This window comes from Oncorhynchus keta, unplaced genomic scaffold, assembly GCF_023373465.1.
Source record: "Oncorhynchus keta strain PuntledgeMale-10-30-2019 unplaced genomic scaffold, Oket_V2 Un_contig_16572_pilon_pilon, whole genome shotgun sequence".
NCBI lineage: Eukaryota > Metazoa > Chordata > Actinopteri > Salmoniformes > Salmonidae > Oncorhynchus > Oncorhynchus keta.
The window spans coordinates 57,513-129,601 of NW_026279994.1; the positions used below are offsets into that span (position 1 = coordinate 57,513).

General features: G+C 43.6%; 1 protein-coding gene across 1 annotated transcript; it reads right to left on the reverse strand.

Annotated features, from left to right (window-relative positions):
- Positions 1–5,029: 5,029 nt before the first annotated feature.
- LOC127919409 (transmembrane protein 114-like) lies at positions 5,030–58,445 on the reverse strand. The gene is made up of 3 exons (XM_052502917.1): positions 58,374–58,445; positions 15,429–15,566; positions 5,030–5,358 (listed from the first exon to the last, which is right to left on the reverse strand). The coding sequence occupies exons 2-3, from the start codon at positions 15,562–15,564 to the stop codon at positions 5,126–5,128; spliced, it is 369 nt and encodes a 122-aa protein (XP_052358877.1). The 5' UTR covers positions 15,565–15,566; positions 58,374–58,445; the 3' UTR covers positions 5,030–5,125.
- Between the last annotated feature and the right edge of the window lie 13,644 nt (positions 58,446–72,089).

Genomic DNA, 72,089 nt, shown 5'->3' on the forward strand with positions numbered 1-72,089 from the left:
CTGTCTGAATGTGTGTATTGTATCAGTGTTCTGTCTGAATGTGTGTATTGTAACAGTGTTCTGTCTGAATGTGTGTATTATGTCAGTGTTCTGTCTGAATGTGTGTATTGTAACAGTGTTCTGTCTGAATGTGTGTATTGTGTCAGTGTTCTGTCTGAATGTGTGTATTGTAACAGTGTTCTGTCTGAATGTGTGTATTATGTCAGTGTTCTGTCTGAATGTGTGTATTATGTCAGTGTTCTGTCTGAATGTGTGTATTGTAACAGTGTTCTGTCTGAATGTGTGTATTGTATCAGTGTTCTGTCTGAATGTGTGTATTGTGTCAGTGTTCTGTCTGAATGTGTGTATTGTGTCAGTGTTCTGTCTGAATGTGTGTATTGTAACAGTGTTCTGTCTGAATGTGTGTATTGTAACAGTGTTCTGTCTGAATGTGTGTATTGTAACAGTGTTCTGTCTGAATGTGTGTATTGTAACAGTGTTCTGTCTGAATGTGTGTATTGTGTCAGTGTTCTGTCTGAATGTGTGTATTGTAACAGTGTTCTGTCTGAATGTGTGTATTGTAACAGTGTTGTCTGAATGTGTGTATTGTATCAGTGTTCTGTCTGAATGTGTGTATTGTAACAGTGTTCTGTCTGAATGTGTGTATTGTGTCAGTGTTCTGTCTGAATGTGTGTATTGTGTCAGTGTTCTGTCTGAATGTGTGTATTGTATCAGTGTTCTGTCTGAATGTGTGTATTGTGTTCCAGTGTTCTGTCTGAATGTGTGTATTGTAACAGTGTTCTGTCTGAATGTGTGTATTGTAACAGTGTTCTGTCTGAATGTGTGTATTGTAACAGTGTTCTGTCTGAATGTGTGTATTGTGTCAGTGTTCTGTGTGTATTGTATCAGTGTTCTGTCTGAATGTGTGTATTGTTCCAGTGTTCTGTCTGAATGTGTGTATTGTAACAGTGTTCTGTCTGAATGTGTGTATTGTGTTCCAGTGTTCTGTCTGAATGTGTGTATTGTAGCAGTGTTCTGTCTGAATGTGTGTATTGTATCAGTGTTCTGTCTGAATGTGTGTATTGTAACAGTGTTCTGTCTGAATGTGTGTATTGTAACAGTGTTCTGTCTGAATGTGTGTATTGTGTCAGTGTTCTGTCTGAATGTGTGTATTGTAACAGTGTTCTGTCTGAATGTGTGTAGTGTAACAGTGTTCTGTCTGAATGTGTGTATTGTAACAGTGTTCTGTCTGAATGTGTGTATTGTATCAGTGTTCTGTCTGAATGTGTGTATTGTAACAGTGTTCTGTCTGAATGTGTGTATTGTGTCAGTGTTCTGTCTGAATGTGTGTATTGTAACAGTGTTCTGTCTGAATGTGTGTATTGTAACAGTGTTCTGTCTGAATGTGTGTATTGTAACAGTGTTCTGTCTGAATGTGTGTATTGTGTCAGTGTTCTGTCTGAATGTGTGTATTGTGTCAGTGTTCTGTCTGAATGTGTGTATTGTAACAGTGTTCTGTCTGAATGTGTGTATTGTAACAGTGTTGTCTGAATGTGTGTATTGTAACAGTGTTCTGTCTGAATGTGTGTATTGTAACAGTGTTCTGTCTGAATGTGTGTATTGTAACAGTGTTCTGTCTGAATGTGTGTATTGTAACAGTGTTCTGTCTGAATGTGTGTATTGTAACAGTGTTCTGTCTGAATGTGTGTATTGTATCAGTGTTCTGTCTGAATGTGTGTATTGTAACAGTGTTCTGTCTGAATGTGTGTATTGTAACAGTGTTGTCTGAATGTGTGTATTGTAACAGTGTTCTGTCTGAATGTGTGTATTGTAACAGTGTTCTGTCTGAATGTGTGTATTGTAACAGTGTTCTGTCTGAATGTGTGTATTGTAACAGTGTTCTGTCTGAATGTGTGTATTGTAACAGTGTTCTGTCTGAATGTGTGTATTGTAACAGTGTTCTGTCTGAATGTGTGTATTGTATCAGTGTTCTGTCTGAATGTGTGTATTGTATCAGTGTTCTGTCTGAATGTGTGTATTGTAACAGTGTTCTGTCTGAATGTGTGTATTGTATCAGTGTTCTGTCTGAATGTGTGTATTGTATCAGTGTTCTGTCTGAATGTGTGTATTGTATCAGTGTTCTGTCTGAATGTGTGTATTGTGTCAGTGTTCTGTCTGAATGTGTGTATTGTATCAGTGTTCTGTCTGAATGTGTGTATTGTAACAGTGTTCTGTCTGAATGTGTGTATTGTGTCAGTGTTCTGTCTGAATGTGTGTATTGTAACAGTGTTCTGTCTGAATGTGTGTATTGTGTCAGTGTTCTGTCTGAATGTGTGTATTGTAACAGTGTTCTGTCTGAATGTGTGTATTGTGTCAGTGTTCTGTCTGAATGTGTGTATTGTAACAGTGTTCTGTCTGAATGTGTGTATTGTAACAGTGTTCTGTCTGAATGTGTGTATTGTAACAGTGTTCTGTCTGAATGTGTGTATTGTAACAGTGTTCTGTCTGAATGTGTGTATTGTAACAGTGTTCTGTCTGAATGTGTGTATTGTAACAGTGTTCTGTCTGAATGTGTGTATTGTAACAGTGTTCTGTCTGAATGTGTGTATTGTGTTAGTTTTCAGTCTGAATTTAATGTACCTTTCTAAAAACCAAGAAAACTTTACAGCAAAATCAGACCCAGGAAAATATAGGATAAAAAAAGACAATCAAAATAATATAATATTTGAAGCTAATTACCTTTAAAAGTAATATTTCACCCAAAACCTTTTTGTTTTTTTGCAGTTTGCATCATATGATGCTGTGTTTTGCTGGGCTACGCTGAGGAGAAAGCCAGACTGAGGAGAAAGCCAGACTGAGGAGAAAGCCAGACTGAGGAGAAAGCCAGACTGAGGAGAAAGCCAGACTGAGGAGAAAGCCAGACTGAGGAGAATGCCAGACTGGGGAGAAAGCCAGACTGAGGAGAATGCCAGACTGAGGAGAAAGCCAGACTGAGGAGAAAGCCAGACTGAGGAGAAAGCCAGACTGAGGAGAATGCCAGACTGAGGAGAATGCCAGACTGGGGAGAAAGCCAGACTGAGGAGAATGCCAGACTGAGGAGAAAGCCAGACTAAGGAGAAAGCCAGACTGAGGAGAAAGCCAGACTGAGGAGAATGCCAGACTGAGGAGAAAGCCAGACTGAGGAGAATGCCAGACTGAGGAGAATGCCAGACTGAGGAGAAAGCCAGACTGAGGAGAAAGCCAGACTGAACAGGTGGGTTTGAATCTGGTTTTGAAGTGGTGATGGAGTCAGAGGTGCAGGTCGCTAGGGGAAGAGTTGTAGAGTTCGGGGGCAGCTGAAAGCACGAGACATCGGGCTTTGGAAGTCAGAGAGGTATGAGGGGGCAAGACCATTGAGGGCGATGTGTAGTTCCTTGTAGGTGCGGTGTAGTTTCTTGTAGGCGAGGTGTAGTTTCTTGTAGGCGAGGTGTAGTTTCTTGTAGGCGAGGTGTAGTTTCTTGTAGGAGTGGTGTAGTTTATTGTAGGTGTGGTGTAGTTTATTGTAGGTGAGGTGTAGTGTCTTGCAGGCGAGGTGTAGTTTCTTGTAGGCGAGGTGTAGTTTCTTGTAGGCGAGGTGTAGTTTCTTGTAACTGAGGTGTAGTGTCTTGTAGGCGAGGTGTAGTTTCTTGTAGGCGAGGTGTAGTTTCTTGTAGGAGTGGTGTAGTTTATTGTAGGTGTGGTTTAGTTTCTTGTAGGCGAGGTGTAGTTTCTTGTAGGAGTGGTGTAGTTTATTGTAGGTGTGGTGTAGTTTCTTGTAGGAGTGGTGTAGTTTCTTGTAGGCGAGGTGTAGTTTGACTGGGAGCCAGTTAAGGTGGTGCAGGGAAGGGTGTTTCCTTCCTGGCCACATCAAGCCACTCTCCTCCATGCAAGTACACTTAAAGGGGAAATCTGCAGTTCAAACATCAATGTGTTCACACCACCACTAAAAGTGTCTAGAAGATGGATGTAGCAATCACAGATTGTCCCCCTTTAACTGTGTGATCTTTTTCCCGGTTACATGAACACTCCTCCTCCAGGTACACCTTGTGTCTTAACCAATCAAATGAATATGTCAAGACAAGAGAGAGGACCGAGTTGCATTGCATCAAGGATGCAGGTCAACGTTTATTGTCATGAGTCTTGTCCTGGAGGCAGAACGGAGTGATTTTCCCCATAGATAGGCCAGCTGCAAAGTCAAAGTTGTAAAAATTCAAGAAAACATGTTTGTTTTTTTCTCCCTCCATCCTCCTGCTTCTCTCGCTCCCTCTCTTTCCTCCGCCCTCTCTTTCCTCCTCCCTCTCTCTCCTCTTCACTCTCTCTCCTCCTCCCTCTCTTTCCTCTTAATAATATAATAATAATAATATATGCCATTCTTCACTCTCTCTCCTCCTCCCTCCCTCTCCTCCTCCCTCTCTTTCCTCCTCCCTCTCTCTCCTCTTCACTCTCTCTCCTCCTCCCTCTCTTTCCTCTTCACTCTCTCTCCTCCTCCCTCCCTTTCCTCCTCCCTCTCTTTCCTCCGCCCTCTCTTTCCTCCTCCCTCTCTCTCCTCTTCACTCTCTCTCCTCCTCCCTCTCTTTCCTCCTCCCCCTCTCTCTCCTCCTCCCTCCCTCTCCTCCTCCCTCTCTTTCCTCCTCCCCCTCTCTCTCCTCCTCCCCTCTCTCTCCTCCTCCCCCTCTCTCTCCTCCTCCCCCTCTCTCTCCTCCTCCCCCTCTCTCTCCTCCTCCCCCTCTCTTTCCTCCTCCCCTCTCTCTCCTCCTCCCCCTCTCTCTCCTCCTCCTCCCTCCCTCTCCTCCTCCCTCTCTTTCCTCCTCCCCCTCTCTCTCCTCCTCCCCCTCTCTCTCCTCCTCCCCTCTCTCTTTCTCCTCCTCCCTCCCTCTCCTCCTCCCTCTCTTTCCTCCTCCTCCCTCTCTTTCCTCCTCCTCCCTCTCTTTCCTCCTCCCCCTCTCTCTCCTCCTCCCCCTCTCTCTCCTCCTCCCTCTCTTTCCTCCTCCCTCTCTCTCCTCCTGCTTCTCCCCCTCCCTCCATGTCTCATAATTTCAGTTCCTGTCTCTGTGTAGTGATGGTTCTGCAGGCCAGCAGGAAGCCTCCTCCCTCTCTCTCCTCCTGCTTCTCCCCCTCCCTCCATGTCTCATAATTTCAGTTCCTGTCTCTGTGTAGTGATGGTTCTGCAGGCCAGCAGGAAGCCAGCGGAGGTGAATAGCTGTGTTCCACTAGAGATCCAGGACAGGACCAGAGACCAGCCAAACAGGATCTGGACCCCCTCCATATTGACCCCCATCTGCTCAGCCAGACACAGAGCCTCCTGGAAGACTGCAGCAGAGTAGGCCATGTACACACTCACCCCTGTTAGTGAGGACAGAGCTGGAGGGAGGGAGGGAGGGAGGGAGGGAGGGAGGAGGGAGGGAGGGGGAGGGAGGGGAGGGAGGGAGGGAGGTGTGGAGAGAAATGGGGAAAGGAGTTTACTGATAAAATACCAAATGACAGGGACATATTGACCACTAAGGAGACACAGGGACATACTGACCTCTAGGGAGACACATAGTGACCACTAAGGAGACACAGGGACATACTGAGCACTAGGGAGACACAGGGACATACTGGGCACTAGGGAGACACAGGGACATACTGACCACTAGGGAGACACAGGGACATATTGACCACTAGGGAGACACAGGGACATATTGACCACTAGGGAGACACAGGGACATATTGACCACTAGGGAGACACAGGGACATATTGACCACTAGGGAGACACAGGGACATATTGACCACTAGGGAGACACAGGGACATATTGACCACTAGGGAGACACAGGGACATATTGACCACTAGGGAGACACAGGGACATATTGACCACTAGGGAGACACAGGGACATATTGACCACTAGGGAGACACAGGGACATACTGACCACTAGGGAGACACAGGGACATACTGACCACTAGGGAGACACAGGGACATACTGACAGCTAGAGAGACACAGGGACATACTGACCACTAGGGAGACACATACTGACCACTAAGGAGACACATACTGACCACTAGGGAGACACAGGGACATACTGACCACTAGGGAGACACAGGGACATACTGACCACTAGGGAGACACATACTGACCACTAGGGAGACACAGGGACATACTGACCACTAGGGAGACACAGGGACATACTGACCACTAGGGAGACACATACTGACCACTAGGGAGACACAGGGACATACTGACCACTAGGGAGACACAGGGACATACTGACCACTAGGGAGACACAGGGACATACTGACCACTAGGGAGACACAGGGACATACTGACCACTAGGGAGACACAGGGACATACTGACCACTAGGGAGACACAGGGACATCCTCAGGCGTCAGGTAGCCTAGTGGTTAGAGTGTAGGGCGGCAGGTAGCCTAGTGGTTAGAGTGTAGAGGTTGTAGGTAGCCTAGTGGTTAGAGTGTTGGGTGTCAGGTAGCCTTGTGGTTAGAGTGTAGAGGTGGTAGGTAGCCTAGTGGTTAGAGTGTAGAGGTGGCATGGTAGCCTAGTGGTTAGAGTGTTGGGCGGCAGGTAGCCTAGTGGTTAGAGTGTAGAGGTTGTAGGTAGCCTAGTGGTTAGAGTGTTGGGTGTCAGGTAGCCTTGTGGTTAGAGTGTAGAGGTGGTAGGTAGCCTAGTAGTTAGAGTGTAGAGGTGGCATGGTAGCCTAGTGGTTAGAGTGTAGAGGTGGCAGGTAGCCTAGTGGTTAGAGTGTAGAGGTAGCAGGTAGCCTAGTGGTTAGAGTGTTGAGGTGGCAGGTAGCCTAGTGGTTAGAGTGTAGAGGCGGCATGGTAGCCTAGTGGTTAGAGTGTAGAGGGGGCAGGGTAGTCTAGTGGTTAGAGTGTCGAGGCGGCAGGGTAGTCTAGTGGTTAGAGTGTGGAGGTGGCAGTGTAGCCTCGTGGTTAGAGTGTAGAGGTGGCAGGGTAGTCTAGTGGTTAGAGTGTAGGGGTGGCAGGGTAGTCTAGTGGTTAGAGTGTAGGGGTGGCAGGTAGCCTAGTGGTTAGAGTGTAGAGGTGGCAGGGTAGCCTAGTGGTTAGAGTGTAGAGGTGGCAGGGTAGCCTAGTGGTTAGAGTGTAGAGGTCGCAGGGTAGCCTAGTGGTTAGAGTGTAGAGGTGGCAGGGTAGCCTAGTGGTTAGAGTGTAGAGGTGGCAGGGTAGTCTATTGGTTAGAGTGTAGAGGTGGCAGGGTAGCCTAGTGGTTAGAGTGTAGAGGTGGCAGGGTAGCCTAGTGGTTAGAGTGTAGAGGTGGCAGGGTAGTCTAGTGGTTAGAGTGTAGAGGTGGCAGGGTAGCCTGGTGGTTAGGGTGGAGAGGTGGCAGGGTAGCCTAGTGGTTAGAGTGTAGAGGTGGCAGGGTAGCCTAGTGGTTAGAGTGTAGAGGTGGCAGGGTAGCCTAGTGGTTAGAGTGTAGAGGTGGCAGGGTAGCCTCGTGGTTAGAGTGTAGAGGTGGCAGGGTAGCCTGGTGGTTAGGGTGGAGAGGTGGCAGGGTAGCCTAGTGGTTAGAGTGTAGAGGTGGCAGGGTAGCCTAGTGGTTAGAGTGTAGAGGTGGCAGGGTAGCCTAGTGGTTAGAGTGTAGAGGTGGCAGGGTAGCCTAGTGGTTAGAGTGTAGAGGTGGTAGGTAGCCTAGTGGTTAGAGTGTAGAGGTGGCAGGGTAGCCTAGTGGTTAGAGTGTAGAGGTGGCAGGGTAGCCTAGTGGTTAGAGTGTAGAGGTTGTAGGTAGCCTAGTGGTTAGAGTGTAGAGGAGGCAGGGTAGCCTAGTGGTTAGAGTGTAGAGGTGGCAGGGTAGCCTAGTGGTTAGAGTGTAGAGTTGGCAGGGTAGCCTAGTGGTTAGAGTGTAGAGGTGGCAGGGTAGCCTAGTGGTTAGAGTGTAGAGGTGGTAGATAGCCTAGTGGTTAGAGTGTAGAGGTGGCAGGGTAGCCTAGTGGTTAGAGTGTAGAGGTCGCAGGGTAGCCTAGTGGTTAGAGTGTAGAGGTGGCAGGGTAGCCTAGTGGTTAGAGTGTAGAGGTGGCAGGGTAGTCTATTGGTTAGAGTGTAGAGGTGGCAGGGTAGCCTAGTGGTTAGAGTGTAGAGGTGGCAGGGTAGCCTAGTGGTTAGAGTGTAGAGGTGGCAGGGTAGTCTAGTGGTTAGAGTGTAGAGGTGGCAGGGTAGCCTGGTGGTTAGGGTGGAGAGGTGGCAGGGTAGCCTAGTGGTTAGAGTGTAGAGGTGGCAGGGTAGCCTAGTGGTTAGAGTGTAGAGGTGGCAGGGTAGCCTAGTGGTTAGAGTGTAGAGGTGGCAGGGTAGCCTCGTGGTTAGAGTGTAGAGGTGGCAGGGTAGCCTGGTGGTTAGGGTGGAGAGGTGGCAGGGTAGCCTAGTGGTTAGTGTGTAGAGGGGGCAGGGTAGCCTAGTGGTTAGAGTGTAGGGGTGGCAGGGTAGCCTAGTGGTTAGAGTGTAGAGGTGGCAGGGTAGCCTAGTGGTTAGAGTGTAGAGGTGGTAGGTAGCCTAGTGGTTAGAGTGTAGAGGTGGCAGGGTAGCCTAGTGGTTAGAGTGTAGAGGTGGCAGGGTAGCCTAGTGGTTAGAGTGTAGAGGTTGTAGGTAGCCTAGTGGTTAGAGTGTAGAGGAGGCAGGGTAGCCTAGTGGTTAGAGTGTAGAGGTGGCAGGGTAGCCTAGTGGTTAGAGTGTAGAGTTGGCAGGGTAGCCTAGTGGTTAGAGTGTAGAGGTGGCAGGGTAGCCTAGTGGTTAGAGTGTAGAGGTGGTAGATAGCCTAGTGGTTAGAGTGTAGAGGTGGCAGGGTAGCCTAGTGGTTAGAGTGTAGAGGTGGCAGGGTAGCCTAGTGGTTAGAGTGTAGAGGTGGCAGGGGCGCCTAGTGGTTAGAGTGTAGAGGTGGCAGGGTAGCCTAGTGGTTAGAGTGTAGAGGTGGCAGGGTAGCCTAGTGGTTAGAGTGTAGAGGTGGCAGGGTAGCCTAGTGGTTAGAGTGTAGAGGTGGCAGGGTAGCCTAGTGGTTAGAGTGTAGAGGTGGCAGGGTAGCCTAGTGGTTAGAGTGTAGAGGTGGCAGGGTAGCCTAGTAGTTATAGTGTAGAGGTGGCAGGGTAGCCTAGTGGTTAGAGTGTAGAGGTGGTAGGTAGCCTAGTGGTTAGAGTGTAGAGGTGGCAGGGTAGCCTAGTGGTTAGAGTGTAGAGGTGGCAGGTAGCCTAGTGGTTAGAGTGTAGAGGTGGCAGGGTAGCCTAGTGGTTAGAGTGTAGAGGTGGCAGGGTAGCCTAGTGGTTAGAGTGTAGAGGTGGCAGGGTAGCCTAGTGGTTAGAGTGTAGAGGTGGCAGGGTAGCCTAGTGGTTAGAGTGTTGGGTGTCAGGTAGCCTAGTGGTTAGAGTGTAGAGGTGGTAGGTAGCCTAGTGGTTAGAGTGTAGAGGTGGCAGGGTAGCCTAGTGGTTAGAGTGTAGAGGTGGTAGGTAGCCTAGTGGTTAGAGTGTAGAGGTGGCAGGTAGCCTAGTGGTTAGAGTGTAGAGGTGGCAGGGTAGCCTAGTGGTTAGAGTGTAGCGGTGGCAGGGTAGCCTAGTGGTTAGAGTGTAGAGGTGGCAGGGTAACCTAGTGGTTAGAGTGTAGAGGTGGCAGGGTAGCCTAGTGGTTAGAGTGTAGAGGTGGCAGGGTAGCCTAGTGGTTAGAGTGTAGAGGTGGCAGGGTAGCCTAGTGGTTAGAGTGTAGAGGTTTGCAGGGTAGCCTAGTGGTTAGAGTGTAGAGGTGGCAGGGTAGCCTAGTGGTTAGAGTGTAGAGTTGGCAGGGTAGCCTAGTGGTTAGAGTGTAGAGGTGGCAGGGTAGCCTAGTGGTTAGAGTGTAGAGGTGGTAGATAGCCTAGTGGTTAGAGTGTAGAGGTGGCAGGGTAGCCTAGTGGTTAGAGTGTAGAGGTGGCAGGGTAGCCTAGTGGTTAGAGTGTAGAGGTGGCAGGGGCGCCTAGTGGTTAGAGTGTAGAGGTGGCAGGGTAGCCTAGTGGTTAGAGGGTAGAGGTGGCAGGGTAGCCTAGTGGTTAGAGTGTAGAGGTGGCAGGGTAGCCTAGTGGTTAGAGTGTAGAGGTGGCAGGGTAGCCTAGTGGTTAGAGTGTAGAGGTGGCAGGGTAGCCTAGTAGTTATAGTGTAGAGGTGGCAGGGTAGCCTAGTGGTTAGAGTGTAGAGGTGGTAGGTAGCCTAGTGGTTAGAGTGTGGAGGTGGCAGGGTAGCCTAGTGGTTAGAGTGTAGAGGTGGCAGGGTAGCCTAGTGGTTAGAGTGTAGAGGTTGTAGGTAGCCTAGTGGTTAGAGTGTTTGGTGTCAGGTAGCCTAGTGGTTAGAGTGTAGAGGTGGCAGGGTAGCCTAGTGGTTAGAGTGTAGAGGTTGTAGGTAGCCTAGTGGTTAGAGTGTTTGGTGTCAGGTAGCCTAGTGGTTAGAGTGTAGAGGTGGCAGGGTAGCCTAGTGGTTAGAGTGTAGAGGTGGCAGGGTAGCCTAGTGGTTAGAGTGTAGAGGTTGTAGGTAGCCTAGTGGTTAGAGTGTTTGGTGTCAGGTAGCCTAGTGGTTAGAGTGTAGAGGTGGCAGGGTAGCCTAGTGGTTAGAGTGTAGAGGTGGCAGGGTAGCCTAGTGGTTAGAGTGTAGAGGTGGCAGGGTAGCCTAGTGGTTAGAGTGTAGAGGTGGCAGGGTAGCCTAGTGGTTAGAGTGTAGAGGTGGTAGGTAGCCTAGTGGTTAGAGTGTAGAGGTGGCAGGGTAGCCTAGTGGTTAGAGTGTAGAGGTGGCGGGGTAGCCTAGTGGTTAGAGTGTAGAGGTTGTAGGTAGCCTAGTGGTTAGAGTGTAGAGGAGGCAGGGTAGCCTAGTGGTTAGAGTGTAGAGGTGGCAGGGTAGCCTAGTGGTTAGAGTGTAGAGTTGGCAGGGTAGCCTAGTGGTTAGAGTGTAGAGGTGGCAGGGTAGCCTAGTGGTTAGAGTGTAGAGGTGGTAGATAGCCTAGTGGTTAGAGTGTAGAGGTGGCAGGGTAGCCTAGTGGTTAGAGTGTAGAGGTGGCAGGGTAGCCTAGTGGTTAGAGTGTAGAGGTGGCAGGGGCGCCTAGTGGTTAGAGTGTAGAGGTGGCAGGGTAGCCTAGTGGTTAGAGTGTAGAGGTGGCAGGGTAGCCTAGTGGTTAGAGTGTAGAGGTGGCAGGGTAGCCTAGTGGTTAGAGTGTAGAGGTGGCAGGGTAGCCTAGTGGTTAGAGTGTAGAGGTGGCAGGGTAGCCTAGTGGTTAGAGTGTAGAGGTGGCAGGGTAGCCTAGTAGTTATAGTGTAGAGGTGGCAGGGTAGCCTAGTGGTTAGAGTGTAGAGGTGGTAGGTAGCCTAGTGGTTAGAGTGTAGAGGTGGCAGGGTAGCCTAGTGGTTAGAGTGTAGAGGTGGCAGGGTAGCCTAGTGGTTAGAGTGTAGAGGTGGCAGGGTAGCCTAGTGGTTAGAGTGTAGAGGTGGCAGGGTAGCCTAGTGGTTAGAGTGTAGAGGTGGCAGGGTAGCCTAGTGGTTAGAGTGTAGAGGTGGCAGGGTAGCCTAGTGGTTAGAGTGTTGGGTGTCAGGTAGCCTAGTGGTTAGAGTGTAGAGGTGGTAGGTAGCCTAGTGGTTAGAGTGTAGAGGTGGCAGGGTAGCCTAGTGGTTAGAGTGTAGAGGTGGTAGGTAGCCTAGTGGTTAGAGTGTAGAGGTGGCAGGTAGCCTAGTGGTTAGAGTGTAGAGGTGGCAGGGTAGCCTAGTGGTTAGAGTGTAGCGGTGGCAGGGTAGCCTAGTGGTTAGAGTGTAGAGGTGGCAGGGTAACCTAGTGGTTAGAGTGTAGAGGTGGCAGGGTAGCCTAGTGGTTAGAGTGTAGAGGTGGTAGATAGCCTAGTGGTTAGAGTGTAGAGGTGGCAGGGTAGCCTAGTGGTTAGAGTGTAGAGGTGGCAGGGTAGCCTAGTGGTTAGAGTGTAGAGGTGGTAGATAGCCTAGTGGTTAGAGTGTAGAGGTGGCAGGGTAGCCTAGTGGTTAGAGTGTAGAGGTGGCAGGGTAGCCTAGTGGTTAGAGTGTAGAGGTGGCAGGGGCGCCTAGTGGTTAGAGTGTAGAGGTGGCAGGGTAGCCTAGTGGTTAGAGGGTAGAGGTGGCAGGGTAGCCTAGTGGTTAGAGTGTAGAGGTGGCAGGGTAGCCTAGTGGTTAGAGTGTAGAGGTGGCAGGGTAGCCTAGTGGTTAGAGTGTAGAGGTGGCAGGGTAGCCTAGTAGTTATAGTGTAGAGGTGGCAGGGTAGCCTAGTGGTTAGAGTGTAGAGGTGGTAGGTAGCCTGGGTGGTTAGAGTGTGGAGGTGGCAGGGTAGCCTAGTGGTTAGAGTGTAGAGGTGGCAGGGTAGCCTAGTGGTTAGAGTGTAGAGGTTGTAGGTAGCCTAGTGGTTAGAGTGTTTGGTGTCAGGTAGCCTAGTGGTTAGAGTGTAGAGGTGGCAGGGTAGCCTAGTGGTTAGAGTGTTGGGTGTCAGGTAGCCTAGTGGTTAGAGTGTAGAGGTGGTAGGTAGCCTAGTGGTTAGAGTGTAGAGGTGGCAGGGTAGCCTAGTGGTTAGAGTGTAGAGGTGGCAGGGTAGCCTAGTGGTTAGAGTGTAGGGGTGGCAGGTAGCCTAGTGGTTAGAGTGTAGAGGTGGCAGGGTAGCCTAGTGGTTAGAGTGTAGAGGTGGCAGGGTAGCCTAGTGGTTATAGTGTAGAGGTGGCAGGGTAGCCTAGTGGTTAGAGTGTAGAGGTGGTAGGTAGTCTAGTGGTTAGAGTGTAGAGGTGGCAGGGTAGCCTAGTGGTTAGAGTGTAGAGGTGGCAGGGTAGCCTAGTGGTTAGAGTGTAGAGGTGGCAGGGTAGCCTAGTGGTTAGAGTGTAGAGGTGGCAGGGTAGCCTAGTGGTTAGAGTGTAGAGGTGGCAGCGTAGCCTAGTGGTTAGAGTGTAGAGGTGGCAGGGTAGCCTAGTGGTTAGAGTGTAGAGGTGGCAGGGTAGCCTAGTGGTTAGAGTGTAGAGGTGGCAGGGTAGCCTAGTGGTTAGAGTGTAGAGGTGGCAGGGTAGCCTAGTGGTTAGAGTGTAGAGGTGGCAGGGTAGCCTAGTGGTTATAGTGTAGAGGTGGCAGGGTAGCCTAGTGGTTAGAGTGTAGAGGTGGTAGGTAGTCTAGTGGTTAGAGTGTAGAGGTGGCAGGGTAGCCTAGTGGTTAGAGTGTAGAGGTGGCAGGGTAGCCTAGTGGTTAGAGTGTAGAGGTGGCAGGGTAGCCTAGTGGTTAGAGTGTAGAGGTGGCAGGGTAGCCTAGTGGTTAGAGTGTAGAGGTGGCAGCGTAGCCTAGTGGTTAGAGTGTAGAGGTGGCAGGGTAGCCTAGTGGTTAGAGTGTAGAGGTGGCAGCGTAGCCTAGTGGTTAGAGTGTAGAGGTGGCAGGGTAGCCTAGTGGTTAGAGTGTAGAGGTGGTAGGTAGTCTAGTGGTTAGAGTGTAGAGGTGGCAGGGTAGCCTAGTGGTTAGAGTGTAGAGGTGGCAGGGTAGCCTAGTGGTTAGAGTGTAGAGGTTGCAGGGTAGCCTAGTGGTTAGAGTGTAGAGGTGGCAGGGTAGCCTAGTGGTTAGAGTGTAGAGGTGGCAGGGTAGCCTAGTGGTTAGAGTGTAGAGGTGGCAGGGTAGCCTAGTGGTTAGAGTGTAGAGGTGGCAGCGTAGCCTAGTGGTTAGAGTGTAGAGGTGGCAGGGTAGGCTAGTGGTTAGAGTGTAGAGGTGGCAGGGTAGCCTAGTGGTTATAGTGTAGAGGTGGCAGGGTAGCCTAGTGGTTAGAGTGTAGAGGTGGCAGGGTAGCCTAGTGGTTATAGTGTAGAGGTGGCAGGGTAGCCTAGTGGTTAGAGTGTAGAGGTGGCAGGGTAGCCTAGTGGTTAGAGTGTAGAGGTGGCAGGGTAGCCTAGTGGTTAGAGTGTAGAGGTGGCAGGGTAGCCTAGTGGTTATAGTGTAGAGGTGGCAGGGTAGCCTAGTGGTTAGAGTGTAGAGGTGGTAGGTAGTCTAGTGGTTAGAGTGTAGAGGTGGCAGGGTAGCCTAGTGGTTAGAGTGTAGAGGTGGCAGGGTAGCCTAGTGGTTAGAGTGTAGAGGTGGCAGGGTAGCCTAGTGGTTAGAGTGTAGAGGTGGCAGGGTAGCCTAGTGGTTAGAGTGTAGAGGTGGCAGCGTAGCCTAGTGGTTAGAGTGTAGAGGTGGCAGGGTAGCCTAGTGGTTAGAGTGTAGAGGTGGCAGCGTAGCCTAGTGGTTAGAGTGTAGAGGTGGCAGGGTAGCCTAGTGGTTAGAGTGTAGAGGTGGTAGGTAGTCTAGTGGTTAGAGTGTAGAGGTGGCAGGGTAGCCTAGTGGTTAGAGTGTAGAGGTGGCAGCGTAGCCTAGTGGTTAGAGTGTAGAGGTGGCAGGGTAGCCTAGTGGTTAGAGTGTAGAGGTGGCAGGGTAGCCTAGTGGTTAGAGTGTAGAGGTGGCAGGGTAGCCTAGTGGTTAGAGTGTAGAGGTGGAGGGTAGCCTAGTGGTTAGAGTGTAGAGGTGGCAGCGTAGCCTAGTGGTTAGAGGGTAGAGGTGGCAGGGTAGGCTAGTGGTTAGAGTGTAGAGGTGGCAGCGTAGCCTAGTGGTTAGAGTGTAGAGGTGGCAGGGTAGCCTAGTGGTTAGAGTGTAGAGGTGGTAGGTAGTCTAGTGGTTAGAGTGTAGAGGTGGCAGGGTAGCCTAGTGGTTAGAGTGTAGAGGTGGCAGGGTAGCCTAGTGGTTAGAGTGTAGAGGTGGCAGGGTAGCCTAGTGGTTAGAGTGTAGAGGTGGCAGGGTAGCCTAGTGGTTAGAGTGTAGAGGTGGCAGTGTAGCCTAGTGGTTAGAGTGTAGAGGTGGCAGGGTAGCCTAGTGGTTAGAGTGTAGAGGTGGCAGCGTAGCCTAGTGGTTAGAGTGTAGAGGTGGCAGGGTAGCCTAGTGGTTAGAGTGTAGAGGTGGCAGGGTAGCCTAGTGGTTAGAGCGTTGGGCCACTAACTGAAAGGTCGCTATATCAAATCCCCGAGCTGACGAGGTAACAATCTGCCGTTAAATAAAGGGACAACAAATACCTGTAGTCTAAGTCTTGTGAAATCCATAGATTAGGACCAAATCAATAGGGTGTAGGGTGTAGGGTATAGGGTGTAGGGTATAAGGTTTAGGGTGTAGGGTATAGGGTATAGGGTGTAGAGTGTAGGCTATAAGGTGTATGGTATAAGGCATTGGGTATAAGGTATAGGGTATAGGGTATAAGGCATAGGATGTAGGGTATAGGGTATAAGGCATAGGGTATAGGGTATAGTGTATAGGGTGTAAGGTATCGGGTATAAGGTGTAGTGTATAAGGTATAGGGTATAAGGTATAAAGTATCTTGTATAGGGTATAAGGTATATGGTTTAAGGTATAGGGTATAGGGTATAGGGTATAAGGTATATTGTATAGGGTATAGGGTGTAGGGTATAAGGTATAAGGTGCTTACCTCCCAGTAGTAGCATTACACCAGTCATCAGCAGTAGTAGGTAAGCTCTGGCCAGCAGGCCGATGAACCCCATCAGTCCCCCAACAACCATGATGATCATGCTGAGAGGAAGCAACACCATGAATGTCCCGTGCATATCTGAGAGAGGGGGAGGGGAGGGAGAGAGAGAATACATAAATATGCTATGATGCACTCTCTGAGAGCGTGAGAGCGTGAGAGAGCGTGAGAGAGCGTGAGCGTGAGAGCGTGAGAGAGAGAGAGAGAGAGAGAGAGAGAGAGAGAGAGAGAGAGAGAGAGAGAGAGAGAGAGAGAGAGAGAGAGAGAGAGAGAGGAGAGGAGAGGGAGAGCGAGAGAGCGAGAGAGCGAGAGCGTGAGAGGGAGAGCGTGAGAGGGAGAGCGTGAGAGGGAGAGCGTGAGAGGGAGCGTGAGAGGGAGAGAGAGAGAGAGGGAGAGAGAGAGAGAGAGGGAGAGAGAGAGAGAGAGGGAGAGAGAGAGAGAGAGAGAGAGAGAGAGAGAGGGAGAGAGAGAGGGGAGAGGGAGAGCGTGAGAGGGAGAGGGAGAGAGGGAGAGAGTGAGAGAGAGAGAGAGAGAGAGAGAGAGAGAGAGTGAGAGAGTGAGAGAGGGAGAGAGAGAGAGAGACCTGGGGCTCTGTTCACAAACACAAGTATACACCACAGAGCCCCAGGACAGCAGCACAATTAGACCCAAACAAATCATGAGAAAACAAAAAGATAATTACTTGGAAACAATGAACAAAAAAAACAGAGCAAACTAGAATGCCATTTGGCCCTAAACAGAGAGTACACAGCGGCAGAATACCTGATCAATATGACTGACCCAAACTTAAGGAAAGCTTTGACTATGTACAGACTCAGTGAGCATAGCCTTGCAACCGAGAAAGGCCGCCGAAGGCAGACATGGTTCTCAAGAGAAGACAGGCTATGTGCCCACTGCCCACAAAATGAGGTGGAAACTGAGCTGCACTTCCTAACCTCCTGTCCAATGTATGAAAACTTGAGAAACACATTATTGAAGGGAGACTTGATGACACACGCTCACAGGCATGCTGAATCTCCTTCCCTCCTTCCTCTCTGTCTATCCCCATGGGCTTTACACAAATTAACATCTATTCTGTCTCATTCTGACAATGTCACTACCCAGACACACACACACACACACACACACACACACACACACACACACACACACACACACACACACACACACACACACACACACACACACACACACACACACACACACACACACACACACAGCAGGGATGCTTATCTGTCCCAGTACCGTGGGGTCTAATCTCATCTAGAAACCTGGGCTTGTGTTGCTGTAGAGGTGGTTATGTTTGTTTGATTAGATACTAATTAATTCTACAGTACCTGTTTGTGTTTCTGAGGTCAAATCATTGTCTGTGTAACTACGTGTGTGGGAGTATGTGTGTGTGTCTGTATCATTACTAACGATTAACTGGATCCAATCAACCCCGTCTGTTACTCGCCTCTCTCTCTCTGTCTCTCTGTCTCTCTGTCTCTCTGTCTCTCTGTCTCTCTCTGTCTCTCTCTGTCAGCCCACAGTCCACCCTCCCCTTTCAGCCCACAGTCCACGCTCCCTCTTCAGCCTAAGGTCCACCCTCCCTCTTCAGCCTACAGTCCACCCTCCCTCTTCATAGTAGTGATGTTACGGCTGAGGGACCCTGAAGTAGTGATGGTACGGCTGAGGGGCCCTGAAGTAGTGATGGTACGGCTGAGGGGCCCTGAAGTAGTGACGTTACGGCTGAGGGACCCTGAAGTAGTGATGGTACGGCTGAGGGGCCCTGAAGTAGTGACATTACGGCTGAGGGACCCTGAAGTAGTGATGTTACGGCTGAGGGCCCTGAAGTAGTGATGGTACGGCTGAGGACCCTGAAGTAGTGATGGTACGGCTGAGGGACCCTGAAGTAGTGACGTTACGGCTGAGGGACCCTGAAGTAGTGATGTTACGGCTGAGGGACCCTGAAGTAGTGATGTTACGGCTGAGGGACCCTGAAGTAGTGACGTTACGGCTGAGGGACCCTGAAGTAGTGATGTTACGGCTGAGGGACCCTGAAGTAGTGACGTTACGGCTGAGGGACCCTGAAGTAGTGATGTTACGGCTGAGGGACCCTGAAGTAGTGATGTTACGGCTGAGGGACCCTGAAGTAGTGACGTTACGGCTGAGGGACCCTGAAGTAGTGATCAGTCTAAATAATGTGTTGTATTTAGTATAAGCTTCAGTATAACAGTTTTTAACCATCGCTAGGACCAATTTCTCAAAACTTAGGTCACTTTTTCACAACTCTTTGCACAACATCAGTCTCTATGTGGACTAAAACTGCGGATCACAACATCAGTCTCTATGTGGACTAAAACTGCGGATCACAACAGCAGTCTCTATGTGGACTAAAACTGCGGATCACAACAGCAGTCTCTATGTGGACTAAAACTGCGGATCACAACATCAGTCTCTATGTGGACTAAACTGTGGATCACAACATCAGTCTCTATGTGGACTAAACTGTGGATCACAACATCAGTCTCTATGTGGACTAAACTGCGGATCACAACATCAGTCTCTATGTGGACTAAACTGCGGATCACAACATCAGTCTCTATGTGGACTAAACTGTGGATCACAACATCAGTCTCTATGTGGACTAAAACTGCGGATCACAACAGCAGTCTCTATGTGGACTAAAACTGCGGATCACAACATCAGTCTCTATGTGGACTAAAACTGCGGATCACAACAGCAGTCTCTATGTGGACTAAAACTGAGGATCACAACATCAGTCTCTATGTGGACTAAAACTGCGGATCACAACATCAGTCTCTATGTGGACTAAAACTGCGGATCACAACATCAGTCTCTATGTGGACTAAAACTGCGGATCACAACAGCAGTCTCTATGTGGACTAAACTGCGGATCACAACATCAGTCTCTATGTGGACTAAAACTGCGGATCACAACAGCAGTCTCTATGTGGACTAAACTGTGGATCACAACATCAGTCTCTATGTGGACTAAACTGTGGATCACAACATCAGTCTCTATGTGGACTAAAACTGCGGATCGTGTTTCATTGTTTTGGCACAAAATGAATTCAATGACTTCATCTTTCAAATGTCGTGAATTATTTTCTCACTCAGACACAACCACCACACACACACACACACACACACACACACACACACACACACACACACACACACACACACACACACACGCACACACACACACACACACGCGCACACACACACACACACACACACACACACACACACACACACACACACACACACACACACACACACACACACACACGACCACCACACACACACACACACACACACACACACACACACACACACACACACACACACACACACACACACACACACACACACACACACACCACCACCACACACACACACACACACACACACACACACACACACACACACACACACACACACACACACATACACACACACACACACACACACACACACACGTACACACACAAACACACATACACACACACACACACGACCACCAGACACACACACACACACACACACACACACACCAAGGTACACGACCACCACCAGAACTCTATGTCCCTACAGGCCAATTTACACATGTTATCGTACTCTTTTCAAAACTGTTCAAAACATAACATAATAAGACAGCAATTTGCCACGTTTCTACTTTAATGCCGTAGTGAAATATATTCCACATCTAAAAAATGAAATCCTATCAAAACAATTAGACCAACCACATCTGACTCTCATTGTAGCTGAACACCTACCCAGGTGTTAGTCTTTCAATGTCATTACCATCTATACAAAAGGGGACATTTTAGGAAGAATGCTGTACTGTAATGTAAACATGGACCCAGCCAGAGATAGAGAAGTGGCTGGGAGAGGGAGAAGAGTGGCTGGGAGAGGAAGAAGAGTGGCTGGGAGAGGAAGAAGAGTGGCTGACAGAGGAAGAAGAGTGGTTGACAGAGGAAGAAGAGTGGTTGACAGAGGAAGAAGAGTGGTTGACAGAGGAAGAAGAGTGGTTGACAGAGGAAGAAGAGTGGTTGACAGAGGAAGAAGAGTGGCTAACAGAGGAAGAAGAGTGGCTGACAGAGGAAGAAGAGTGGTTGACAGAGGAAGAAGAGTGGCTGACAGAGGAAGAAGAGTGGCTGACAGAGGAAGAAGAGTGGCTGACAGAGGGAAGAAGAGTGGCTGACAGAGGAAGAAGAGTGGCTGACAGAGGAAGAAGAGTGGCTGACAGAGGAAGAAGAGTGGTTGACAGAGGAAGAAGAGTGGTTGACAGAGGAAGAAGAGTGGTTGACAGAGGAAGAAGAGTGGTTGACAGAGGAAGAAGAGTGGTTGACAGAGGAAGAAGAGTGGTTGACAGAGGAAGAAGAGTGGTTGACAGAGGAAGAAGAGTGGTTGACAGAGGAAGAAGAGTGGTTGACAGAGGAAGAAGAGTGGCTGACAGAGGAAGAAGAGTGGCTGACAGAGGAAGAAGAGTGGTTGACAGAGGAAGAAGAGTGGTTGACAGAGGAAGAAGAGTGGTTGACAGAGGAAGAAGAGTGGTTGACAGAGGAAGAAGAGTGGTTGACAGAGGAAGAAGAGTGGTTGACAGAGGAAGAAGAGTGGTTGACATAGGAAGAAGAGTGGCTGGGAGAGGAAGAAGAGTGGCTGACAGAGGAAGAAGAGTGGTTGACAGAGGAAGAAGAGTGGCTGGGAGAGGAAGAAGAGTGGCTGACAGAGGAAGAAGAGTGGCTGGGAGAGGAAGAAGAGTGGCTGACAGAGGAAGAAGAGTGGTTGACAGAGGAAGAAGAGTGGCTGACAGAGGAAGAAGAGTGGTTGACAGAGGAAGAAGAGTGGCTGACAGAGGAAGAAGAGTGGCTGACAGAGGAAGAAGAGTGGCTGACAGAGGAAGAAGAGTGGCTGACAGAGGAAGAAGAGTGGCTGGGAGAGGAAGAAGAGTACGTATACGTGGTGGAAGAAGACTGAGAGGAAGAGCTGTAGTCTCAGATGAGATTAGGGCTGCTATAATTGATCCTGTAATAAATCATGGTCTATCAATGAGAGAGGCTGGTCTGAGAGTGCAGACAAACCACAGAGTGAGACATTTCCGGCAAAACACCAGGTAAGATGTGCATTCTGCATCTGACTGAACTGCACATTACAGAAGTCAATTGAGCCTCCAAACCCGCTTGTGTCTGATTGTTTTAGTATTTCTGCCTGGGACCCAACGGTTACCTCCCACAGGAAGGAGAGGTAGGACTTTCACTGCTGTGCAGGAAACTACAATCGTTGATAAGGTCATCGGTAACGATGGCATAAAACTCACAGAAGATTCAGGACAGAGTGTTTGGGGCAGACAACATTACATTTGGAAATATTCACAACGTAACCAGTATTTCTAGAGTCCTGAAGCAACATAAAGTCAGGATGAAGCAGTTGTACACTGTCTCCCTTTGGAGAGGAACTCTGAACACTGTCCCCCAGGAACTCTGAACACTGTCCCCCTTTGGAGAGGAACTCTGAACACTGTCCCCCTTTGGAGAGGAACTCTGAACACTGTCTCCTTGGAGAGGAACTCTGATGGAGTCAAGCACCTCAGGAACCACTATGTCCAGGTAAGATGACTATAACATACAGAACTGGTTCTGAACAGAACCAAAACAGGGCAGAGGCAGACGATGGCATGTTGTTTAGGTATGATGTAAACTACCGTCATAGCCTAACTCTTATGTTGCCATGGGGATTTATTTTAGAGAGTCATGGAGATTGAAACCAGGCGATCACCCCACATATTCATCTTTGTGGACGAGGCTGGTTTCAACTTGGCCAGAACACGACGGCGAGGAAGGGATGTGATTGGGGAAGAAGAGTCACAGTGGATGTCCCGGGCCAGAGGGGTGGATGTCCTGGGCCAGAGGGGTGGATGTCCTGGGCCAGAGGGGTGGATGTCCCGGGCCAGAGGGGTGGATGTCCCGGGCCAGAGGGGTGGATGTCCCGGGCCAGAGGGGTGGATGTCCCGGGCCAGAGGGATGGATGTCCCGGGCCAGAGGGGTGGATGTCCCGGGCCAGAGGGGTGGATGTCCCGGGCCAGAGGGGTGGATGTCCCGGGCCAGAGGGGTGCCAACATCACAATGTGTGCTGCAATATCCTCTGTTGGATTGCTGTTACACAACCCGCTAATTGGGCCGTACAACACCGAGCGTCTCCTTACATTCCTGGAGGACCTCTATGAAAGGGTTGGGCCGTACAACACCGAGCGTCTCCTTACATTCCTGGAGGACCTCTATGAAAGGGTTGGGCCGTGAGGACAACACCGAGCGTCTCCGTTTTTAATTGTTACATTCCTGGAGGACCTCTATGAAAGGGTTGAAGGCGGTATGCAGTCACAACACCAGAGCGGTATGCTCCTTACATTCAGGGCTTATCGACCTCACTGGAAGGGTTGCGTCAGGTGAGGAAAGGGTCACAGTGAGGCGAAATCGGCCAACGTTTTTAATTGTATGGGACAACGTGGCATTTCACCAGTCCCGTGCAGTCACAGAGCGGTATGCAGTCACAGAGCGGTATGCAGTCACAGAGTGGTATGCAGTCACAGGGCGGTACGCAGTCACAGAGCGGTATGCAGTCACAGAGCGGTATGCAGTCACAGAGCGGTATGCAGTCACTGAGCGGTATGCAGTCACAGAGCGGTATGCAGTCACAGAGCGGTATGCAGTCACAGGGCAGTCACGCAGTCACAGAGCGGTACGCAGTCGCAGGCGGTATGCAGTCACAGAGCGGTATGCAGTCACAGAGCGGTATGCAGTCACAGGGCGGTACGCAGTCACAGGGCGGTATGCAGTCGCAGTCACAGAGCGGTACGCAGTCACAGGGCGGTATGCCGTCACAGAGCGGTATGCAGTCACAGAGCGGTATGCAGTCAGCAGGGCGGTATGCAGTCACAGGGCGGTATGCAGTCACAGAGCGGTATGCAGTCACAGGGCGGTATGCAGTCACAGGGCGGTATGCAGTCACAGAGCGGTATGCAGTCGCAGGGCGGTATGCAGCCACAGGTGTGCAGTCACAGAGCGGTATGCAGTCACAGAGCGGTATGCAGTCACAGGGCGGTATGCAGTCACAGAGCGGTATGCAGTCACAGAGCGGTATGCAGTCACAGAGCGGTATGCAGTCACAGGGCGGTATGCAGTCACAGGGCGGTATGCAGTCACAGGGCGGTCACAGAGCGCAGTCACAGGGCGGTATGCAGTCACAGAGCGATACGCAGTCACAGGGCGGTATGCAGTCACAGAGCGGTATGCAGTCACAGAGCGGTATGCAGTCACAGAGAGCGCGGTATGCAGTATGCAGTCACAGAGCGGTATGAAGTCACAGGGCGCAGTCACAGAGCGGTATGCAGTCACAGAGCGGTATGCAGTCACAGAGCGGTATGCAGCCCATCCCAGGACGGTGTCACTTTTCCTCACGGAGCTGGAAGGTGAATGACCACCATCCACATGATCAAACATATTAGAGCATTTAGCATCATGTCTGATTCGTTCCTGTAAGATAAACTGCAGTGAATTATAAACAGTAGAGAGGTTTCATTCTTGTTTTGTAAAGAAATGTGACAAAAGAAAACATTGTTGTTAGTGGTGTTTAGGTCGTTGTTTTATGAGTGACAACGGGTGCTCGTTGGGGGACAATCTTTGCTCGTGTGATGGAAGAATGTGCTGTTTTATGAGTGACAATGTGTGCTTGTTGGGGGACAATCTTTGCTCGTGTGATGGAAGAATGTGCTGTTTTATGAGTGACAATGTGTGCTTGTTGGGGGACAATCTTTGCCCGTGTGATGGAAGAATGTGCTGATTTGAGACGTGTGTGAAGAGTTTTGGTAGTTTTAGGGCATTTATGGATGTGAAATGAACTGCTGTGCCAAGCTGAAAGTCGGGTAGGAGAACAGTGGTGAAGAGTTTTGAAAAAGTGACCTAAGTATTGGGAAATGGGTCCGAGCGATTGTAAAAAAAAAAATATATATATAAAAAAAAACTGTAATCATTCTAAATAATACCATAGATTCTGTTTTACAGCCATAGTAAAGTTGAATGCAACAAGGGAAGAGGGGTGTAAAAGGTGACTCTGCCAATCCAACAGACTGTAGGCTAAAGACAACCATTTACCACTCTGCACCACAGAGTTAGGATGAATGACAAAAACAACTCTTGATTATCACACGCTGCTATTTGCTGCTGACTCGCAGACGTCACTAATGTGCATCGGGGGACGGATAACGAACCTCTGAAATAGCAAACCTATTTGAATGGAAATACTTCAGGAAGCTTGATTTCCTCCACAACCACCCTGAAGAGATAATTGAGAACCATTGATTGAGACATCAGTTCTCAATAGACACAAGGCCAAACAATACGTGGAGTCTTTCACAAGAGACACCATCACTGGAATGACATGTAATGGCATCACACCACAGATCAGACCGACTGTAATGGCATCACACCACAGATCAGACCGACTGTAATGGCATCACACCACAGATCAGACAAGACTGTAATGACATCACACCACAGATCAGACCGACTGTAATGACATCACACCACAGATCAGACCGACTGTAATGGCATCACACCACAGATCAGACCGACTGTAATGGCATCACACCACAGATCAGACCGACTGGAATGACATCAAACCACAGATCAGACCGACTGGGAATGACATCACACCACAGATCAGACCGACTGTAATGACATCACACCACAGATCAGACCGACTGGAATGACATCACACCACAGATCAGACCGACTGTAATGACATCACACCACAGATCAGACCGACTGTAATGGCATCACACCACAGATCAGACCGACTGGAATGACATCACACCACAGATCAGACCGACTGGAATGACATCACACCACAGATCAGACCGACTGGAATGACATCACACCACAGATCAGACCGACTGTAATGGCATCACACCACAGATCAGACCGACTGTAATGACATCACACCACAGATCAGACCGACTGGAATGACATCACACCACAGATCAGACCGACTGGAATGGCATCACACCACAGATCAGACCGACTGTAATGGCATCACACCACAGATCAGACCGACTGGGATGACATCAAACCACAGATCAGACCGACTGGGATGACATCACACCACAGATCAGACCGACTGGAATGACATCACACCACAGATCAGACCGACTGGAATGACATCACACCACAGATCAGACCGACTGGAATGACATCACACCACAGATCAGACCGACTGGAATGACATCACACCACAGATCAGACTGACTGGAATGACATCACACCACAGATCAGACCGACTGGAATGACATCACACCACAGATCAGACCGACTGGAATGACATCACACCACAGATCAGAACGACTGGAATGACATCACACCACAGATCAGACCGACTGGAATGACATCACACCACAGATCAGACCGACTGGAATGGTAATGACATCACACCACAGATCAGACCGACTGGAATGACATCACACCACAGATCAGACCGACTGGAATGACATCACACCACAGATCAGACCGACTGGAATGACATCACACCACAGATCAGACCGACTGGAATGACATCACACCACAGATCAGACCGACTGGAATGACATCACACCACAGATCAGACCGACTGGAATGACATCACACCACAGATCAGACCGACTGGAATGACATCACACCACAGATCAGACCGACTGGAATGACATCACACCACAGATCAGACAGACTGGAATGACATCACACCACAGATCAGACCGACTGGAATGACATCACACCACAGATCAGACCGACTGGGATGACATCACACCACAGATCAGACCGACTGGAATGACATCACACCACAGATCAGACCGACTGGAATGACATCACACCACAGATCAGACCGACTGGAATGACATCACACCACAGATCAGACCGACTGGAATGACATCACACCACAGATCAGACTGACTGGAATGACATCACACCACAGATCAGACTGACTGGAATGACATGTAATGACATCACACCACAGATCAGACTGACTGGAATGACATCACACCACAGATCAGACTGACTGGAATGACATGTAATGACATCACACCACAGATCAGACTGACTGGAATGACATCACACCACAGATCAGACCGACTGGAATGACATCACACCACAGATCAGACCGACCACTGGAATACATCACACCACTCAGCATACAGCTCCCCTGGAATGACATCACAGCCCACTCAGCAGACTGGCTGACCTCCCACTCAGCATACAGCTCCCCGCCCACTCAGTATGACAGCCACTCAGATACAGACCGACTCAGCATGACATCCCACCCCACTCAGCATACTGGGATGCCCATCACACCACAGATCCCAGACCCACTCAGCATGACAGCTCCACCCAGATCAGACCGACTGGAATGACATCCACCACAGCTCAGCCGACTCAGCATGACATCACGCCCACAGCATCAGCTCCCCGCCCACTCATGACATCACACCACAGCTCCCCGCCCACTCAGCATGACAGCTCCCACCCAGATCAGCATACTGGAATGCATCCCACCACAGATCAGCCACTGGAATGACATCCCGCCCACTCAGCATACAGCTCCCCGCCCACTCAGCATACTAGCTCCCCGCCCACTCAGCATACAGCTCCCGCCCACTCAGATCAGCTCCCCGCCCACTGGAATGACATCCACCCCACTCAGCATACTAATGACATCAGCATACAGATCAGACCCACTCAGCATGACATCACACCACAGATCAGCATACTGGAATGACATCCACCACTCAGCCGACTGGAATGCCCATCACACCACAGATCCCCGCCCACTCAGCATGACTAGCTCACGCCCCCAGATCAGCCCACTGGAATGACATCCCGCCCAGATCAGACCGACTGGAATGACATCCCACCACAGCATCAGCCGACTGGAATGACATACAGCTCCCGCCCAGATCAGCATACTAGCTGACATCAGCATACAGCTCCGCCCACTCAGCATACATCCCACCACTCAGCATACTAGCTCCCCGCCCACTCAGCATGACATCAGCACCCAGCCCACTCAGCATACTAGCTGCCCACTCAGCATACTAGCTGGAATGCCCACTCAGCACCATAGCATCCCCGCCCACTCAGCATAATGACATCCCCGCCCACTCAGCATACTGGAATGCATCCCCCCCACTCAGCATACTGGAATGACATCACACCACAGATCAGACCCACTGGAATGACATCCACCACAGATCAGCATACTAGTTCCCCTCCCACCAGCATACTAGCTCCCCACCAACTCAGCATGACATCCCACCACTCAGCATACTAGGTCCCCGACTGGCATGACAGCTCCCGCCCACTCAGCATACTAGCATCCCCGCCCACTCAGCATAATGAGCATCCCCCCCAGATCAGCATACTAGACATCCACCCCACTCAGCATACTATGCATCACCCACAGATCAGCATAATAGCATCCCACCACTCAGCATACAGATCCCCGCCCACTCAGCATAATAGCATCCCCGCCCACTCAGCATCAGCTCCCCGCCCACTCAGCATAATAGCATCCCCGCCCACTCAGCATACTAGCATCACCCACTCAGCATACTAGTTCCCCTCCCACTCAGCATACAGCTCCACCACTCAGCATACAGCTCCCCGCCCACTCAGCATACTAGCTCCTCTCCCACTCAGCATACTAGTTCCCATCCCACTCAGCATACTAGCTCCCCGTCCACTCAGCATACTAGCTCCTCTCCCACTCAGCATACTAGTTCCCCGCCCACTCAGCATACTAGCTCCCCGCCCACTCAGCATACTAGGTCCCCGCCCACTCAGCATACTAGCTCCCCGCCCACTCAGCATACTAGCTCCTCTCCCACTCGGCATACTAGCTCCCCGCCCACTCAGCATACTAGCTCCCCGCCCACTCAGCATACTAGCTCCCCGCCCACTCAGCATACTAGCTCCCCTCCCACTCAGCATACTAGCTCCTCTCCCACTCGGCATACTAGCTCCCCGCCCACTCAGCATACTAGCTCCTCTCCCACTCGGCATACTAGCTCCCCGCCCACTCAGCATACTAGCTCCCCGCCCACTCAGCATAATAGCATCCCCGCCCACTCAGCATACTAGCTCCCCTCCCACTCAACATACTAGCTCCCCTCCCACTCAGCATACTAGCCCACTCAGCATACTAGCTCCCCTCCCACTCAGCATACTAGCTCCCCTCCCACTCAGCATACTAGCTCCCCTCCCACTCAGCATACTAGCTCCCCTCCCACTCAGCATACTAGCTCCCCTCCCACTCAGCATACTAGCTCCCCTCCCACTCAGCATACTAGCTCCCCTCCCACTCAGCATACTAGCTCCCCTCCCACTCAGCATAATAGCATCCCCGCCCACTCAGCATACTAGCATCCCCGCCCACTCAGCATACTAGTTCCCCGCCCACTCAGCATACTAGCCACTCAGCATACTAGCTCCCCGCCCACTCAGCATACTAGCTCCCCTCCCACTCAGCATACTAGCTCCCCTCCCACTCAGCATACTAGCTCCCTCCCACTCAGCATACTAGCTCCCCTCCCACTCAGCATACTAGCTCCCCCTCCCACTCAGCATACTAGCTCCTCCCACTCAGTATACTAGCCACTCAGCATACTAGCTCCCCCGCCCACTCAGCATACTAGCTCCCCTCCCACTCAGCATACTAGCTCCCCTCCCACTCAGCATACTAGCTCCCCTCCCACTCAGCATACTAGCTCCCCATCCACTCAGCATACTAGCTCCCCTCCCACTCAGCATACTATGTCCCCATCCACTCAGCATACTAGCTCCATACTAGCTCCATACTAGCTCCATACTAGCTCCATACTAGCTCCATACTAGCTCCATACTAGCTCCCCGCCCACTCAGTCTGTGTTTTCAGACTTCCCGTATTTTTTCTTTCTATTCTGAACATATATCAGGGGGTTACTAGCTAATGTGTCTGTCACTCAAAAGGCAATTTTACATGGGAATTAGAATGACTGTGAAGCATTTTAATGCTGAGTGCCAAGCAGAGGGGCATCAGGTTCCTTACAAAACTAGCGGTTAAGTGTTTTGGCCACAGAGCCTCAGTGACCAGTACCTGTTCAATTATGCACCTGTGGTCCTGGTAAACATGTGCTGGTAATCAGCCCTAGACTGGCACCAATCAGCATCCTTTGTCTCTCAGCGGGAGAACTCTGATCCCAAACAGCTGCTGCATATCACACAGATAACTCCTCCTCTACTCAGCAATAGACACGCACCACATAAATGCATGCACCCACAGACACACACACACACACACACACACACACCACACACACACACACACACACTCACACCACACACACACACACACACACACACACACACACACACACATGACAGCACACACACACACACACTCAGAACACACATAAATGCATGCACACACACACATACACACACTCACACACACACACACTCACACACACACACACAGAACAATAAATTGAAGATATGTGCTCAGGAGGAAATCATAGTCAGTTATACAACCATTCCGCCCCTCCTTCCTCCATCCAGTAACATGGTGGGGGAGGACTGGTGGGGGAGGAGCTGGCCCAATGGTAAATAAAGCTGTGTTTGCTGAGAGACTTACTGTGTAAGCTCCTGCATTTACCCCAGGGTGACAGCTCTGACCACACAATCAATGGGGAGGAAGAGAGCTGAGAGAGGTTGAGCACTGGAGCATGTGTGTGTGTGTGTGTGTGTGTCAGCATGTGTGTGTGTGTGTGTGTCAGTGTGTGTGTGCTGTGTGTGTGTGTGTGTGTGTGTGTGTGTGTGTGTCAGTGTGTGTGTGTGTGTGTGTCCCAGGGGGTTCAATGTTGGATAAATGAACCAGCATGGTCTGATAACCAGGTTATTGCAGGACTATAATTAAAATGGGAAGGAGGAGGGAGACCCTAACTCAGATCAATGAGATGCATGTTTCCCCTCCATTCAGTCCAGATAGACTACATCCAGAATGCTTAACCCTTCCATTCTGTCCAGATAGACTACATCCAGAATGCTACCCCTTCCATTCTGTCCAGATAGACTACATCCAGAATGCTTACCCTCCATTCTGTCCAGATAGACTACATCCAGAATGCTACCCCTCCATTCTGTCCAGATAGACTACATCCAGAATGCTTCCCCTCCATTCTGTCCAGACTACATCCAGAATGCTTACCCCTCCAATCTCCAGATAGACTACATCCAGAATGCTTACCCCTTCCATTCTGTCAGATAGACTACATCCAGAATGCTACCCCTCCATTCTGTCCAGATAGACTACATCCCTTACCTCTCAGCATTCTGTCCAGATTTCTTCTCTCTCTCAGCATACTAGGACCATCCCCAGGACTACCTGCATGATGGCTCCTTGCTGTCCCCAGTCCATGACTAGCTGCTGCTCCAGTTCCAACTGTTCTGCCTTATTATTCCCCATGCTGGTCATTTATGAACATTTGAACATCTTGGTCATGTTCTGTTATAATCTCTACCCCACAGCCAGAAGAGGACTGGCCACCCCACATAGCCCGGTTCCTCTCTAGGTTTCTTCCTAGGTTTTGCTCCATTCTAGGGCTTTTCCTAGCCCCGTGCCCACCTGCATTGTTTGCTGTTTGGGGTTTTAGGCTGGGTTTCTGTACAGCACTTTGAGATATCAGCTGATGTCAAGGGCTATATAAATACATTTGATGTGATTTGTCTGATAGACTACATCCAGAATGCTTACCCCTCCATTCTGTCCAGATAGACTACATCCAGAATGCTTACCCCTTCCATTCTCCAGATAGACTACATCCAGAATGCTTACCCCTCCATTCTGTCCAGATAGACTACATCCAGAATGTTTACCTCTCCATTCTGTCCAGATAGACTACATCCAGAATGCTTAACCCTTCCATTCTGTCCAGATAGACTACATCCAGAATGCTTACCCCTCCATTCTGTCCAGATAAACTACATCCAGAATGCTTACCCCTTCCATTCTGTCCAGATAGACTACATCCAATGCTTACCCCTCCATTCTGTCCAGATAGACTACATCCAGAATGCTTACCCCTCCATTCTGTCCAGATAGACTACACCCAGAATGCTTACCTGTCCATTCTGTCCAGATAGATACATCCAGAATGTTTTCCCTCCATTCACCAGATAGACTACATCCAGAATGCTTACCCCTCCATTCTGTCCAGATGGACACATCCAGAATGCTTACCCCTCCATTCTGTCCAGACAGACTACATCCAGAATGTTTTCCTCTCCATTCTGTCCAGATAGACTACATCCAGAATGCTTACCCCTCCAGAATGCTTACCCCTCCATTCTGTCCAGATAGACTACATCCAGAATGCTTACCACTCCATTCTGTCCAGATAGACTACATCCAGAATGCTTACCCCTCCAGAATGCTTACCCCTCCATTCTGTCCAGATAGACTACATCCAGAATGCTTACCCCTCCATTCTGTCCAGATAGACTACATCCAGAATGCTTACCCCTCCATTCTGTCCAGATAGACTACATCCAGAATGCTTAACCCTTCCATTCTGTCCAGATAGACTACAACCAGAATGCCTCCTTCCATTCTGTCCAGATAACATCCAGAATGCTTACCTCTCCATTCTGTCCAGATAGAGCTGGCATCCAGAATGCTTACCCCTCCATTCTGTCCAGATAGACTACATCCAGAACCTGCATTTACCCCCATTCTGTCCAGATTTCTTTCCTCTCTCTGGGGAGGACCTGAGCCCTAGGACCGTGCCCCAGGACTACCTGAGCATGATGGGATTGCTGTCCCCAGTCCACATGACTGTGCTGCTGCTCCAGTTTCAACTGTTCTGCCTTATTATTATTCGACCATGCTGGTCATTTATGAACATTTGAACATCTTGGTCATGTTCTGTTATAATCTCTACCCGGCACAGCCAGAAGAGGACTGGCCACCCCACATAGCCCGGTTCCTCTCTAGGTTTCTTCCTAGGTTTTGCCTTTCAGCATTTTTCCTAGCCACCATGCTTTTACACCTGCATTGTTTGCTGTTTGGGGTTTTAGGCTGGGTTTCTGTATAGCACTTTGAGATATCAGCTCAAGGGCTATATAAATAAATTTGATTTCCATTTGAGATAGACTACATCCAAAATGCTTACCCCTTCCATTCTGTCCAGATAGACTACATCCAGAATGCTTACCCCTCCATTCTGTCCAGATAGACTACATCCAGAATGTTACCCCTTCCATTCTGTCCAGATAGACTACATCCAGAATGCTTAACCCTTCCATTCTGTCCAGATAGACTACATCCAGAATGCTTACCCTTCCATTCTGTCCAGATAGACTACATCCAGAATGTTTACCCCTCCATTCTGTCCAGATAGACTACATCCAGAATGTTTAACCCTTCCATTCTGTCCAGATAGACTACATCCAGAATGTTTACCCCTCCATTCTGTCCAGATAGACTACATCCAGAATGCTTACCCCTCCATTCTGTCCAGATAGACTACATCCAGAATGCTTACCCCTTCATTCTGTCCAGATAGACTACATCCAGAATGCTTACCCCTCCAATCTGTCCAGATAGACTACATCCAGAATGCTTACCCCTCCATTCTGTCCAGATAGACTACATCCAGAATGCTTTCCTCTCCATTCTGTCCAGATAGACTACATCCAGAATGTTTACCCCTTCCATTCTGTCCAGATAGACTACATCCAGAATGCTTACCCCTCCATTCTGTCCAGATAGACTACATCCAGAATGCTTACCCCTCCAATCTGTCCAGATAGACTACATCCAGAATGCTTACCCCTTCCATTCTGTCCAGATAGACTACATCCAGAATGCTTACCCCTCCATTCTGTCCAGATAGACTACATCCAGAATGCTTACCTCTCCATTCTGTCCAGATTTCTTTCTCTCTCTCGGAGGACCTGAGCCCTAGGACTACCTGACATGATGGCTCCTTGCTGTCCCCAGTCCACCTGACTGTGCTGCTGCTCCAGTTTCAACTGTTCTGCCTTATTATTATTCGACCATGCTGGTCATTTATGAACATTTGAACATCTTGGTCATGTTCTGTTATAATCTCTACCCGGCACAGCCAGAAGAGGACTGGCCACCCCACATAGCCCGGTTCCTCTCTAGGTTTCTTCCTAGGTTTTGGCCTTTCTAGGGAGTTTTCCTAGCCACCATGCTTTTACACTGTACAGCACTTTGAGATATCAGCTGATTTGGGGCTTTAAATAAATTTGATTTGCTGAGGTTCCATTACCCCTTCCATTCTGTCCAGATAGACTACATCCAGAAGATCCATTCTGTCCAGATAGACTACATCCAGAATGTTTACCTCTCCATTCTGTCCAGATAGACTACATCCAGAATAAATTTAACCCTTCCATTCTGTCCAGATAGACTACATCCAGAATGCTTACCCCTCCATTCTGTCCAGATAAACTACATCCAGAATGCTTACCCCTTCCATTCTGTCCAGATAAACTACATCCAGAATGCTTACCCCTTCCATTCTGTCCAGATAGACTACATCCAGAATGTTTACCCCTCCATTCTGTCCAGATAGACTACATCCAGAATGTTTAACCCTTCCATTCTGTCCAGATAGACTACATCCAGAATGTTTACCCCTCCATTCTGTCCAGATAGACTACATCCAGAATGCTTACCCCTCCATTCTGTCCAGATAGACTACATCCAGAATGCTTACCCCTCCATTCTGTCCAGATAGACTACATCCAGAATGCTTACCCCTCCATTCTGTCCAGATAGACTACATCCAGAATGCTTACCCCTCCATTCTGTCCAGATAGACTACATCCAGAATGCTTACCCCTCCAATCTGTCCAGATAGACTACATCCAGAATGCTTACCCCTTCCATTCTGTCCAGATAGACTACATCCAGAATGCTTACCCCTCCATTCTGTCCAGATAGACTACATCCAGAATGCTTACCCCTCCATTCTGTCCAGATAGACTACATCCAGAATGCTTACCTCTCCATTCTGTCCAGATAGACTACATCCAGAATGTTTAACCCTTCCATTCTGTCCAGATAGACTACATCCAGAATGTTTACCCCTCCATTCTGTCCAGATAGACTACATCCAGAATGCTTACCCCTTCCATTCTGTCCAGATAGACTACATCCAGAATGCTTCTCCCCTCCATTCTGTCCAGATAGACTACATCCAGAATGTTTACCTCTCCATTCTGTCCAGATAGACTACATCCAGAATGCTTAACCCTTCCATTCTGTCCAGATAGACTACATCCAGAATGCTTACCCCTCCATTCTGTCCAGATAAACTACATCCAGAATGCTTACCCCTTCCATTCTGTCCAGATAAACTACATCCAGAATGCTTACCCCTTCCATTCTGTCCAGATAGACTACATCCAGAATGTTTACCCCTCCATTCTGTCCAGATAGACTACATCCAGAATGTTTAACCCTCCATTCTGTCCAGATAGACTACATCCAGAATGTTTACCCCTCCATTCTGTCCAGATAGACTACATCCAGAATGCTTACCCCTCCATTCTGTCCAGATAGACTACATCCAGAATGCTTACCCCTCCATTCTGTCCAGATAGACTACATCAGAATGCTTACCCCTCCATTCTGTCCAGATAGACTACATCCAGAATGCTTACCCCTCCATTCTGTCCAGATAGACTACATCCAGAATGCTTACCCCTCCATTCTGTCCAGATAGACTACATCCAGAATGCTTACCCCTCCATTCTGTCCAGATAGACTACATCCAGAATGCTTACCCCTCCATTCTGTCCAGATAGACTACATCCAGAATGCTTACCCCTCCATTCTGTCCAGATAGACTACATCCAGAATGCTTACCTCTCCATTCTGTCCAGATAGACTACATCCAGAATGCTTACCCCTCCATTCTGTCCAGATAGACTACATCCAGAATGCTTACCCCTCCATTCTGTCCAGATAGACTACATCCAGAATGCTTACCCCTCCATTCTGTCCAGATAGACTACATCCAGAATGTTTTCCTCTCCATTCTGTCCAGATAGACTACATCCAAAATGCTTACCCCTCCATTCTGTCCAGATAGACTACATCCAGAATGCTTACCCCTCCATTCTGTCCAGATCCAGAATGCCTCCCCCTCCATTCTGTCCAGATAGACTACATCCAGAATGCTTACCCCTCCATTCTGTCCAGATAGACTACATCCAGAATGCTTACCCCTCCATTCTGTCCAGATAGACTACATCCAGAATGTTTTCCCCTCCATTCTGTCCAGATAGACTACATCCAGAATGCTTACCCCTCCATTCTGTCCAGATAGACTACATCCAGAATGTTTTCCCCTCCATTCTGTCCAGATAGACTACATCCAGAATGTTTACCCCTCCATTCTGTCCAGATAGGCTACATCCAGAATGTTTACCCCTCCATTCTGTCCAGATAGACTACATCCAGAATGCTTACCCCTCCATTCTGTCCAGATAGACTACACCCAGAATGCTTAACCCTTCCATTCTGTCCAGAAGACTACATCCAGAATGCTTACCCCTCCATTCTGTCCAGATAGACTACATCCAGAATGCTTACCCCTCCATTCTGTCCAGATAGACTACATCCAGAATGTTTACCCCTCCATTCTGTCCAGATAGACTACATCCAGAATGTTTTCCCCTCCATTCTGTCCAGATAACCTTTGACTACATCCAGAATGCTTTCCCCTCCATCTGTCCAGATAACCTTTGACTACATCCAGAATGCTTACCCCTCCATTCTGTCCAGATAGACTACATCCAGAATGCTTACCCCTCCATTCTGTCCAGATAGACTACATCCAGAATGTTTACCCCTCCATTCTGTCCAGATAGACTACATCCAGAATGTTTTCCTCTCCATTCTGTCCAGATAGACTACATCCAAAATGCTTACCCCTCCATTCTGTCCAGATAGACTACATCCAGAATGCTTACCCCTCCATTCTGTCCTGATAGACTACATCCAGAATGCCTCCCCTCCATTCTGTCCAGATAGACTACATCCATAATGCTTTCCCCTCCATTCTGTCCAGATAGACTACATCCAGAATGTTTACCCCTCCATTCTGTCCAGATAGACTACATCCAGAATGTTTTCCTCTCCATTCTGTCCAGATAGACTACATCCAGAATGCTTACCCCTCCATTCTGTCCAGATGACTACATCCAGAATGCTTACCCCTCCATTCTGTCCAGATAGACTACATCCAGAATGCTTACCCCTCCATTCTGTCCAGATAGGCTACATCCAGAATGTTTACCCCTCCATTCTGTCCAGATAGACTACATCCAGAATGCTTACCCCTCCATTCTGTCCAGATAGACTACACCCAGAATGCTTAACCCTTCCATTCTGTCCAGATAGACTACATCCAGAATGCTTACCCCTCCATTCTGTCCAGATAGACTACATCCAGAATGCTTACCCCTCCATTCTGTCCAGATGACTACATCCAGAATGTTTACCCCTCCATTCTGTCCAGATAGACTACATCCAGAATGTTTTCCCTCCATTCTGTCCAGATAACCTTGACTACATCCAGAATGCTTTCCCTCCATCTGTCCAGATAACCTTTGACTACATCCAGAATGCTTTCCCCTCCATCCTTTCAAAATCACATCAAATCACATTTTATTAGTCACATGCGCCAAGTACAACAAGGTGTAGAACGTACAGTGAAATGCTTACTACGAGCCCCTAACCAACAATGTAGTTTTAAAAAGTATGGATAAGAATAAGAAATAAAAGCATCAAGTAATTAAAGAGCAGCAGTAAAATAACAATAGAAAGACTATATACAGGGGGTACCGGTACAGAGTCAATGTGCAGGGGCACCTGTGGGTTGAGGTAATATGTACATGTAGGTAGAGTTATTAAAGTGACTATGCATAGATGATAACAACAGAGAGTAGCAGCGGTGTAAAATAGGGGGGCAATGCAAATAGGCTAGCCATTTGATTACTTGTTCAGGAGTCTTATGGCTTGGGGGTAGAAGCTGTTTTGAAGCCTCTTGACCTAGACTTGGTGCTGTACAGCTTGCCGTGTGGTAGCAGAGTGAACAGTCTATGACTAAGGTGGCTGGAGTCTTTGACATTTTTAGCGCCTTCCTCTGACCCCTCCATCATGTCCAGACAGCCTTAGACTACATCCTATTGACTACATAGAGCACGTCTCCATTGAGTTAGTAGAGTGGAGAGGCTAACCATCCCCCGGTATTTCCACCTGCTTTCGTCCACAGTCCAAACGATGTTGACTAATGTACTGACCAAGGGGTAGATGAATCAACTCATTCCTAACAAAGCTTGTTGACTAATGTACTGACCAAGGGGTAGATGAATCAACTCATTCCTAACAAAGCTTGTTGACTAATGTACTGACCAAGGGGTAGATGAATCAACTCATTCCTAACAAAGCTTGTTGACTAATGTACTGACCAAGGGGTAGATGAATCAACTCATTCCTAACAAAGCTTGTTGACTAACGTACCGACCAAGGGGTAGATGAATCAACTCATTCCTAACAAAGCTTGTTGACTAACGTACCGACCAAGGGATAGATGAATCAACTCATTCCTAACAAAGCTTGTTGACTAATGTACTGACCAAGGGGTAGATGAATCAACTCATTCCTAACAAAGCTTGTTGACTAATGTACTGACCAAGGGGTAGATGAATCAACTCATTCCTAACAAAGCTTGTTGACTAACGTACCGACCAAGGGGTAGATGAATCAACTCATTCCTAACAAAGCTTGTTGACTAACGTACCGACCAAGGGTAGATGAATCAACTCATTCCTAACAAAGCTTGTTGACTAACGTACTGACCAAGGGATAGATGAATCAACTCATTCCTAACAAAGCTTGTTGACTAATGTACTGACCAAGGGTAGATGAATTAACTCATTCCTAACAAAGCTTGTTGACTAATGTACTAACCAAGGGGTAGAAGAAGCAGGTCAAGCCTATCAAAGCTTGTTGACTAATGTACTAACCAAGGGGTAGAAGAAGCAGGTCAAGCCTAACAAAGCTTGTTGACTAATGTACTGTTTTTATAGTCAACAGCTTGTGCAGTAAAGGGAATAATGAAGTCATCTATGGGACTTTAATTACATTTACATTTACATTTAAGTCATTTAGCAGACGCTTAATGAGGACCAGCCAACCTTTTGATACAGGATACAGTGGTGAGTTTTAAAACTGTCACCTTGTGATAAAGCACCTGTCACCAGTGATAAAGCAAAGGGCTCTATGCTATCAGGCATCCGAAGGCTGAAGAGTAGTGGCTGCTGCAATCTGGTAAATAGTTTCACCATAGTCAGGAACCAGCAGGAAGGTGGACTGTAAAATCTCCTTCCTGCTATTAGGGAGAGGCAATATGTATTTATTTTTTTAAATCAGGCCCACTTTAAATTTGAGCTTTTTAACTAGATAATCCTTATTTTTTTAAACATTCAATCTTTGTCAAATCAAATACCCATATATGTACAGGCGGAAACCTGACCGATGGGAGAACCAACCAATGAATGAATATGTAGTCCATCTTTAGCCTTTCGAACACATTATTAAGTACACATTTTCAAACCAACCCGGGCTTTCTGTAAGGTAACGAGGTCAGATTGCAACTCTAACTCTGCCTGAGCAACAGTTAGGTCATTGGCATACGTCACAGTGTCATCTGCATACAGATGAATATAAAAATGTTTTAACAGATAGACAAATGGTATTGATTATAAATATTAAACAGAGCAGGTCCCAATACAGACCCCTGCTGTACACCTTCTGTAATAGCCAGGAAACTAAACTTGACACACTTAAAAATCACACATTGTGGCCTATTAGACAGGTTTTAACAGATAGACAAATGGTATTGATTATAAATATTAAACAGAGCAGGTCCCAATACAGACCCCTGCTGTACACCTTCTGTAATAGCCAGGAAACTAAACTTGACACACTTAAAAATCACACATTGTGGCCTATTAGACAGGTTTTAACAGATAGACCAATGGTATTGATTATAAATATTAAACAGAGCAGGTCCCAATACAGACCCCTGCTGTACACCTTCTGTAATAGCCAGGAAACTAAACTTGACACGCTATTAGACAGACCATTCTCAAACCACTTGCAAGAAGGCTGATCCAGGCCTTAGCCAGCTTTTTGAATGAGAATGTAATGGTAAACCGTGTCAAAATGCCTCAGAAAAGGTCTACAAATAAGTTAGCACAATGTTTTGAATGAGAATGTGATGGTAAACCTTGTCAAAATGCCTCAGAAAAGGTCTACAAATAAGTTAGCACAATGTTTTGAATGAGAATGTGATGGTAAACCTTGTCAAAATGCCTCAGAAAAGGTCTACAAATAAGTTAGCACAATGTTTTGTTATCATCTAAGCAAAACTTTGGAAAGTTGAGATAACTATTGTCCAATTTAAAGTTATATAATATACTAATAAGTTAGAGATAACTTTCGTCCAATTTAAGTTATATAATATACTAATAAGTTAGAGATAACTTTCGTCCACTCAAAAAGGACCTCCTCCTTTATGTAGAGCGTGCCGCTCTCCAGATCTCTTCGGGATAACACCAGAAATGATTGTCATGTTAAAATACAGGTTAATGAATCTTCAATAAGCAGAGAGATTAATAAAGAAGGGATTGAGAGAATTGTAAAAAAAAAAAAAAAAAAAAAATGAAAATGACGTAGATTTTTTTAGCAAGTCACTTACTTACATCATAAGTATAAAATGGTTGAAATAGAGAAGATCTCTATGAGAAGAGCTATCGGTCTGCAGCTCAGGCAGCGTGTGCTCTGTGAAGACAGCTGTCCCTCCTCTCCGTCCACTAGGAAGTGCAGGCTAAGGAGCTGTGTGACTCCCTGTCGTACGGCGGCACCGTCGACCAGGAGAAGCTAATGGCGCCTGAGCCATGAAATGACGATTGGAATAAGCAGGAAATCCGGGAATCCTACAAACAGGATTTCTGGGAAAACAAGGGAATTTTCTTCTTCTTCTTCATCTTCTTCAGACTGTGTTTCTTGCCTGGAAAACTCCGGTCTATAAAGGACCTTGGTTTGGGCTGTTGGAGGTGTTATGGACAGGGAGCCTTGGATCAATAACTCAATAGAAACATATGATGTGAGCTCAGGAAAGAGTTGTATTATTAAGGAGTGTAACTGGGGGTTCAGTCACTATCTACTGCTTTCCTCCTGTAATGAAGGTGTGCATCCCGAATGGCACACACTATGTTTTTCCGACCAGAGAGCCCTGGTTAAAATAGTGCTCTATATAGGGAATAGGGTGCCATTTTGGAACGTAGACCAGGAGTGCGTATGAAGTCGCCAGCAGCCTCAGCTGTAAATATCAGCTAAGTCCTCAAACTGCCTATAGAGGCAAACACTGAGCCGCTGCTCATTTTCTCTAGTACATCATGAGTAATGGGTTTGCCCACCTCCACTGTCTGCATCACAAAGGGCGACCTTTTCGTCATCTTATTGGATGAGGAGTGTGTCTACGGGCCTCTCTGGAGAGACCTTTACAGTTTGTGGTGTTAGCTGACTCTACAGACTGGTGTTTTGTTAAGACGGTATATTAGACTCTACAGAGTGGTGTTTTGATAAGACAGTATATTAGACTCTACAGAGTGGTGTTTTGTTAAGACGGTATATTAGACTCTACAGAGTGGTGTTTTGGTAAGACAGTATATTAGACTCTACAGACTGGTGTTTTGTTAAGACAGTATATTAGAATCTACAGAGTGGTGTTTTGATAAGACAGTATATTAGACTCTACAGAGTGGTGTTTTGTTAAGACAGTATATTAGACTCTACAGAGTGGTGTTTTGTTTAGACAGTATATTAGACTCTACAGAGTGGTGTTTTGTTAAGACAGTATATTAGACTCTACAGAGTGGTGTTTTGTTTAGACAGTATATTAGACTCTACAGAGTGGTGTTTTGTTATGACAGTATATTAGACTCTACAGAGTGGTGTTTTGTTGAGACAGTATATTAGACTCTACAGAGTGGTGTTTTGTATATTGGACTCTACAGAGTGGTGTTTTGTTAAGACAGTATACAGGACTCTATAGAGTGGTGTTTTGTTGAGACAGTATATTAGACTCTACAGAGTGGTGTTTTGTATATTGGACTCTACAGAGTGGTGTTTTGTTAAGACAGTATACAGGACTCTATAGAGTGGTGTTTTGTTGAGACAGTATATTAGACTCTACAGAGTGGTGTTTTGTATATTGGACTCTACAGAGTGGTGTTTTGTTAAGACAGTATACAGGACTCTATAGAGTGGTGTTTTGTTGAGACAGTATATTAGACTCTACAGAGTGGTGTTTTGTATATTGGACTCTACAGAGTGGTGCTTTGTATATTGGACTCTACAGAGTGGTGTTTTGTATATTGGACTCTACAGAGTGGTGTTTTGTTGAGACAGTATATTGGACTCTACAGAGTGGTGTTTTGTATATTGGACTCTACAGAGTGGTGTTTTGTATATTAGACTCTACAGAGTGGTGTTTTGTATATTGGACTCTACAGAGTGGTGTTTTGTATATTGGACTCTACAGAGTGGTGTTTTGTTAAGACAGTATACAGGACTCTACAGAGTGGTGTTTTGTTGAGACAGTATATTAGACTCTACAGAGTGGTGTTTTGTATATTGGACTCTACAGAGTGGTGTTTTGTATATTAGACTCTACAGAGTGGTGTTTTGTTAAGACAGTATACAGGACTCTATAGAGTGGTGTTTTGTTGAGACAGTATATTAGACTCTACAGAGTGGTGTTTTGTATATTAGACTCTACAGAGTGGTGTTTTGTATATTGGACTCTACAGAGTGGTGTTTTGTATATTGGACTCTACAGAGTGGTGTTTTGTTGAGACAGTATATTAGACTCTACAGAGTGGAGTTTTGTATATTGGACTCTACAGAGTGGTGTTTTGTATATTGGACTCTACAGAGTGGTGTTTTGTATATTAGACTCTACAGAGTGGTGTTTTGTATATTAGACTCTAAAGAGTGGTGTTTTGTTGAGACAGTATATTAGACTCTACAGAGTGGTGTTTTGTTGAGACAGTATATTAGACTCTACAGAGTGGTGTTTTGTTGAGACAGTATATTAGACTCTACAGAGTGGTGTTTTGTATATTGGACTCTACAGAGTGGTGTTTTGTATATTGGACTCTACAGAGTGGTGTTTTGTATATTAGTCTCTACAGAGTGGTGTTTTGTATATTAGACTACAGAGTGGTGTTTTGTTGAGACAGTATATTAGACTCTACAGAGTGGTGTTTTGTTGAGACAGTATATTAGACTCTACAGAGTGGTGTTTTGTATATTGGACTCTACAGAGTGGTGTTTTGTATATTAGACTCTACAGAGTGGTGTTTTGTATATTAGACTCTACAGAGTGGTGTTTTGTTAAGACAGTATACAGGACTCTATAGAGTGGTGTTTTGTTGAGACAGTATATTAGACTCTACAGAGTGGTGGTTTGTATATTGGACTCTACAGAGTGGTGTTTTGTATATTGGACTCTACAGAGTGGTGTTTTGTATATTAGACTACAGAGTGGTGTTTTGTTGAGACAATATACTGTCTCAACAAAACACCACTCTGTAGAGTTAATATACAAGTGGTGTTTTGTAGAGTATATTACAAAACACCCTCTCAATATACAAACACCACTCTGTAGGTGTCTAATATACTGTTCAAGAGTGGTGTTTTCTGTAGACTCTAATATACTGTCTCAACAAAACACCACTCTGTAGTAGTTAGAGTGTAGAGGTGGTAGGTAGCCTAGTGGTTAGAGTGTAGAGGTGGCAGTGGTGTTTTGTTGAGACAGTATATTAGACTCTACAGAGTGGTGTTTTGTATATTAGACTCTACAGAGTGGTGTTTTGTATATTGGACTCTACAGAGTGGTGTTTTGTATATTAGACTCTACAGAGTGGTGTTTTGTATATTAGACTCTACAGAGTGGTGTTTTGTATATTGGACTCTACAGAGTGGTGTTTTGTATATTAGACTCTACAGAGTGGTGCTTTGGAAACAGGCTGTAATACGGACTTGACTGCTGGGAACATGTCTACAACTTCATCAGCAAGCTGTCAAACTATCCTACATAAGTAACACGCTGCATGCTGTTCAGCCCAACATCATTAGTTGACTGTGTTTGTCAGTGGAGCTACAGTAGCTAGCAGACGACAGGCTACAACAAGCTAACTCAGCTGATGGAATCACTGGTGACCGATATACTTACACACATTTTGTGCAGGAGTAGAGAGATGTCGTTTTGTTTTTTACAACTTTCTCACTGTCTATCAGAGTGTGTGTCTTGTGTCTGCTGCAGGTCCCCGGTACCCATGTTTTATAGCAAGTGAGTCGTGCTTCAAGGTATATTAGTACCTGGCTCAGATGGGTCATCAATGCTCCTTTTGACTAAAACACTTTGGGGCGGCAGGGTAGCCTAGTGGTTAGAGTGTAGAGGTGGCAGGGTAGCCTAGTGGTTAGAGTGTAGAGGTGGCAGGGTAGCCTAGTGGTTAGAGTGTAGAGGTGGCAGGGTAGCCTAGTGGTTAGAGTGTAGAGGGGCAGGGTAGCCTAGTGGTTAGAGTGTAGAGGTGGTAGGTAGCCTAGTGGTTAGAGTGTAGAGGTGGCAGGGTAGCCTAGTGGTTAGAGTGTAGAGGTGGCAGGGTAGCCTAGTGGTTAGAGTGTAGAGGCAGCAGGGTAGCCTAGTGGTTAGAGTGTAGAGGGGCAGGGTAGTCTAGTGGTTAGAGTGTTGAGGTGGCAGGGTAGCCTAGTGGTTAGAGTGTAGAGGCGGCAGGGTAGCCTAGTGGTTAGAGTGTAGAGGTGGCAGGGTAGCCTAGTGGTTAGAGTGTAGAGGTGGCAGGGTAGCCTAGTGGTTAGAGTGTAGAGGGGGCAGGGTAGCCTAGTGGTTAGAGTGTAGAGGTGGTAGGTAGCCTAGTGGTTAGAGTGTAGAGGTGGCAGGGTAGCCTAGTGGTTAGAGTGTAGAGGTGGCAGGGTAGCCTAGTGGTTAGAGTGTAGAGGGGGCAGGGTAGCCTAGTGGTTAGAGTGTAGAGGTGGTAGGTAGCCTAGTGGTTAGAGTGTAGAGGTGGCAGGGTAGCCTAGTGGTTAGAGTGTAGAGGTGGCAGGGTAGCCTAGTGGTTAGAGTGTAGAGGTGGTAGGTAGCCTAGTGGTTAGAGTGTAGAGGTGGCAGGGTAGCCTAGTGGTTAGAGTGTAGAGGTGGTAGGTAGCCTAGTGGTTAGAGTGTAGAGGGGGCAGGGTAGCCTAGTGGTTAGAGTGTAGAGGTGGAAGGGTAGCCTAGTGGTTAGAGTGTAGAGGTGGCAGGGTAGCCTAGTGGTTAGAGTGTAGAGGTGGAAGGGTAGCCTAGTGGTTAGAGTGTAGAGGTGGCAGGGTAGCCTAGTGGTTAGAGTGTAGAGGTGGTAGGTAGCCTAGTGGTAAGAGTGTAGAGGTGGCAGGGTAGCCTAGTGGTTAGAGTGTAGAGGTGGTAGGTAGCCTAGTGGTTAGAGTGTAAAGGTGGTAGGTAGCCTAGTGGTTAGAGTGTAGAGGTGGCAGGGTAGCCTAGTGGTTAGAGTGTAAAGGTGGTAGGTAGCCTAGTGGTTAGAGTGTAGAGGTGGCAGGGTAGCCTAGTGGTTAGAGTGTAGAGGTGGCAGGTAGCCTAGTGGTTAGAGTGTAGAGGTGGTAGGGTAGCCTAGTGGTTAGAGTGTAGAGGTGGCAGGGTAGCCTAGTGGTTAGAGTGTAGAGGTGGTAGGTAGCCTAGTGGTTAGAGTGTAGAGGGGGCAGGGTAGCCTAGTGGTTAGAGTGTAGAGGTGGTAGGTAGCCTAGTGGTTAGAGTGTAGAGGTGGCAGGGTAGCCTAGTGGTTAGAGTGTAGAGGTGGTAGGTAGCCTAGTGGTTAGAGTGTAGAGGTGGTAGGTAGCCTAGTGGTTAGAGTGTAGAGGTGGTAGGTAGCCTAGTGGTTAGAGTGTAGAGGTGGTAGGTAGCCTAGTGGTTAGAGTGTAGAGGTGGTAGGTAGCCTAGTGGTTAGAGTGTAGAGGTGGTAGGTAGCCTAGTGGTTAGAGTGTAGAGGCGGCAGGTAGCCTAGTGGTTAGAGTGTAGAGGTGGTAGGTAGCCTAGTGGTTAGAGTGTAGAGGTGGCAGGGTAGCCTAGTGGTTAGAGTGTAGAGGTGGCAGGGTAGCCTAGTGGTTAGAGTGTAGAGGTGGTAGGTAGCCTAGTGGTTAGAGTGTAGAGGTGGCAGGGTAGCCTAGTGGTTAGAGTGTAGAGGTGGTAGGTAGCCTAGTGGTTAGAGTGTAGAGGTGGTAGGTAGCCTAGTGGTTAGAGTGTAGAGGTGGCAGGGTAGCCTAGTGGTTAGAGTGTAGAGGTGGTAGGTAGCCTAGTGGTTAGAGTGTAGAGGTGGTAGGTAGCCTAGTGGTTAGAGTGTAGAGGTGGCAGGGTAGCCTAGTGGTTAGAGTGTAGGGGTGGCAGGGTAGCCTAGTGGTTAGAGTGTAGAGGTGGTAGGTAGCCTAGTGGTTAGAGTGTAGAGGTGGAAGGGTAGCCTAGTGGTTAGAGTGTAGAGGTGGCAGGGTAGCCTAGTGGTTAGAGTGTAGAGGTGGTAGGTAGCCTAGTGGTAAGAGTGTAGAGGTGGCAGGGTAGCCTAGTGGTTAGAGTGTAGAGGTGGTAGGTAGCCTAGTGGTTAGAGTGTAAAGGTGGTAGGTAGCCTAGTGGTTAGAGTGTAGAGGTGGCAGGGTAGCCTAGTGGTTAGAGTGTAAAGGTGGTAGGTAGCCTAGTGGTTAGAGTGTAGAGGTGGCAGGGTAGCCTAGTGGTTAGAGTTAACCCCTGTTCCTGTAGAGGTGGCAGGTAGCCTATTGGTTAGAGTGTAGAGGTGGTAGGGTAGCCTAGTGGTTAGAGTGTAGAGGTGGCAGGGTAGCCTAGTGGTTAGAGTGTAAAGGTGGTAGGTAGCCTAGTGGTTAGAGTGTAGAGGTGGCAGGGTAGCCTAGTGGTTAGAGTGTAGAGGTGGTAGGTAGCCTAGTGGTTAGAGTGTAGAGGGGGCAGGGTAGCCTAGTGGTTAGAGTGTAGAGGGGGCAGGGTAGCCTAGTGGTTAGAGTGTAGAGGTGGTAGGTAGCCTAGTGGTTAGAGTGTAGAGGTGGTAGGTAGCCTAGTGGTTAGAGTGTAGAGGGGGCAGGGTAGCCTAGTGGTTAGAGTGTAGAGGTGGTAGGTAGCCTAGTGGTTAGAGTGTAGAGGTGGTAGGTAGCCTAGTGGGTAGAGTGTAGAGGTGGCAGGGTAGCCTGGTGGTTACAGTGTAGAGGTGGTAGGTAGCCTAGTGGTTAGAGTGTAGAGGCTGCAGGGTAGCCTAGTGGTTAGAGTGTAAAGGTGGTAGGTAGCCTAGTGGTTAGAGTGTAGAGGTGGCAGGGTAGCCTAGTGGTTAGAGTGTAGAGGTGGTAGGTAGCCTAGTGGTTAGAGTGTAGAGGGGGCAGGGTAGCCTAGTGGTTAGAGTGTAGAGGGGCAGGGTAGCCTAGTGGTTAGAGTGTAGAGGTGGTAGGTAGCCTAGTGGTTAGAGTGTAGAGGGGGCAGGGTAGCCTAGTGGTTAGAGTGTAGAGGCGGCAGGGTAGCCTGGTGGTTAGAGTGTAGAGGCGGCAGGGTAGCCTGGTGGTTAGAGCGTTGGACTAGTAACCGGAAGGTTGCAAGTTCAAACCCCTGAGCTGACATGGTACAAATCTGTCGTTCTGCCCCTGAACAGGCAGTTAACCCACTGTTCCTAGGCCGTCATTGTAAATAAGAATTTGTTCTTAACTGACTTGCCTGGTTAAATAAAAAATAAAATAAATCACTATCGAACACAACAGCAAGTGTCCACTCGATAAAGGGCTTAGGGGCCAAGTGCTGGGTTTGACATTGTCTGACACTCACACTTGACGTCCCCCCTTACTGGCACTGACTATGCTGATAGTAACTTTGATGAAAAATTAACTTGATTTTTCTCACCTATCTACGCACAACACCCCATAATGACAAAGTGAAAACATGTTTTAAGTAATGTTCACAAATGCAATACAAAAATATCTCATTTACGTACCTATGTATTCACACCTCTGAGTCAATACAACACCCGTTCTGACAGTCACATTCTGTTAAAGGTCCCCAAAGCACACACATCCCTGGTCGCTCCTCTTTTCATTTCGCTGCAGCTAGCGACTGGAACGAGCTGCAACAAGCACTCAAACTAGTGTCATGTTTTGTCCTGCTACCATGTTGTGTTGCTACCATGTTGTTGTCATGTAGTGTTGCTACCATGTTGTTGTCATGTAGTGTTGCTACCACGCTGTGTTGTCATGTAGTGTTGCTACCACGCTGTGTTGTCATGTAGTGTTGCTACCACGCTGTGTTGTCATGTAGTGTTGCTGCCACACTGTGTTGTCTGGTAGTGTTGCTGCCACACTGTGTTGTCATGTAGTGTTGCTACCACACTGTGTTGTCATGTAGTGTTGCTACCATGCTGTGTTGTCATGTAGTGTTGCTACCACGCTGTGTTGTCATGTAGTGTTGCTACCACGCTGTGTTGTCATGTAGTGTTGCTGCCACGCTGTGTTGTCATGTAGTGTTGCTACCACGCTGTGTTGTCATGTCGTGTTGCTACCATGCTGTGTTGTCATGTAGTGTTGCTGCCACACTGTGTTGTCATGTAGTGTTGCTACCATGCTGTGTTGTCATGTAGTGTTGCTACCACGCTGTGTTGTCATGTAGTGTTGCTACCACGCTGTGTTGTCATGTAGTGTTGCTACCACGCTGTGTTGTCATGTAGTGTTGCTACCATGCTGTGTTGTCATGTAGTGTTGCTACCACGCTGTGTTGTCATGTAGTGTTTCTACCACGCTGTGTTGTCATGTAGTGTTGCTGCCATGCTGTGTTGCTACCACGCTGTGTTGTCATGTGTTGCTGCCACGCTGTGTTGTCATGTAGTGTTGCTACCACGCTGTGTTGTCATTTAGTGTTGCTGCCATGCTGTGTTGTCATGTAGTGTTGCTACCACGCTGTGTTGTCATGTAGTGTTGCTACCACGCTGTGTTGTCATGTAGTGTTGCTACCACGCTGTGTTGTCATGTAGTGTTGCTACCACGCTGTGTTGTCATGTCGTGTTGCTACCATGCTGTGTTGTCATGTAGTGTTGCTGCCACACTGTGTTGTCATGTAGTGTTGCTACCATGCTGTGTTGTCATGTAGTGTTGCTACCACGCTGTGTTGTCATGTAGTGTTGCTACCACGCTGTGTTGTCATGTAGTGTTGCTACCACGCTGTGTTGTCATGTAGTGTTGCTACCATGCTGTGTTGTCATGTAGTGTTGCTACCACGCTGTGTTGTCATGTAGTGTTTCTACCACGCTGTGTTGTCATGTAGTGTTGCTGCCATGCTGTGTTGTCATGTAGTGTTGCTACCACGCTGTGTTGTCATGTGTTGCTGCCACGCTGTGTTGTCATGTAGTGTTGCTACCACGCTGTGTTGTCATTTAGTGTTGCTGCCACGCTGTGTTGTCATGTAGTGTTGCTACCACGCTGTGTTGTCATGTAGTGTTGCTACCACGCTGTGTTGTCATTTAGTGTTGCTACCACGCTGTGTTGTCATGTAGTGTTGCTACCACGCTGTGTTGTCATGTAGTGTTGCTACCATGCTGTGTTGTCATGTAGTGTTGCTACCATGCTGTGTTGCCATGTAGTGTTGCTACCATGCTGTGTTGTCATGTAGTGTTGCTGCCACGCTGTGATTTCATGAAGTGTTGCTACCATGCTGTGTTGTCATGTAGTGTTGCTACCACGCTGTGTTGTCATGTAGTGTTGCTACCTTGCTGTGTTGTCATGTAGTGTTGCTACCACGCTGTGTTGTCATGTAGTGTTGCTACCATGCTGTGTTGTCATGTAGTGTTGCTACCACGCTGTGTTGTCATGTAGTGTTGCTACCACGCTGTGATTTCATGAAGTGTTGCTACCACGCTGTGTTGTCATGTAGTGTTGCTACCATGCTGTGTTGTCATGTAGTGTTGCTACCATGCTGTGTTGTCATGTAGTGTTGCTACCACGCTGTGTTGCCATGTAGTGTTGCTACCACGCTGTGTTGTCATGTAGTGTTGCTACCACGCTGTGTTGTCATGTAGTGTTGCTGCCACGCTGTGTTGACATGTAGTGTTGCTACCACGCTGTGTTGTCATTTAGTGTTGCTACCACGCTGTGTTGTCATGTAGTGTTGCTACCACGCTGTGTTGTCATGTAGTGTTGCTACCACGCTGTGTTGTCATGTAGTGTTGCTACCATGCTGTGTTGTCATGTAGTGTTGCTACCAAGCTGTGTTGTCATGTAGTGTTGCTACCACGCTGTGTTGTCATGTAGTGTTGCTACCACGCTGTGTTGTCATGTAGTGTTGCTACCACGCTGTGTTGTCATGTAGTGTTGCTACCACGCTGTGTTGTCATGTAGTGTTGCTACCACGCTGTGTTGTCATGTAGTGTTGCTACCACGCTGTGTTGTCATGTAGTGTTGCTACCACGCTGTGTTGTCATGTAGTGTTGCTACCACGCTGTGTTGTCATGTAGTGTTGCTACCACGCTGTGTTGTCATGTAGTGTTGCTACCACACTGTGTTGTCATGTAGTGTTGCTACCATGCTGTGTTGTCATGTAGTGTTGCTACCATGCTGTGTTGTCATGTAGTGTTGCTACCACACTGTGTTGTCATGTAGTGTTGCTACCACACTGTGTTGTCATGTAGTGTTGCTACCATGCTGTGTTGTCTGGTAGTGTTGCTACCACGCTGTGTTGTCATGTAGTGTTGCTACCATGCTGTGTTGTCATGTAGTGTTGCTACCACACTGTGTTGTCATGTAGTGTTGCTACCACACTGTGTTGTCATGTAGTGTTGCTACCACGCTGTGTTGTCATGTAGTGTTGCTACCACGCTGTGTTGTCATGTAGTGTTGCTACCACGCTGTGTTGTCATGTAGTGTTGCTGCCACGCTGTGTTGTCATGTAGTGTTGCTACCATGCTGTGTTGTCATGTAGTGTTGCTACCACGCTGTGTTGTCATGTAGTGCTGCTACCACGCTGTGTTGTCTGGTAGTGTTGCTACCACGCTGTGTTGTCATGTAGTGGTGCTGCCACGCTGTGTTGTCATGTAGTGTTGCTACCATGCTGTGTTGTCATGTAGTGTTGCTACCATGCTGTGTTGTCATGTAGTGTTGCTACCACGCTGTGTTGTCATGTGTTGCTGCCTTGTTATGTTGTTGTTATATTGTGTTGCTACCGTGTTGTTGTCATGTAGTGTTGCTACCACACTGTGTTGTCATGTAGTGTTGCTACCACCCTGTGTTGTCATGTAGTGTTGCTGCCATGCTGTGTTGTCATGTAGTGTTGCTACCACACTGTGTTGTCATGTAGTGTTGCTACCACGCTGTGTTGTCATGTAGCAGCACTGTAGAATTATTACACTCAACGGAACGACTTGATTAGTGTAGTGTCAACAACGCAGCTACTGCCAGCTAGCCTACTTTAGCAGTACTGTATCATTTTAATCATTTTAGTCAATAAGATTCTTGCTACGTAAGCTTAACTTTCTGAACATTCGAGACGTGTAGTCCGCTTGTCATTCCAATTTCCTTGCATTAGCGTAGCCTTTTCTGTAGCCTGTCAACTATGTGTCTGTCTATCCCTGTTCTCTCCTCTCTGCACAGACCATACAAACGCTCCACACCGCGTGGCCCAAGTGACCACCTAGCCTGGTGGTCCCAGCGCGACGACCCACGTGGAGTTCCAGGTCTCTGGTAGCCTCTGGAACTGCCAATCTGCGGCCAACAAGGCAGAGTTCATCTCAGCCTATGCCTCCCTCCAGTCCCTTGACTTCTTGGCACTGACGGAAACATGGATCACCACAGATAACACTGCTACTCCTACTGCTCTCTCCTCGTCCGCCCACGTGTTCTCGCACACCCGAGAGCTTCTGGTCAGCGGGGTGGTGGCACCGGATCCTCATCTCTCCCAAGTGGTCTTTCTCTCTTTCTCCTTACCCATCTGTCTATTGCCTCCTTTGAATTCCATGCTGTCACAGTTACCAGCCCTTTCAAGCTTAACATCCTTATCATTTATCGCCCTCCAGGTTCCCTCGGAGAGTTCATCAATGAGCTTGATGCCTTGATAAGCTCCTTTCCTGAGGACGGCTCACCTCTCACAGTTCTGGGCGACTTTAACCTCCCCACGTCTACCTTTGACTCATTCCTCTCTGCCTCCTTCTTTCCACTCCTCTCCTCTTTTGACCTCACCCTCTCACCCTCCCCCCTACTCACAAGGCAGGCAATACGCTTGACCTCATCTTTACTAGATGCTGTTCTTCCACTAACCTCATTGCAACTCCTCCAAGTCTCCGACCACTACCTTGTATCCTTTTCCCTCTCGCTCTCATCCAACACTTCCCACACTGCCCCTACTCGGATGGTATCGCGCCGTCCCAACCTTCGCTCTCTCTCCCCGCTACTCTCTCCTCTTCCATCCTATCTTCTCTTCCCTCTGCTCAAACTTTCTCCAACCTATCTCCTGATTCTGCCTCCTCAACCCTCCTCTCCTCCCTTACTGCATCCTTTGACTCCCTATGTCCCCTATCCTCCAGGCCGGCTCGGTCCTCCCCTCCCGCTCCGTGGCTCGACGACTCATTGCGAGCTCACAGAACAGGGCTCCGGGCAGCCGAGCGGAAATGGAGGAAAACTCGCCTCCCTGCGGACCTGGCATCCTTTCACTCCCTCCTCTCTACATTTTCCTCCTCTGTCTCTGCTGCTAAAGCCACTTTCTACCATTCTAAATTCCAAGCATCTGCCTCTAACCCTAGGAAGCTCTTTGCCACCTTCTCCTCCCTCCTGAATCCTCCCCCTCCCTCCTCCCTCTCTGCAGATGACTTCGTCAACCATTTTGAAAAGAAGGTCGATGACATCCGATCCTCGTTTGCTAAGTCAAACGACACCGCTGGTTCTGCTCACACTGCCCTACCCTATGCTCTGACCTCTTTCTCCCCCTCTCTCCAGATGAAATCTCGCGTCTTGTGACGGCCGGCCGCCCAACAACCTGCCCGCTTGACCCTATCCCCTCCTCTCTTCTCCAGACCATTTCCGGAGACCTTCTCCCTTACCTCACCTCGCTCATCAACTCATCCCTGACCGCTGGCTACGTCCCTCCCGTCTTCAAGAGAGCGAGAGTTGCACCCCTTCTGAAAAAACCTACACTCGATCCCTCCGATGTCAACAACTACAGACCAGTATCCCTTCTCTCTTTTCTCTCCAAAACTCTTGAGCGTGCCGTCCTTGGCCAGCTCTACCGCTATCTCTCTCAGAATGACCTTCTTGATCCAAATCAGTCAGGTTTCAAGACTAGTCATTCAACTGAGACTGCTCTTCTCTGTATCACGGAGGCGCTCCGCACTGCTAAAGCTAACTCTCTCTCCTCTGCTCTCATCCTTCTAGACCTATCGGCTGCCTTCGATACTGTGAACCATCAGATCCTCCTCTCCACCCTCTCCGAGTTGGGCATCTCCGGCGCGGCCCACGCTTGGATTGCGTCCTACCTGACAGGTCGCTCCTACCAGGTGGCGTGGCGAGAATCTGTCTCCTCACCACGCGCTCTCACCACTGGTGTCCCCCAGGGCTCTGTTCTAGGCCCTCTCTTATTCTCGCTATACACCAAGTCACTTGGTGTTGCTACCACGCTGTGTTGTCATGTAGTGTTGCTACCACGCTGTGTTGTCATGTAGTGTTGCTGCCACGCTGTGTTGTCATGTAGTGTTGCTGCCATGCTGTGTTGTCATGTAGTGTTGCTACCACGCTGGATTGTCATGTAGTGTTGCTACCATGCTGTGTTGTCATGTAGTGTTGCTGCCATGCTGTGTTGTCATGTAGTGTTGCTGCCACGCTGTGTTGTCATGTAGTGTTGCTGCCATGCTGTGTTGTCATGTAGTGTTGCTACCATGCTGTGTTGTCATGTAGTGTTGCTACCACGCTGTGTTGTCATGTAGTGTTGCTACCACACTGTGTTGTCATGTAGTGTTGCTACCATGCTGTGTTGTCATGTAGTGTTGCTACCATGCTGTGTTGTCATGTAGTGTTGCTGCCATGCTGTGTTGTCATGTAGTGTTGCTGCCACGCTGTGTTGTCATGTAGTGTTGCTACCATGCTGTGTTGTCATGTAGTGTTGCTGCCATGCTGTGTTGTCATGTAGTGTTGCTACCACGCTGTGTTGTCATGTAGTGTTGCTACCATGCTGTGTTGTCATGTAGTGTTGCTACCACACTGTGTTGTCATGTAGTGTTGCTGCCTTGTTGTGTTGTTGTTTTAGGTCTCTCTTCATGTAGTGTTTCTGCCTTGTTATGTTGTTGTTTTAGGTCTCTCTTCATGTAGTGTTGCTGCCTTGTTATGTTGTTGTTTTAGGTCTCTCTTCATGTAGTGTTGCTGCCACACTGTGTTGTCATGTAGTGTTGCTACCACGCTGTGTTGTCATGTAGTGTTGCTGCCATGCTGTGTTGTCATGTAGTGTTGCTGCCACGCTGTGTTGTCATGTAGTGTTGCTGCCATGCTGTGTTGTCATGTAGTGTTGCTGCCATGCTGTGTTGTCATGTAGTGTTGCTACCACGCTGTGTTGTCATGTAGTGTTGCTACCATGCTGTGTTGTCATGTAGTGTTGCTGCCATGCTGTGTTGTCATGTAGTGTTGCTACCATGCTGTGTTGTCATGTAGTGTTGCTACCACGCTGTGTTGTCATGTAGTGTTGCTACCACACTGTGTTGTCATGTAGTGTTGCTACCATGCTGTGTTGTCATGTAGTGTTGCTACCATGCTGTGTTGTCATGTAGTGTTGCTGCCACGCTGTGTTGTCATGTAGTGTTGCTGCCACGCTGTGTTGTCATGTAGTGTTGCTGCCATGCTGTGTTGTCATGTAGTGTTGCTGCCTTGTTATGTTGTTGTTGTAGGTCTCTCTTCATGTAGTGTTGCTACCTTGTTATGTTGTTGTTTTAGGTCTCTCTTCATGTAGTGTTGCTACCTTGTTATGTTGTTGTTTTAAGTCTCTCTTCATGTAGTGTTGCTGCCTTGTTATGTTGTTGTTTTAGGTCTCTCTTCATGTAGTGCTGCTGCCTTGTTATGTTGTTGTTTTAGGTCTCTCTTCATGTAGTGTTGCTGCCTTGTTATGTTGTTGTTTTAGGTCTCTCTTCATGTAGTGTTGCTACCTTGTTATGTTGTTGTTTTAGGTCTCTCTTCATGTTGTGCTGCTGCCTTGTTATGTTTTTGTTTTAGGTCTCTCTTCATGTAGTGTTGCTACCTTGTTATGTTGTTGTTTTAGGTCTCTCTTCATGTAGTGTTGCTACCTTGTTATGTTGTTGTTTTAGGTCTCTCTTCATGTAGTGTTGCTGCCTTGTTATGTTGTTGTTTTAGGTCTCTCTTCATGTAGTGTTGCTGCCTTGTTATGTTGTTGTTTTAGGTCTCTCTTCATGTAGTGTTGTTTTAGGTCTCTCTTCATGTAGTGTTGTTTTAGGTCTCTCTTCATGTAGTGCTGCTGCCTTGTTATGTTGTTGTTTTAGGTCTCTCTTCATGTAGTGTTGCTGCCTTGTTATGTTGTTGTTTTAGGTCTCTCTTCATGTAGTGTTGCTGCCTTGTTATGTTGTTGTTTTAGGTCTCTCTTCATGTAGTGTTGCTACCTTGTTATGTTGTTGTTTTAGGTCTCTCTTCATGTAGTGCTGCTGCCTTGTTATGTTGTTGTTTTAGGTCTCTCTTCATGTAGTGTTGCTGCCTTGTTATGTTGTTGTTTTAGGTCTCTCTTCATGTAGTGTTGCTACCTTGTTATGTTGTTGTTTTAGGTCTCTCTTCATGTAGTGTTGCTACCTTGTTATGTTGTTGTTTTAGGTCTCTCTTCATGTAGTGTTGTTTTAGGTCTCTCTTCATGTAGTGTTGTTTTAGGTCTCTCTTCATGTAGTGCTGCTGCCTTGTTATGTTGTTGTTTTAGGTCTCTCTTCATGTAGTGTTGCTGCCTTGTTATGTTGTTGTTTTAGGTCTCTCTTCATGTAGTGTTGCTACCTTGTTATGTTGTTGTTTTAGGTCTCTCTTCATGTAGTGCTGCTGCCTTGTTATGTTGTTGTTTTAGGTCTCTCTTCATGTAGTGTTGCTGCCTTGTTATGTTGTTGTTTTAGGTCTCTCTTCATGTAGTGTTGCTACCTTGTTATGTTGTTGTTTTAGGTCTCTCTTCATGTAGTGTTGCTGCCTTGTTATGTTGTTGTTTTAGGTCTCTCTTCATGTAGTGTTGCTGCCTTGTTATGTTGTTGTTTTAGGTCTCTCTTCATGTAGTGCTGCTACCTTGTTATGTTGTTGTTTTAGGTCTCTCTTCATGTAGTGTTGTTTTAGGTCTCTCTTCATGTAGTGTTGTTTTAGGTCTCTCTTCATGTAGTGCTGCTGCCTTGTTATGTTGTTGTTTTAGGTCTCCATGTAGTGCTGCTGCCTTGTTATGTTGTTGTTTTAGGTCTCTCTTCATGTAGTGTTGCTACCTTGTTATGTTGTTGTTTTAGGTCTCTCTTCATGTAGTGTTGCTGCCTTGTTATGTTGTTGTTTTAGGTCTCTCTTCATGTAGTGTTGCTGCCTTGTTATGTTGTTGTTTTAGGTCTCTCTTCATGTAGTGTTGCTACCTTGTTATGTTGTTGTTTTAGGTCTCTCTTCATGTAGTGTTGCTGCCTTGTTATGTTGTTGTTTTAGGTCTCTCTTCATGTAGTGTTGCTACCTTGTTATGTTGTTGTTTTAGGTCTCCATGTAGTGTTGCTGCCTTGTTATGTTGTTGTTTTAGGTCTCTCTTCATGTAGTGTTGTTTTAGGTCTCTCTTCATGTAGTGTTGTTTTAGGTCTCTCTTCATGTAGTGCTGCTGCCTTGTTATGTTGTTGTTTTAGGTCTCTCTTCATGTAGTGTTGCTGCCTTGTTATGTTGTTGTTTTAGGTCTCTCTTCATGTAGTGTTGCTGCCTTGTTATGTTGTTTTAGGTCTCTCTTCATGTAGTGTTGCTACCTTGTTATGTTGTTGTTTTAGGTCTCTCTTCATGTAGTGTTGCTGCCTTGTTATGTTGTTGTTTTAGGTCTCTCTTCATGTAGTGTTGCTACCTTGTTATGTTGTTGTTTTAGGTCTCTCTTCATGTAGTGTTGCTGCCTTGTTATGTTGTTGTTTTAGGTCTCTCTTCATGTAGTGTTGTTTTAGGTCTCTCTTCATGTAGTGTTGTTTTAGGTCTCTCTTCATGTAGTGCTGCTGCCTTGTTATGTTGTTGTTTTAGGTCTCTCTTCATGTAGTGTTGCTACCTTGTTATGTTGTTGTTTTAGGTCTCTCTTCATGTAGTGTTGCTGCCTTGTTATGTTGTTGTTTTAGGTCTCTCTTCATGTAGTGTTGCTGCCTTGTTATGTTGTTGTTTTAGGTCTCTCTTCATGTAGTGTTGCTACCTTGTTATGTTGTTGTTTTAGGTCTCCATGTAGTGTTGCTGCCTTGTTATGTTGTTGTTTTAGGTCTCTCTTCATGTGGTGTTGTGTTGTCTCTCTTGTCGTGATGTGTGTTCTGTCCTGTATTTATATGTTTTTTATTTTATTATTTATTATTCTTTTTGAATCCCAGCCCCCGTTCCCACAGGAGGTCTTTTGTCTTTTGGCAGGCCGTCATTATAATTAAGAATGTGTTCTTAACTGACTTGCCTCGTTAAATAAAGGTTAAATAAAATAAAATGTTTTGTAGAAGCACATTTGGCAGCGAATTACAGCTGTGAGTGTTTCTGGGTAAATCTTTCCACACGTGGATTGTTCAATACCTTCCCCCAAAATTCTTATCAAAATTTTTCGAGCTCTGTCAGATTGGATGTGGATCATTGCTCGACAACCATTTTTCGGACTTGCCATGGCTTTTCAAGCAGATCTGAGTCTAATCTGTAACTCAGCCACTCAGGAACATGTGCCGTCTTCTTTGAAAGCAACACCGGTGTAGATTTGGCCTTGAGGTTATTGGTGTATTCAAGTCCGTGTCTGGTGGAAAACAGACAGAACCAAGTTTTCCTTGAGGATTTGAAAGCAACACCAGTGTAGATTTGGCCTTGAGGTTATTGGTGTATTCAAGTCCGTGTCTGGTGGAAAACAGACAGAACCAGGTTTTCCTTGAGGATTTAGCTCCATTTTATCATGTTTTTTTTTTTATCTGGAAAAACTCTCCAGCCCTTAACTATGACAAGTATACCCATAACATGATGCAGCCACCGCTATGCTTGAAAATATGGAGAGTGATACTCAGTAATGAGTTGTATTGGATTTGCCTCAAACACAAAACTTTGTGTTCGGGACATAAAGTTAATTTCTTTGCCCCATTATTTGCAGTTTTACTTTCGTTCCTTGTTGCGAACAGGATCCATGTTTTTATTCTGTACAGGCTTCCTTCTTTTCACAATGTTGTTGATCCATCTTCAGTGTTCTCCTATCACAGCCATTCACAGCCATTAAACTCTGTCAGTTAGGTTAGTATTGTGGAGTAACTATAATGTAGTTGATCCATCCTCAGTGTTCTCCTATCACAGCCATTATACTCTGTCAGTTAGGTTAGTATTGAGGAGTAACTATAATGTTGTTGATCCATCCTCAGTGTTCTCCTATCACAGCCATTAAACTCTGTCAGTTAGGTTAGTATTGAGGAGTAACTATAATGTAGTTGATCCATCCTCAGTGTTCTCCTGTCACAGCCATTAAACTCTGTCATTTAGGTTAGTATTGAGGAGTAACTATAATGTTGTTGATCCATCCTCAGTGTTCTCCGATCACAGCCATTATACTCTGTCAGTTAGGTTAGTATTGAGGAGTAACTATAATGTAGTTGATCCATCCTCAGTGTTCTCCTGTCACAGCCATTAAACTCTGTCATTTAGGTTAGTATTGAGGAGTAACTATAATGTAGTTGATCCATCCTCAGTGTTCTCCTGTCACAGCCATTAAACTCTGTCAGTTAGGTTAGTATTGAGGAGTAACTATAATGTAGTTGATCCATCCTCAGTGTTCTCCTATCACAGCCATGTTTTAAAGTCACCATGTGTCTCTCCGGCAACTGAGTTGTATTGATTGGGTGTATTGATACACCATCCAAAGTGTAATTATTAACTTCACCAGAGGCTCAAAAGGGGATTTTCAATGTCTGCTTTTATCATTTTTACCCATCAACCAATAGGTTGTAAAACATTGGAAAACCTTCCTGGTCTTTGTGGTTGAATCTGTGTTTGTAATTCACTGCTTGACTGAGGGACATTAGAGATAATTGTATGTGTGGGGTACAGAGAGGAGGTGGTCATTAAAAACTCATGTTAAACACTATTATTCCACAAAGAGTGAGTCCATGCAACTTATTCTGTGACTTGTTAAGCACATTTTTACTCCTAAACTTATTTAGGCGTTTCCATAACAACGGGGTTGAATACATATTGACTCAAGACATTTTAGCCTTACAATTTGTTATAATTTGTACAAATAAATGTAAAATTTTAAATTTTTAAAATTCTTACATTTAAACCCGGCTAAATACTCACCAATATATCTTACATTTAAACACGGCTAAATACTCACCAATATATTTAACATTAACACACAGCAAAATACTGCCCAAAAGGTGGTAATCATATGACCATGGTAATGATGAAGATAATGATAACGATAAGTGCTTTAGTTACTGTAACTGTTCTTACTTAAAAGTTGTCTGTAAGAGTCTGTGAGGTTTTGTCCGCCTTCAAACGGGTTGACGAATGGCTGACAGAGGTTCTTGGCTGGGAGAGAAGACAGAACACATGGATCAGCCAATCACATCTTCCCTCCCTCATCTCCTCCCCTCATCTCCCCCTCATCTCCCCCTCCCTCCCTCATCCCCTCCCCCTCATATCCTCCCCCCATCTTCTCCCCCTATTCTCCTCCCCCTCATCTCCGCCCCTCATCTCCTCCCCTCATCTTCTCCCCCTATTCTCCTCCCCTCATCTTCTCCCCCTATTCTCCTCTCCCTCATCTCCTGCCCCTCATCTCCTCTCCCTCATCTCCTCCCCTCATCTCCTCCCCCTCATCTCCTCTCCCTCATCTCCTCCCCTTCATCTTCTCCCCCCTATTCTCCTCCCCTCATCTCTTCTCCCTCATCTCCTCTCCCTCATCTCCTCTCCCTCATCTCCTCCCCTCATCTCCTCCCCCTATTCTCCTCTCCCTCATCTCCTCCCCTCATCTCCTCCCCCTATTCTCCTCTCCCTCATCTCCCTCTCCTCATCTCCTCCCCTCATCTCCTCCCCCTCATCTCCTCTCCCTCATCTCCTCCCCTCATCTCCTCCTCCTCATCTCCTCCCCTCATCTCCTCTCACTCATCTCCTCCCCTCATCTCCTCTCACTCATCTCCTCCCCTCATCTCCTCTCACTCATCTCCTCCCCTCATCTCCTCTCCCTCATCTCCTCTCCCTCATCTCCTCCCCTCATCTCCTCCCCTCATCTCCTCTCCCTCATCTCCTCTCCCTCATCTCCTCCCCTCATCTCCTCCCCCCTCATCTCCTCCCCCTCATCTCCTCATCTCCTCCTCCCCCTCATTTCCCTCCCAGTCTGTTTCTAAACACCACAGCAGTCCTAGCCTGGATGTCAGTCTGTTTCTAAACACCACAGCAGTCCTAGCCTGGATGTCAGTCTGGTTCTAAACACCACAGCAGTCCTAGCCTGGATGTCAGTCTGGTTCTAAACACCACAGCAGTCCTAGCCTGGATGTCAGTCTGGTTCTAAACACCACAGCAGTCCTAGCCTGGATGTCAGTCTGGTTCTAAACACCACAGCAGTCCTAGCCTGGATGTCAGTCTGTTTCTAAACACCACAGCAGTCCTAGCCTGGATGTCAGTCTGGTTCTAAACACCACAGCAGTCCTAGCCTGGATGTCAGTCTGTTTCTAAACACCACAGCAGTCCTAGCCTGGATGTCAGTCTGTTTCTAAACACCACAGCAGTCCTAGCCTGGATGTCAGTCTGTTTCTAAACACCACAGCAGTCCTAGCCTGGATGTCAGTCTGTTTCTAAACACCACAGAGGTTGTCTACAGCAGAAAACAGACATGCCGTCACCTACACTGGCTCTTACACCCACACTGCAGTAAAGCATCTCTCCTCAACAACTCTGGTCCTGGGGACTGTCAGGGTGGGACTGTTTTTGTTCCAGCCCAGTACTAATACACCTGTTCCACGTAATCAATGTCGTTACGATAAGTCTAATAAGTTGAATCAGCTGTATTAGTGCTGGGTTGGAACAAAACACTTGCACAGGACAAGGACTAAAGAACAGAACAGCAGAGAAAAGGGTTTTATTTGTAAAAGAGACCTGGGGCTCAATATAATGTCTGATAATATAATATCTGATAATAGAATGTCTGATAATATAATGTCTGATAATATAATATCTGACAATAGAATGTCTGATAATATAATATCTGATAATAGAATACATGATAATAGAATACCTGATAATAGAATATCTGATAATAGAATGTTTGATAATAGAATGTCTGATAATAGAATGTCTGATAATAGAATGTCTGATAATAGAATACCTGATAATAGAATGTCTGATAATAGAATGTCTGATAATAGAATGTCTGATAATAGAATACCTGATAATAGAATATCTGATAATAGAATGTCTGATAATAGAATACATGATAATAGAATACATGATAATAGAATATCTGATAATAGAATGTCTGATAATAGAATACATGATAATAGAATACATGATAATAGAATATCTGATAATAGAATGTCTGATAATAGAATGTCTGATAATAGAATGTCTGATAATAGAATGTATGATAATAGAATACCTGATAATAGAATATCTGATAATAGAATGTCTGATAATAGAATGTCTGATAATAGAATATCTGATAATAGAATATCTGATAATAGAATGTCTGATAATAGAATGTCTGATAATAGAATGTCTGATAATAGAATGTCTGATAATAGAATGTCTGATAATAGAATGTCTGATAATAGAATATCTGATAATAGAATGTCTGATAATAGAATGTCTGATAAGAGAATATCTGATAATAGAATGTCTGATAATAGAAAGTCTGGTAATAGAATATCTGATAATAGAATACATGATAATAGAATGTCTGATAATAGAATGTCTGATAATAGAATACATGATAATAGAATATCTAATAACAGAATGTCTGATAATAGAATGTCTGATAATAGAATACATGATAATAGAATATCTAATAATAGAATGTCTGATAATAGAATACATGATAATAGAATATCTGATAATAGAATGTCTGATAATAGAATATCTGATAATAGAATATCTGATAATAGAATGTCTGATAATAGAATGTCTGATAATAGAATATCTGATAATAGAATGTCTGATAATAGAATGTCTGATAATAGAATATCTGATAATAGAATACATGATAATAGAATGTCTGATAATAGAATGTCTGATAATAGAATGCCTGATAATAGAATATCTGATAACAGAATGTCTGATAATAGAATGTCTGATAATAGAATACATGATAATAGAATATCTAATAATAGAATGTCTGATAATAGAATGTCTGATAATAGAATGTCTGATAATAGAATGTCTGATAATAGAATATCTGATAATAGAATGTCTGATAATAGAATGTCTGATAATAGAATGTCTGATAATAGAATGTCTGATAATAGAATGTCTGATAATAGAATGTCTGATAATAGAATATCTGATAATGGAATGTCTGATAATAGAATGTCTGATAATAGAATATCTGATAATAGAATGTCTGATAATAGAATGTCTGGTAATAGAATATCTGATAATAGAATACCTGATAATAGAATGTCTGATGATAGAATGTCTGATAATAGAATGCCTGATAATAGAATATCTGATAACAGAATGTCTGATAATAGAATGTCTGATAATAGAATACATGATAATAGAATATCTAATAATAGAATGTCTGATAATAGAATGTCTGATAATAGAATACATGATAATAGAATATCTGATAATAGAATGTCTGATAATAGAATATCTGATATTAGAATATCTGATAATGGAATGTCTGATAATTATATTATGATAATAGAATGTCTGATAATAGAATGTCTGATAACAGAATGTCTGATAATAGAATGTCTGATAACAGAATGTCTGATAATAGAATGTCTGATAATAGAAGGTCTGATAATAGAATATCTGATAATAGAATGTCTGATAATAGAATATCTGATAATAGAATATCTGATAATAGAATATCTGATAATGGAATGTCTGATAATAGAATGTCTGATAATAGAATATCTGATAATAGAATGTCTGATAATAGAATGTCTGATAATAGAATGTCTGATAATAGAATGTCTGATAATAGAATATCTGATAATAGAATATCTGATAATAGAATATCTGATAATGGAATGTCTGATAATAGAATGTCTGATAATAGAATGTCTGATAATAGAATGTCTGGTAATAGAATGTCTGGTAATAGAATATCTGATAATAGAATGTCTGATAATAGAATACATGATAATAGAATGTCTGATAATAGAATGTCTGATAAGAGAATATCTGATAATAGAATGTCTGATAATAGAAAGTCTGGTAATAGAATATCTGATAATAGAATACATGATAATAGAATGTCTGATAATAGAATGTCTGATAATAGAATACATGATAATAGAATATCTAATAACAGAATGTCTGATAATAGAATGTCTGATAATAGAATACATGATAATAGAATATCTAATAATAGAATGTCTGATAATAGAATGTCTGATAATAGAATACATGATAATAGAATATCTGATAATAGAATGTCTGATAATAGAATGTCTGATAATAGAATGTCTGATAATAGAATATCTGATAATAGAATGTCTGATAATAGAATGTCTGATAATAGAATATCTGATAATAGAATGTCTGATAATAGAATGTCTGGTAATAGAATATCTGATAATAGAATACATGATAATAGAATGTCTGATGATAGAATGTCTGATAATAGAATGCCTGATAATAGAATATCTGATAACAGAATGTCTGATAATAGAATGTCTGATAATAGAATACATGATAATAGAATATCTAATAATAGAATGTCTGATAATAGAATGTCTGATAATAGAATGTCTGATAATAGAATGTCTGATAATAGAATGTCTGATAATAGAATGTCTGATAATAGAATGTCTGATAATAGAATGTCTGATAATAGAATGTCTGATAATAGAATGTCTGATAATAGAATGTCTGATAATAGAATATCTGATAATAGAATGTCTGATAATAAAATGTCTGATAAGAGAATATCTGATAATAGAATGTCTGATAATAGAATGTCTGGTAATAGAATATCTGATAATAGAATACCTGATAATAGAATGTCTGATGATAGAATGTCTGATAATAGAATGCCTGATAATAGAATATCTGATAACAGAATGTCTGATAATAGAATGTCTGATAATAGAATACATGATAATAGAATATCTAATAATAGAATGTCTGATAATAGAATGTCTGATAATAGAATACATGATAATAGAATGTCTGATAATAGAATATCTGATAATAGAATATCTGATATTAGAATATCTGATAATGGAATGTCTGATAATTATATTATGATAATAGAATGTCTGATAATAGAATGTCTGATAACAGAATGTCTGATAATAGAATGTCTGATAACAGAATGTCTGATAATAGAATGTCTGATAATAGAAGGTCTGATAATAGAATATCTGATAATGGAATGTCTGATAATAGAATGTCTGATAATAGAATGTCTGATAATAGAATGTCTGATAACAGAATGTCTGATAATAGAATGTCTGATAATAGAATGTCTGATAATAGAATATCTGATAATGGAATGTCTGATAATAGAATGTCTGATAATAGAATGTCTGATAATAGAATATCTGATAATAGAATGTCTGATAATAGAATGTCTGATAATAGAATGTCTGATAATAGAATATCTGATAATAGAATGTCTGATAATAGAATGTCTGATAATAGAATGTCTGATAATAGAATGTCTGATAATAGAATGTCTGATAATAGAATATCTGATAATAGAATGTATGATAATAGAATGTCTGATAATAGAATGTCTGATAATAGAATGTCTGATAATAGAATGTCTGATAATAGAATGTCTGATAATAGAATATCTGATAATAGAATGTCTGATAATAGAATGTCTGATAATAGAATATCTGATAATAGAATGTATGATAATAGAATGTCTGATAATAGAATACCTGATAATAGAATGTCTGATAATAGAATGTCTGATAATAGAATGTCTGATAATAGAATGTCTGATAATAGAATGTCTGATAATAGAATATCTGATAATAGAATGTCTGATAATAGAATGTCTGATAATAGAATGTGTGATAATAGAATGTCTGATAATAGAATGTGTGATAATAGAATGTCTGATAATAGAATGTCTGATAACAGAATGTCTGATAATAGAATGTTTGATAATAGAATATCTGATAATAGAATGTCTGATAATAGAATGTCTGATAATAGAATATCTGATAATAGAATGTCTGATAATAGAATATCTGATAATAGAATGTCTGATAATAGAATATCTGATAATAGAATGTCTGATAATAGAATGTATGATAATAGAATGTCTGATAATAGAATGTGTGATAATAGAATGTCTGATAATAGAATGTGTGATAATAGAATGTCTGATAATAGAATGTCTGATAACAGAATGTCTGATAATAGAATGTTTGATAATAGAATATCTGATAATAGAATGTCTGATAATAGAATGTCTGATAATAGAATATCTGATAATAGAATGTCTGATAATAGAATATCTGATAATAGAATGTCTGATGATAGAATGTCTGATAATAGAATATCTGATAATAGAATGTCTGATAATAGAATGTCTGATAATAGAATGTCTGATAATAGAATGTGTGATAATAGAATGTCTGATAATAGAATGTATGATAATAGAATGTCTGATAATAGAATGTATGATAATAGAATGTCTGATAATAGAATGTCTGATAATAGAATGTCTGATAATAGAATGTCTGATAATAGAATGTCTGATAATAGAATGTCTGATAATAGAATGTCTGATAACAGAATGTCTGATAATAGAATGTCTGATAATAGAATGTCTGATAATAGAATGTCTGATAATAGAATGTCTGATAATAGAATGTCTGATAATAGAATGTCTGATAATAGAATGTCTGATAATAGAATGTCTGATAATAGAATGTCTGATAATAGAATGTCTGATAATAGAATGTGTGATAATAGAATGTCTGATAATAGAATGTCTGATAACAGAATGTCTGATAATAGAATGTTTGATAATAGAATATCTGATAATAGAATGTCTGATAATAGAATGTCTGATAATAGAATATCTGATAATAGAATGTCTGATAATAGAATATCTGATAATAGAATGTCTGATGATAGAATGTTTGATAATAGAATGTATGCTAATAGAATGTCTGATAATAGAATGTATGATAATAGAATGTCTGATAATAGAATGTCTGATAATAGAATGTCTGGTAATAGAATATCTGATAATAGAATACATGATAATAGAATGTCTGATAATAGAATACCTGATAATAGAATGTCTGATAATAGAATACATGATAATAGAATATCTGCTAATAGAATGTCTGATAATAGAATATCTGATAATAGAATGTCTGATAATAGAATGTCTGATAATAGAATGTCTGATAATAGAATGTCTGATAATAGAATACATGATAATAGAATATCTGATAATAGAATGTCTGATAATAGAATGTCTGATAATAGAATACATGATAATAGAATATCTGATAATAGAATGTCTGATAACAGAATGTCTGATAATAGAATGTCTGATAATAGAATACATGATAATAGAATATCTGCTAATAGAATGTCTGATAATAGAATACATGATAATAGAATATCTGATAATAGAATGTCTGATAATAGAATGTCTGATAATAGAATACATGATAATAGAATATCTGCTAATAGAATGTCTGATAATAGAATACATGATAATAGAATATCTGATAATAGAATGTCTGATAATAGAATGTCTGATAATAGAATGTCTGATAATAGAATACATGATAATAGAATATCTGATAATAGAATGTCTGATAATAGAATGTCTGATAATAGAATACATGATAATAGAATATCTGATAATAGAATGTCTGATAATAGAATATCTGATAATAGAATGTCTGATAATAGAATGCCTGATAATAGAATATCTGATAACAGAATGTCTGATAATAGAATACATGATAATAGAATATCTGATAATAGAATGTCTGATAATAGAATGTCTGATAATAGAATACATGATAATAGAATATCTGCTAATAGAATGTCTGATAATAGAATATCTGATAATAGAATGTCTTATAATAGAATGTCTGATAATAGAATGTCTGATAATAGAATGTCTGATAATAGAATATCTGATAATAGAATGTCTGATAATAGAATGTCTGATAATAGAATATCTGATAATAGAATGTCTGATAATAGAATGTCTGATAATAGAATACCTGATAATAGAATGTCTGATAATAGAATATCTGATAATAGAATTTCTGATAATGGAATGTATGATAATAGAATACCTGATAATAGAATGTCTGATAATAGAATGTCTGATAATAGAATATCTGATAATAGAATTTCTGATAATAGAATATCTGATAATAGAATTTCTGATAATAGAATATCTGATAATAGAATATCTGATAATGGAATATATGATAATAGAATATCTGATAATAGAATGTCTGATAATAGAATGTATGATAATAGAATGTATGATAATAGAATGTCTGATAATAGAATGTGTGATAATAGAATGTGTGATAATAGAATATCTGATAATAGAATGTATGATAATAGAATGTATGATAATAGAATATCTGATAATAGAATGTGTGATAATAGAATTTTCTGATAATAGAATGTATGATAATAGAATGTATGATAATAGAATGTCTGATAATAGAATGTCTGATAATAGAATGTCTGATAATAGAATGTCTGATAATAGAATGTATGATAATAGAATGTCTGATAATAGAATGTGTGATAATAGAATGTCTGATAATAGAATATCTGATAATAGAATGTCTGATAATAGAATGTATGATAATAGAATGTCTGATAATAGAATGTCTGATAATAGAATGTCTGATAATAGAATGTCTGATAATAGAATGTGTGATAATAGAATGTCTGATAATAGAATGTATGATAATAGAATGTCTGATAATAGAATGTCTGATAATAGAATGTATGATAATAGAATGTCTGATAATAGAATGTCTGATAATAGAATGTGTGATAATAGAATGTCTGATAATAGAATATCTGATAATAGAATGTATGATAATAGAATGTATGATAATAGAATGTCTGATAATAGAATGTCTGATAATAGAATGTGTGATAATAGAATGTATGATAATAGAATGTGTGATAATAGAATGTATGATAATAGAATGTCTGATAATAGAATGTATGATAATAGAATGTCTGATAATAGAATGTCTGATAATAGAATGTCTGATAATAGAATGTATGATAATAGAATGTGTGATAATAGAATGTATGATAATAGAATGTCTGATAATAGAATGTCTGATAATAGAATGTCTGATAATAGAATGTATGATAATAGAATGTCTGATAATAGAATGTGTGATAATAGAATGTATGATAATAGAATGTCTGATAATAGAATGTATGATAATAGAATGTGTGATAATAGAATGTATGATAATAGAATGTATGATAATAGAATGTCTGATAATAGAATGTCTGATAATAGAATATCTGATAATAGAATATCTGATAATAGAATGTCTGATAATAGAATGTCTGATAACAGAATATCTGATAATAGAATGTCTGATAATAGAATGTGTGATAATAGAATGTCTGATAATAGAATATCTGATAATAGAATGTATGATAATAGAATATCTGATAATAGAATGTCTGATAATAGAATGTATGATAATAGAATGTATGATAATAGAATGTCTGATAATAGAATGTCTGATAATAGAATGTATGATAATAGAATGTCTGATAATAGAATGTCTGATAATAGAATGTGTGATAATATAATGTCTGATAATAGAATATCTGATAATAGAATGTATGATAATAGAATGTATGATAATAGAATGTCTGATAATAGAATGTCTGATAATAGAATGTGTGATAATAGAATGTATGATAATAGAACGTGTGATAATAGAATGTATGATAATAGAATGTCTGATAATAGAATGTATGATAATAGAATGTCTGATAATAGAATGTCTGATAATAGAATGTCTGATAATAGAATGTGTGATAATAGAATGTATGATAATAGAATGTGTGATAATAGAATGTATGATAATAGAATGTCTGATAATAGAATGTATGATAATAGAATGTCTGATAATAGAATGTCTGATAATAGAATGTCTGATAATAGAATGTGTGATAATAGAATGTATGATAATAGAATGTCTGATAATAGAATGTATGATAATAGAATGTGTGATAATAGAATGTATGATAATAGAATGTATGATAATAGAATGTCTGATAATAGAATGTGTGATAATAGAATGTCTGATAATAGAATATCTGATAATAGAATGTATGATAATAGAATGTATGATAATAGAATGTATGATAATAGAATGTCTGATAATAGAATGTCTGATAATAGAATGTATGATAATAGAATGTATGATAATAGAATGTCTGATAATAGAATGTCTGATAATAGAATGTATGATAATAGAATGTCTGATAATAGAATGTCTGATAATAGAATGTGTGATAATAGAATGTCTGATAATAGAATGTCTGATAATAGAATGTATGATAATAGAATGTATGATAATAGAATGTCTGATAATAGAATGTATGATAATAGAATGTCTGATAATAGAATGTATGATAATAGAATGTCTGATAATAGAATGTATGATAATAGAATGTATGATAATAGAATGTCTGATAATAGAATGTATGATAATAGAATGTCTGATAATAGAATATCTGATAATAGAATACATGATAATAGAATATCTGATAATAGAATGTATGATAATAGAATATCTGATAATAGAATGTATGATAAAATAACGTCTGATAATAGAATGTCTGATAATAGAATATCTGATAATAGAATGTCTGATAATAGAATGTATGATAATAGAATGTATGATAATAGAATGTCTGATAATAGAATGTCTGATAATAGAATGTATGATAATAGAATGTCTGATAATAGAATGTCTGATAATAGAATGTGTGATAATAGAATGTCTGATAATAGAATATCTGATAATAGAATGTATGATAATAGAATGTATGATAATAGAATGTCTGATAATAGAATGTCTGATAATAGAATGTGTGATAATAGAATGTGTGATAATAGAATGTGTGATAATAGAATGTATGATAATAGAATGTCTGATAATAGAATGTATGATAATAGAATGTCTGATAATAGAATGTCTGATAATAGAATGTCTGATAATAGAATGTGTGATAATAGAATGTATGATAATAGAATGTGTGATAATAGAATGTATGATAATAGAATGTCTGATAATAGAATGTATGATAATAGAATGTCTGATAATAGAATGTCTGATAATAGAATGTCTGATAATAGAATGTGTGATAATAGAATGTTTGATAATAGAATGTCTGATAATAGAATGTATGATAATAGAATGTGTGATAATAGAATGTATGATAATAGAATGTCTGATAATAGAATGTATGATAATAGAATGTCTGATAATAGAATGTGTGATAATAGAATGTATGATAATAGAATGTCTGATAATAGAATGTCTGATAATAGAATGTCTGATAATAGAATGTCTGATAATAGAATGTGTGATAATAGAATGTATGATAATAGAATGTCTGATAATAGAATGTATGATAATAGAATGTCTGAAAATAGAAGGTCTGATAATAGAATGTGTGATAATAGAATGTCTGATAATAGAATGTGTGATAATAGAATGTATGATAATAGAATGTCTGATAATAGAATGTCTGATAATAGAATGTCTGATAATAGAATGTGTGATAATAGAATGTATGATAATAGAATGTCTGATAATAGAATGTCTGATAATAGAATGTCTGATAATAGAATGTCTGATAATAGAATGTGTGATAATAGAATGTATGATAATAGAATGTCTGATAATAGAATGTCTGATAATAGAATGTCTGATAATAGAATGTGTGATAATAGAATGTATGATAATAGAATGTGTGATAATAGAATGTATGATAATAGAATGTCTGATAATAGAATGTATGATAATAGAATGTCTGATAATAGAATGTCTGATAATAGAATGTCTGATAATAGAATGTATGATAATAGAATGTATGATAATAGAATGTCTGATAATAGAATGTGTGATAATAGAATGTCTGATAATAGAATATCTGATAATAGAATGTATGATAATAGAATGTATGATAATAGAATGTATGATAATAGAATGTCTGATAATAGAATGTCTGATAATAGAATGTATGATAATAGAATGTATGATAATAGAATGTCTGATAATAGAATGTCTGATAATAGAATGTATGATAATAGAATGTCTGATAATAGAATGTCTGATAATAGAATGTGTGATAATAGAATGTCTGATAATAGAATGTATGATAATAGAATGTCTGATAATAGAATGTCTGATAATAGAATGTCTGATAATAGAATGTATGATAATAGAATGTATGATAATAGAATGTCTGATAATAGAATGTGTGATAATAGAATGTCTGATAATAGAATATCTGATAATAGAATGTATGATAATAGAATGTATGATAATAGAATGTCTGATAATAGAATGTCTGATAATAGAATGTATGATAATAGAATGTATGATAATAGAATGTCTGATAATAGAATGCCTGATAATAGAATATCTGATAACAGAATGTCTGATAATAGAATACATGATAATAGAATATCTGATAATAGAATGTCTGATAATAGAATGTCTGATAATAGAATACATGATAATAGAATATCTGATAATAGAATGTCTGATAATAGAATATCTGATAATAGAATGTCTGATAATAGAATGCCTGATAATAGAATATCTGATAACAGAATGTCTGATAATAGAATACATGATAATAGAATATCTGATAATAGAATGTCTGATAATAGAATGTCTGATAATAGAATACATGATAATAGAATATCTGCTAATAGAATGTCTGATAATAGAATATCTGATAATAGAATGTCTGATAATAGAATGTCTGATAATAGAATGTCTGATAATAGAATGTCTGATAATAGAATGTCTGATAATAGAATATCTGATAATAGAATGTCTGATAATAGAATGTCTGATAATAGAATATCTGATAATAGAATGTCTGATAATAGAATGTCTGATAATAGAATATCTGATAATAGAATGTATGATAATAGAATATCTGACAATAGAATGTCTGATAATAGAATGTCTGATAATAGAATACATGATAAAATAATATCTGATAATAGAATATCTGATAATAGAATGTCTGATAATAGAATATCTGATAATAGAATGTCTGATAATAGAATGTCTGATAATAGAATATCTGATAATAGAATGTCTGATAATAGAATGTCTGATAATAGAATATCTGATAATAGAATGTCTGATAATAGAATGTCTGATAATAGAATATCTGATAATAGAATGTCTGATAATAGAATGTCTGATAATAGAATATCTGATAATAGAATATCTGATAATAGAATGTCTGATAATAGAATGTCTGATAATAGAATGTCTGATAATAGAATGTCTGATAATAGAATATCTGATAATAGAATGTCTGATAATAGAATGTCTGATAATAGAATATCTGATAATAGAATGTCTGATAATAGAATGTCTGATAATAGAATATCTGATAATAGAATGTCTGATAATAGAATGTCTGATAATAGAATATCTGATAATAGAATGTCTGATAATAGAATATCTGATAATAGAATGTCTGATAATAGAATGTCTGATAATAGAATACATGATAATAGAATATCTGATAATAGAATATCTGATAATAGAATGTCTGATAATAGAATGTCTGATAATAGAATATCTGATAATAGAATGTCTGATAATAGAATGTCTGATAATAGAATGTCTGATAATAGAATGTGTTATAATAGAATGTATGATAATAGAATGTGTGATAATAGAATGTATGATAATAGAATGTCTGATAATAGAATGTATGATAATAGAATGTCTGATAATAGAA

Coding starts and splice junctions, on each gene's coding strand:
- LOC127919409 (XM_052502917.1), bottom strand. CDS start 15,564: ATGCACGGGACATTCATGGTGTTGCTTCCTCTCAGCATGATCATCATG. Junction 5,359..15,428: donor TGTAATGCTACTACTGGGAG/GTAAGCACCTTA, acceptor CCCTCCCTCCAG/CTCTGTCCTCACTAACAGGG.